The 72,089-nt window shown below is 37.3% G+C and overlaps 2 protein-coding genes across 2 annotated transcripts; one reads left to right on the plus strand and one right to left on the minus strand.

Annotated features, from left to right (window-relative positions):
- Positions 1 to 13,648: 13,648 nt before the first annotated feature.
- On the minus strand, positions 13,649 to 30,418 carry LOC140862713 (uncharacterized). Its single transcript, XM_073265751.1, has 9 exons — positions 30,188 to 30,418; positions 17,653 to 18,041; positions 17,174 to 17,549; positions 16,626 to 16,778; positions 16,001 to 16,241; positions 15,486 to 15,772; positions 15,073 to 15,169; positions 13,969 to 14,220; positions 13,649 to 13,656 (listed from the first exon to the last, which is right to left on the minus strand). Exons 1-9 carry the CDS (start codon positions 30,416 to 30,418, stop codon positions 13,649 to 13,651), a joined length of 2,034 nt encoding a protein of 677 aa, XP_073121852.1.
- A 907-nt stretch (positions 30,419 to 31,325) lies between these two features.
- On the plus strand, positions 31,326 to 31,766 carry LOC140862729 (uncharacterized). Its single transcript, XM_073265766.1, has one exon. The coding sequence runs from the start codon at positions 31,326 to 31,328 to the stop codon at positions 31,764 to 31,766; it is 441 nt and encodes a 146-aa protein (XP_073121867.1).
- Positions 31,767 to 72,089: the final 40,323 nt, after the last annotated feature.

Raw genomic sequence — 72,089 nt, forward strand, 5'->3', positions numbered from 1 at the left:
TTTTTTAACAAAACTCTCTGATAATAAAATAATGAATATAAATATATTTATGCCCATACATATATATATCATACTTAAAAATAATTTTACTTAATTTAAAATACATAAACACAATAAATACAATAAAAGTACACACATTCAATTAAATACTTAAAATTAATTACTAAATAATCATTTATAAATATTGCATAATAAAATTCCTAAATAATATTTCTTTCACAAATATTCAGGAAAACTTAAAAAATAAATACTTAAATATAAAATTCATCCATATACTGAAAATCTATAATAATAAAACATATGCGAAAATAAATGTTCTAGTCTCAATATAAAATTTATCTTAGAGCAATGGTCACGGGTTCTAGCCGCCTGGATACTCATACGCCCTCGCCGCCAGTCGGGAACACATTAACTTCATTAACATTCTGCTCACCTGCACCATTTAAATCTAGTGAGCCTAGAGGCTCAGCACGTTCTATCCTTACATAACAAAATGAAACCACACACAAGCACACATCATATAAAATACGTGAATATAAATATACGTGCATGATCTTAAAATTATATGCATATAAACATGAAATAAAAATAATTATACTGATTTATCATAATGCTAAACATGTATCATTATACTTAATAAATCTCATAAAATAACTTATCATGATTTCTTAGTTCTAAACAGGTCGTATCCATGTCGGTGGCATCATACTAAGCGATTGATCAATCTTAAACCAACGTACGCGGCGGTGGGATTTCCACCTCTGTGCTGCCACTTCACCAGCCCTCTCAGCTGGATCCATAAGCTCATCATACTTATACATCATTAGGAAGGTCACCAGGCCCAGGTATCCCGGCCTCCAACCACATTACTTTCCACCTTCACTTCAACTTCCATAAAAATATTTTTCATAACATGCTCTTAAACTTATCATGAAAATTCTTAATGATGTATGAACATAAAAATTCTCATTTTTTTTTTATTTTCATGAAAATTTGCCCGTAGATATATATTTAATTTATTTTCTTAAAAATCATACTTATATATCTAATAAAAATGCATGCATGAATTAAATATATATTTACGAACATTTATTTTCTAAGAACTTGTTCGAGCTGCTGACCACTAGACTTAAAACTCAAAAATTCTTAGACTGGCCCAAAAACCAAAAGCCCAACCTGACCTGGCCCATTAAGCTTCATGGGCCCCCAGGCCCATGAGAAACTAATGAGCTTGCTTAAAACATAATTTAAGCCCATTAACTAATTAACTTAAAATTTAATTAATAAAAATATTATTTAATCATTAATTATAAACTAGGTCGATAAAATTATTAAACCCGACTCAACTTGGCCCAATAATTCTCATGGATCACACGGTCCATGACAAATTAGTGGGCTCACCTCTATAATTAACAAAACACATTAAATTAGTCCAATTAATTAACTAAGTCAAGCCCAAACCCATTAATTATTAACTAAAACTCTTAATTAATTAAATTAAAATACCCAAGCCCAAATAATAAAAATTTAGACTCGGACTAAAATTAAATTTGACCCATCAAGACGTGACCCGACCCGGACCCAGATCCAAAACCCAAGCCCGGCCCACCTAAAGACCCATAACCCGAATTAATAAATAAATAAAAGAAACCCACATTCCCAACCCACGTACAGACTCCCCCCCCTTCTCTTTACTATCGGCCGTATAGCAGCAGGCTTTATGGCCTGCTGCCGGCCAGCTCCGGCCGCCGAATGGCCGGAGCTCCACCGCCCAGACGTAGCCCACGTCTGGGGGGTTCCAACGAGCCATGCCTCGCTTTGAACCGATACTTTTATAGCCTTAGCGAACCACGTTTCTGGGAATCCCGAAACTGCCGCGCAACCTGTGCAGTCCACAATCCTTGAACTTTCTGACCAGCTTCGGCCACTAACGGCCGGAGCTCCGACACCTGGACCACCCCAGGGTCTAGGTGCAAACCCATGGACCAGGCCTGGCTCGAGCCCAGACCCTGCAAGAAGAGGCCGAACCCTTCTTCCTCCTACATGCCTGTGCGGCAGTCCACCCCGGCCCCCATCCTTTGAACCTCACGCTCAGCAGCTTTTCCAACCACTCCCATGACTGAAACCCATGCCAAACCAACCTTAAGGACTCTAGTTACAACCCCAAACCATGGTGCAGCAATTCGAACAGTCCCTAGCCATGTAACATGCCCAAAACCGAGCCATATGCATAAAAACGTGAAAAACAAGCATGAACTATGAAGAATGTCATTCAAATCTGAAACACATGCAATAATCTCATCATTTATCTTAAAAATAGTTTAATATGATCTAAACGGTGTTCAAGAATGGAAATCAAACGTGCCTTATTGAAGATTTGGACCAAAACAAAGAAATCAATGAGTATCGGGCTCGCCGGGACGAACGGCTTGAAAATCCTTGCCCAAAAATTTCAAGAAAATTGTGTGTGATGCGTTCTTGACGATGGAAATTTTTTTGAAGATTTATGGAGGCGGATAAGAGAGTTTTGGCGTGAGATAGGGATAGAGTTTTAGGAAGAATAATTTAGGTTAAAATAAATTAAATTACACCAATTAAGCTAAGTAGATAATTATACCATAAAATATATTTAAAACTCATAAATAAAAAAGATAGATTAGGTAAAATAATGAAAATCCCGTAATAATAATTAAATGTAATTTTAAAAGTTATTAAAAGTCATTAAAATGACTTATTTTGGATAAAAATTGACACATAAATATACATATATGTAAATACCATAATTTTCTTAAAATCTAACCTTAAAATAATATTTTAAGGCTCTTAAAAATCTCATAAAACATTTTGGGTGAAAACAACATCTCGTCCGTCCACGGTCCCGCCTACGCGATCATAAAATAAACTTTCTCAAATAAATTCATAAATCACATCATACAGATTTAAATGCCGAAACAATATTTAAAACATGCAAATAAATCAATTAATTTAAATAATCACTCATAAAAACAATTTAACACATTTTCACATTATTATAAAATTATAAAATCCCCTAGTTATGCATGCGAATTTACGTAGCAAATTTCCGGACGTTACAATTCTCTCCCCCTTAGATGAAATTTCGTCCTCAAAATTTGATTTAACTTAGTCGTCTAATAACACATGACTAAAATTTTTCAAAACTAATTTTCAAACTTAAATTCCAAAAACATAACTTAATTTATATATCTAAAATTCAACTTAAATCTCAAAAAAAAATTCTAACTTGTCAAACTTAAATCTAAAATCCTAACTTAATCTACAAATCTAAGTGTCAAACTTACGTTTCATAAATTATCAAACTTAATTTTCTAAACATATATCATTCTAGTCATCCTGGTGTGTAACGCGTCTCAGAGGCATACTCTAATTTTTCTAAATTCTCTACGTAACTGCATTGCATAACTAAGTATTTTTAACTTTAATACTGTCATAACTTAAAATTCTCATTTTTATAAATCATTAAAACAAAAATCATGTGTCCCATGCATAAAACATAATTTAAAATATTTAAAACTTACAGACTGGTAGTGCGGCTTCTGAGCTCCGTGTAGCAGGCTAGTTACCCTCCAAGGACCATGGCTCTGATACCAAATGAAACATCCTAAAACTCCTACTGAATTTTTTTTTTAACAAAACTCTCTGATAATAAAATAATGAATATAAATATATATATGCCCATACATATATATCATACTTAAAAATAATTTTACTTAATTTAAAATACATAAACACAATAAATACAATAAAAGTACACACATTCAATTAAATACTTAAAATTAATTACTAAATAATCATTTATAAATATTCCATAATAAAATTCCTAAATAATATTTCTTTCACAAATATTCAGGAAAACTTAGAAAATAAATACTTAAATCTAAAATTCATGCATATACTGAAAATCTATAATAATAAAACATATGCGAAAATAAATGTTCTAGTCTCAATATAAAATTTATCATAGAAAAATGGTCACGGGTTCTAGCCGCCTGGATACTCATACGCCCTCGCCGCCAGTCGGGAACACATTAACTTTATTAACATTCTGCTCACCTGCACCATTTAAATCTAGTGAGCCTAGAGACTCAGCACGTTCTATCCTTACATAACAAAATGAAACCACACACAAGCACACATCATATAAAATACGTGAATATAAATATACGTGCATGATCTTAAAATTATATGCATATAAACATGAAATAAAAATAATTATACTGATTTATCATAATGCTAAACATGTATCATCATACTTAATAAATCTCATAAAATAACTTATCATGATTTCTTAGTTCTCAACAGGTCGTATCCATGTCGATGGCATCATACTAAGCGATTGATCAATCTTAAACCAACGTACGCGGCGGTGGAGTTTTCACCTCTGTGCTGCCACTTCACCAGCCCTCTCAGCTGGATCCATAAGCTCATCATACTTATACATCATTAGGAAGGTCACCGGGCCCAAGTATCCCGGCCTCTAGCCACATTACTTTCCACCTTCACTTCAACTTCCATAAAAATATTTTTCATAACATGCTCTTAAACTTATCATGAAAATTCTTAATGATGTATGAACATAAAAATTCTCATTATTTTTTTATTTTCATGAAAATTTGCCCGTAGATATATATTTAATTTATTTTCTTAAAAATCATACTTATATATCTAATAAAAATGCATGCATGAATTAAATATATATTTACGAACATTTATTTTCAAAGGACTTGTTCGAGCTGCTGACCACTAGACTTAAAACTCAAAAATTCTTAGACTGGCCCAAAAACCAAAAGCCCAACCTGACCTGGCCCATTAAGCTTCATGGGCCCCCAGGCCCATGAGAAACTAATGAGCTTGCTTAAAACATAATTTAAGCCCATTAACTAATTAACTTAAAATTTAATTAATAAAAATATTATTTAACCATTAATTATAAACTAGGCCGATAAAATTATTAAACCCGACTCAACTTGGCCCAATAATTCTCATGGATCACACGGTCCATGACAAATTAGTGGGCTCACCTCTATAATTAACAAAACACATTAAATTAGTCCAATTAATTAACTAAGTCAAGCCCAAACCCATTAATTATTAACTAAAACTCTTAATTAATTAAATTAAAATACCCAAGCCCAAATAATAAAAATTTAGACTCGGACTAAAATTAAATTTGACCCATCAAGACGTGACCCGACCCGGACCCAGATCCAAAACCCAAGCCCGGCCCACCTAAAGACCCATAACCCGAATTAATAAATAAATAAAAGAAACCCACATTCCCAACCCACCCACGTACAGACTCCCCCCCCCCCTTCTCTTTACTATCGGCCGTATAGCAGCAGGCTTTATGGCCTTCTGCCGGCCAGCTCCGGCCGCCGAATGGCCGGAGCTCCACCGCCCAGACGTAGCCCACGTCTGGGCGGTTCCAACGAGCCATGCCTCGCTTTGAACCGATACTTTTATAGCCTTAGCGAACCACGTTTCCAGGAATCCCGAAACTGCCGCGCAACCTGTGCAGTCCACAATCCTTGGACTTTCTGACCAGCTTCGGCCACTAACGGCCGGAGCTCCGACACCTGGACCACCCCAGGGTCTAGGTGCAAACCCATGGACCAGGCCTGGCTCGAGCCCAGACCCTGCAAGAAGAGGCCGAACCCTTCTTCCTCCTACATGCCTGTGCGGCAGTCCACCCCGGCCCCCATCCTTTGAACCTCACGCTCAGCAGCTTTTCCAACCACTCCCATGACTGAAACCCATGCCAAACCAACCTTAAGGACTCTAGTTACAACCCCAAACCATGGTGCAGCAATTCAAACAGTCCCTAGCCATGTAACATGCCCAAAACCGAGCCATATGCATAAAAACGTGAAAAACAAGCATGAACTATGAAGAATGTCATTCAAATCTGAAACACATGCAATAATCTCATCATTTATCTTAAAAATAGTTTAATATGATCTAAACGGTGTTCAAGAATGGAAATCAAACGTGCCTTATTGAAGATTTGGACCAAAACAAAGAAATCAATGCGTATCGGGCTCGCCGGGACGAACGGCTTGATAATCCTTGCCCAAAAACTTCAAGAAAATTGTGTGTGATGCGTTCTTGATGATGGAAATTTTTTTGAAGATTTATGGAGGCGGATAAGAGAGTTTTGGCGTGAGATAGGGATAGAGTTTTAGGGAGAATAATTTAGGTTAAAATAAATTAAATTACACCAATTAAGCTAAGTAGATAATTATACCATAAAATATATTTAAAACTCATAAATAAAAAATATATATTAGGTAAAATAATGAAAATCCCGTAATAATAATTAAATGTAATTTTAAAAGTTATTAAAAGTCATTAAAATGACTTATTTTGGATAAAAATGGACACATAAATATACATATATATAAATACCATAATTTTCTTAAAATCTAACCTTAAAATAATATTTTAAGGCTCTTAAAAATCTCATAAAACATTTTGGGTGAAAATAACATCTCGTCCGTCCACGGTCCCGCCTACGCGATCATAAAATAAACTTTCTCAAATAAATTCATAAATCACATCATACAGATTTAAATGCCGAAACAATATTTAAAATATGCAAATAAATCAATTAATTTAAATAATCACTCATAAAAACAATTTAACACATTTTCACATTATTATAAAATTATAAAATCCCCTAGTTATACATGCGAATTTACGTAGCAAATTTTCGGACGTTACAATTCTCTCCCCCTTAGATGAAATTTCGTCCTCAAAATTTGATTTAACTTAGTCGTCTAATAACACATGACTAAAATTTTTCAAAACTAATTTTCAAACTTAAATCCCAAAAACATAACTTAATTTATATATCTAAAATTCAACTTAAATCTCAAAAAAAAAATTCTAACTTGTCAAACTTAAATCTAAAATCCTAACTTAATCTACAAATCTAAGTGTCAAACTTACGTCTCATAAATTATCAAACTTAATTTTCTAAACATATATCATTCTAGTAATCTTGGTGTGTAACGCGTCTCAGAGGCATACTCTAATTTTTATAAATTCTCTACGTAACTGCATTGCTTAACTAAGTATTTTTAACTTTAATACTGTCATAACTTAAAATTCTCATTTTCATAAATCATTAAAACAAAAATCATGTGTCCCATGCATAAAACATAATTTAAAACATTTAAAACTTACAGACTGGCAGTGCGGCTTCTGAACTTCGTGTAGCAGGCTAGTTACCCTCCAAGGACCATGGCTCTAATACCAAATGAAACATCCTAAAACTCCTACTGAATTTTTTTTTTAACAAAACTCTTTGATAATAAAATAATGAATATAAATATATATATGCCCATACATATATATATCATACTTAAAAATAATTTTACTTAATTTAAAATACATAAACACAATAAATACAATAAAAGTACACACATTCAATTAAATACTTAAAATTAATTACTAAATAATCATTTATAAATATTCCATAATAAAATTCCTAAATAATATTTCTTTCACAAATATTCAGGAAAACTTAGAAAATAAATACTTAAATCTAAAATTCATGCATATACTGAAAATCTATAATAATAAAACATATGCGAAAATAAATGTTCTAGTCTCAATATAAAATTTATCTTAGAGCAATGGTCACGGGTTCTAGCCGCCTGGATACTCATACGCCCTCGCCGCCAGTCGGGAACACATTAACTTTATTAACATTCTGCTCACCTGCACCATTTAAATCTAGTGAGCCTAGAGACTCAGCACGTTCTATCCTTACATAACAAAATGAAACCACACACAAGCACACATCATATAAAATACATGAATATTAATATACGTGCATGATCTTAAAATTATATGCATATAAACATGAAATAAAAATAATTATACTGATTTATCATAATGCTAAACATGTATCCTCATACTTAATAAATCTCATAAAATAACTTATCATGATTTCTTAGTTCTCAACAGGTCGTATCCATGTCGGTGGCATCATACTAAGCGATTGATCAATCTTAAACCAACGTACGCGGCGGTGGGGTTTCCACCTCTGTGCTGCCACTTCACCAGCCCTCTCAGCTGGATCCATAAGCTCATCATACTTATACATCATTAGGAAGGTCACTGGGCCCAGGTATCCCGGTCTCCAACCACATTACTTTCCACCTTCACTTCAACTTTCATAAAAATATTTTTCATAACATGCTCTTAAACTTATCATGAAAATTCTTAATGATGTATGAACATAAAAATTCTCATTATTTTTTTATTTTCATGAAAATTTGCCCGTAGATATATATTTAATTTATTTTCTTAAAAATCATACTTATATATCTAATAAAAATGCATGCATGAATTAAATATATATTTACGAACATTTATTTTCTAAGGACTTGTTCGAGCTGCTGACTACTAGACTTAAAACTCAAAAATTCTTAGACTGGCCCAAAAATCAAAAGCCCAACCTGACCTTGCCCATTAAGCTTCATGGGCCCCCAGGCCCATGAGAAACTAATGAGCTTGCTTAAAACATAATTTAAGCCCATTAACTAATTAACTTAAAATTTAATTAATAAAAATATTATTTAACCATTAATTATAAACTAGGCCGATAAAATTATTAAACCCGACTCAACTTGGCCCAATAATTCTCATGGATCACACGGTCCATGAAAAATTAGTGGGCTCACCTCTATAATTAACAAAACACATTAAATTAGTCCAATTAATTAACTAAGTCAAGCCCAAACCCATTAATTATTAACTAAAACTCTTAATTAATTAAATTAAAATACCCAAGCCCAAATAATAAAAATTTAGACTCGGACTAAAATTAAATTTGACCCATCAAGACGTGACCCGACCCGAACCCAAATCCAAAACCCAAGCCCGGCCCACCTAAAGACCCATAACCCGAATTAATAAATAAATAAAAGAAACCCACATTCCCAACCCACGTACAGACTCCCCCCCCTTCTCTTTACTATCGACCGTATAGCAGCAGGCTTTATGGCCTTCTGCCGGCCAGCTCCGGCCGCCGAATGGCCGGAGCTCCACCGCCCAGACGTAGCCCACGTTTGGGCGGTTCCAACGAGCCATGACTCGCTTTGAACCGATACTTTTATAGCCTTAGCGAACCACGTTCTTGGGAATCCCGAAACTGCCGCGCAACCTGTGCAGTCCACAATCCTTGGACTTTCTGACCAGCTTCGGCCACTAACGGCCGGAGCTCCGACACCTGGACCACCCCAGGGTCTAGGTGCAAACCCATGGACCAGGCCTGGCTCGAGCCCAGACCCTGCAAGAAGAGGCCGAACCCTTCTTCCTCCTACATGCCTGTGCGGCAGTCCACCCCGGCCCCCATCCTTTGAACCTCACGCTCATCAGCTTTTCCAACCACTCCCATAACTGAAACCCATGCCAAACCAACCTTAAGGACTCTAGTTACAACCCCAAACCATGGTGCAGCAATTCAAACAGTCCCTAGCCATGTAACATGCCCAAAACCGAGCCATATGCATAAAAACGTGAAAAACAAGCATGAACTATGAAGAATGTCATTCAAATCTGAAACACATGCAATAATCTCATCATTTATCTTAAAAATAGTTTAATATGATCTAAACGGTGTTCAAGAATGGAAATCAAACGTGCCTTATTGAAGATTTGGACCAAAACAAAGAAATCAATGCGTATCGGGCTCGCCGGGACGAACGGCTTGATAATCCTTGCCCAAAAACTTCAAGAAAATTGTGTGTGATGCGTTCTTGATGATGGAAATTTTTTTGAAGATTTATGGAGGCGGATAAGAGAGTTTTGGCGTGAGATAGGGATAGAGTTTTAGGGAGAATAATTTAGGTTAAAATAAATTAAATTACACCAATTAAGCTAAGTAGATAATTATACCATAAAATATATTTAAAACTCATAAATAAAAAATATAGATTAGGTAAAATAATGAAAATCCCGTAATAATAATTAAATGTAATTTTAAAAGTTATTAAAAGTCATTAAAATGACTTATTTTGGATAAAAATGGACACATAAATATACATATATATAAATACCATAATTTTCTTAAAATCTAACCTTAAAATAATATTTTAAGGCTCTTAAAAATCTCATAAAACATTTTGGGTGAAAACAACATCTCGTCCGTTCACGGTCCCGCCTACGCGATCATAAAATAAACTTTCTCAAATAAATTCATAAATCACATCATACAGATTTAAATGCCGAAACAATATTTAAAACATGCAAATAAATCAATTAATTTAAATAATCACTCATAAAAACAATTTAACACATTTTCACATTATTATAAAATTATAAAATCCCCTAGTTATGCATGCGAATTTACGTAGCAAATTTTCGGACGTTACAGAAACTTTCAGGTCGAAGCAGTGGATCTTCTTGTGCAACGACCGAAGAGCATCAAGGGGTTTTAATTCAATATTTCTCTTGATTTTTGCTTGTACAAATCGTGAAAATGACATCAACAAGTGGAAAGAAAATTATTACAGCTCATTGAAATGAAATCCCAGTCTCTGACCCTGTCATTTGAGCTAAAAATACCGCAGATTTATATCCCAATCTCGTTCTTGGCTCCTGTATTTCGATTTTGTTAATTACTTGAATTAGTTGGTTTTTTAATTAAGGTTTAGTGTTTTATTGTTTATTTGTTTAACATATGACATGATTCAGCAATGACGTCATCTTGTTGACGTCACAGATGACATCCGATGACCAGAACGTTGCGTCCGATCCACAAACATTGATTCCATTCTTGGTCACCCTTTGGGCCATTTTCGATCATTCTGAGTCCATTTCCGAAGTCTGTTACTCCATCGGAAATTTCCTTAATCATGTTTTACTAAATCAAAACATGATCACATGATTAATTATCCATTAATCATTAATTCCGGATACGGTTTACTACACAGGGTGTGTCTTCTTCTTCTTCTGGTTCCGGTTCAGGTGGTGTTCATCACTTTGGGAAGAATAAAGGTCAGGGACAGTGTGTGACTTGCGGAGGTCAACATCCGAAGAAAAGTTTCGCCGATCGGGAGCTTGTCTTTGCTGTGGTGAGATTGGTCATATGAAAGAGGGATTTCCCGCAGGTTACTGGACTGTCTGCATCTGGTTCTGGTTCACAGCCTTTCGTTCCACAGAGGTCTCAGGGACAGTCAGTGGGGAGCACCAAACAGAGGCCTTGTGTTTCCGGTCAAGTATTTTCACTAAGTCAAGATCAGATTCAGCATGAGAACAAGGATGTTATCACAGGTACATTTCTTTTATGCGATATTCCTGCTTTCATTCTCATTGATACCGGTGCATCGCATTCTTTCATTTCTGCACGGTTTGTTAAGCGTCATAGATTGCCATATGTGTCTCTTGACATAGTGGTTTCTGTCTCTACTCCGACTTGTCATTCTGCTTTGGATAGGCGATTTGTCATGGGTTGTTCGTTAGCGTTTGAGGGTGATGAGATAGCAGCGAATCTTATGATTCTAGCAATGGATGGATTCGATTGTATATTGGGTATAGAGGTTTTGACTGCATACCGAGCCACTGTGGATTGTTATCAAAATATAGTGCAGTTTCGTCTAGTTGAGGGCGATAGTTGGTTTTTCTATGGTGAGGGAGCACGATCCCCTATGCCTTTGGTATCAGCTTTGATAGCTTGCCGGACTTTTGAAGCTGGTAGGGAAGGCTACCTTATCTATTCTATTGATGCGTCCTTGGGGGTTAGATCTCTTGAGGAGTTGCCAGTGGTATGTGAGTATCCAGATGTTTTTCCCGATGATATTCCAGGGTTTCCTCCCGTCCGTCAGGTTGAGTTTGGGATTGAGCTTATGCCAGGGACAACACCGATCTCTCGAGTGCCTTATTGTTTGGATCCATCAGAGAATAGAGAGTTACAGCAGCAGTTGCAGGATTTGTTGGACAAAGGTTATATTCGTCTGAGTGTTTCACCTTGGGGAGCTCTAGTGTTATTCGTCAAGAAGAAGGACGGTTCTATGCGTCTGTGTATCGATTATAGACAGTTGAACCGAGTGACGATCAAGAACAAGTATCATTTACCACTCATTTATGATCTGTTTGATCAGCTACAGGGTACTTTTGTGTGTTCTAAGATTGACTTGAGGTCAGGGTATCATCAGTTGCGAGTTTGTGATGAGGATATTTCGAAGACTGCGTTTTGTACGAGGTATGGTCACTACGAATTTTTAGTGATTCCTTTCGGTTTGACAAATGCACCAGCAGTGTTCATGGACCTTATTAACAGTGTCTTTTGGGATTTCTTAGACAAATTCTTCATGGTGTTTATCGACGATATTCTAGTCTATTCACGCAGTCTTAAGGAACATGCTCAGCACTTGAGGGTTGTACTGCAGATTCTGCGAGAGAGGCAGTTGTATGCCAAGTTAAGAAAGTGAAAGTTTTGGATTGATCGAGTGGTGTTTCTCGGTCATGTCATTTAGCGAGACGACATTTCAGTAGATCCGAGTAAGACGGAAGCTATTCTTAATTGGTCGCGTCCGATGACAGCTTCTGAGATTCGTAGTTTCTTGGGTTTAGCAGGATACTACAGGAGATTCATCGAGAAATTTTCACGGATTGCTCGACCGTTGACGCAGTTGACGAGGAAGGATGTTACTTTTGTATGGTCTATCAAGTGTGAGCATAGTTTCGATGAGTTAAGGGAGCGTTTGACTAGTGCACCAGTGCTTTCTTTGCCGTCTGGATCGGGTGGTTATGTGGTGTATACCAATGCATCTCTTCAGGGTTTGGGATGTGTGTTGATGCAGAGAGGCATGTGATAGCCTATGCTTCGCGATAGTTAAAGACTCATGAAGGAAATTACCCAGTGCACGATTTGGAGCTGGAAGTAATAGTGTTCGTACTAAAGATTTGGCGTCATTACCTGTATGGCGAGAGGTTCGAGATATTTTCGAACCACAAAAGTTTGAAATAATTGTTCACTCAGGCGGAATTGAACATGAGACAGCGCCGCTGGATGGATCTTCTTAAGGATTATGATTGCGAAATCAAGTATCATCCGGGTTCTGCGAATCCAGCCGCGGATACACTCAGTCGTAGGGTTTATGTCAGTGCTCTTTGAACCGGTGTAGTGGCTAGTATTGTTCTTGATGTGAATCTTGATGAGTAAGATTAGAAAACATGATTATAAATTAAATCTCACCCTCTAACTAATAATCAAAAGATCCAAAGAGTTTTTCCCAATCTTTGAAACAAGTAAAATTGATAGAATTTTGGATTTCCACATTTAATCGGCGGGACGATTAACAACAGAAATCACGACAATCGAAACCAAAGAAAACTTTCAGATAACTTGTATCTGACAATCTTCAGAGAGAAATCAATTGACAAACGTTTCCAAGTAATTAAATGGTGAAAAGTTTGATTTGAAAAGCCAAAGCAAAACTTTGAATAAAATTCTAGAGAGAATTTCAATAATGTTTGTATAAACTGAATCTGAATTATTATTAATGAAAATAAAAAAAGTATTTATAGTTTATAATCAAAAATAAAATATAATGCAAAATAATATCAAAGATATCAAAATATATCAAATAAAAGTTTTCTAATAGGCTTAAAAAGTTTCAAAATAGGAAAAATAATGCCAAAATACTCGAAATTCCCGAACACACACAAACACCTTCGATGTGTGTAAAAAGACGCAGCGCGGGTGCGCATGAATGTCGCAGAAACGCCGCGGGCGCTCGAAGATTAAGGTGCGGGCGCATTGAAGCCTCGCATGTCTTCGTCAAATCAGCATCCGTACGCGCGGGCGCGCGGTCCTTAAGGCGTGGGCGCGCATTGGACTCGCTGAACAGGGCACGGGCGCGCCTAAGGCTTGAATTTGGACATTGAATTCTTGAGTTTTCTTCCATTTTTCTTCACTTCCTTGATCCCTTTGAACTTCAATAACATTATAGCTTCCTCCAAATTGACTCTCAAGCATTCCAATGTCGTCTTGATAATCCGCCATCAACAATTGAAGTGCTTCCTTGAACTTTTTAGCTCGACCTCTCGTAACTGGTCCTCTTGGTATTTCCAATGGATCCTTAGCCAATTTATCAACATGCAAGCCATCCATGATCGCATTATCCTCCCCTTCTTGAAATGGATTTGTCCTAAAATCTTTATCATCACCTACATCAAACGGAGACAAGTCAGATACATTAAAATTTGTACTCACATTGTACTCACCTAGCAAGTCTAATTTGTAGGCGTTATCATTAATCCGCTCCAAGATTTGGAAAGGTCCATCACCCCTAGGTAGATGCTTTGAACGAATCTTTTACGGGAAGCACTCCTTCCTCAAATGCAACCACACCCAATCACCGGGATCAAACACAACTTTCTTTTTACCTTTTTTGCTTGCTTTGTGTATTGCAAGTTCTTCTTTTCAATGTTCGCCTTAACTTTCTCATGCAAATTTCTCACAAATTCAGCCTTTTTCTTTCCATCAATGTTAACCCTTTCACTCATAGGCAAAGGCATCAAATCCAATGGAGTTAAAGGATTAAAACCATACACAATTTCAGAAGGTGAAAAATTCGTAGTAGAATGCACACTACAATTATATGCAAACTCAACAAATGGCAAACATTCCTCCCAACTCTTCAAATTCCTTTTGATTATGGAACGCAACAAAGTTCCTAACGTTCTATTAACAACTTCAGTTTGACCATCCTTTAAGGATGGCATGTAGTAGAAAATAGCAATTTAGTACCAAGTTTGCACCACAACGTTTTCCAAAAGTAACTCAAGAAACGAGTATCCCTATCAGAAACAATACTCCTAGGCATGCCATGCCATGCAATATAACAACTTCATTAAAGAACAAATCTGCAACATAAGAAGCATCATCAGATTTATGACAATCAATGAAATGAGCCATTTTAGAAAACCGATCAACCACAACAAAAATAGAATCCCTCCTCTTCTTAGACCTTGGTAGCCCTAAAACAAAATACATAGAAATGTCTACCCATGGCTCACTAGTAACGGGAAGTGGTGTATACAATCTATGTGGCTGTGTCTTAGACTTAGCCTTTCTACAAGTCACACACCTCTCACAAATATTCTCAACATCATGCTTCATATGTGGCCAATAAAAGTGTTCATGCAAAGTTTCATAAGTTTTAGCCACACCAAAATGTTCCATCAAACCACCCCATGGGATTCCCTAACAAGTAACTCACGAATGAACGATTTAGACACACATAACTTATCTTTCCTAAACAAGTAACCATCATGCATGAAAAATTTATCCTTTGGACCATGCAAACATGACGCATAAATATCCCCAAAATCAGGATCACTAGCATACAACTCTTTTACATACTCAAATCCTAAAAATCTAGAATCTAAAGTAGATAAAAGTGCGTCCTTCGTGATAGAGCATCCGCTACCACGTTTTCCTTCCCTTTCTTGTACTTGATAATGTAGGGAAAAGTCTCCACAAACGCCACCCACTTGGGATGTCTCTTGTTCAACTTTTGTTGTCCTTTAAGATGCTTCAAGGATTCATGATCTGTATGAATCACAAACTCCTTTGGCCTCAAGTAGTGTTGCCATGTCTCTAGTACTCTTACCAATGCATAGAACTCTTTGTCGTAGGTAGGATAATTCAAAGACGCCCCACTAAAATATGAAACTGACCTTCCTCCTTGCAATAAGACACCTCCAATCCCTACACCTGACGCATCACATTCAATTTCAAAAGTATTAGAAAAATCAGGCAATACAAGTAAAGGCGCATTAATTAATTTTTCTTTGATAATATTAAAAGACTTCTCTTGCTCCTCGCCCCAATGGAATGGAACGTTCTTCTTGATAACCGCAGTCATGGGCACCGCCAATGTACTAAAATTATAAACGAACCTCCTGTAAAAACTCGCAAGTCTATGAAAACTTTGAATTTGACCAATGGACGTAGGCGTCGGCCAATCCCGAATGGCACTCACCTTTTCTTCATCAACTTTCACACCTTGTGCACTCACAACAAAACCAAGAAATACGAGCTCGCTTGTACAAAACAGACATTTCTTCAAGTTAGCATATAAATGTTCAGCACGTAATGTGACTAGTACAAACCTTAATTGTTCCACATGGTCATCCAAGTTCTTGATATACACCAAGATATCATCAAAATACACAACCACAAACTTTCCAATATATGCACGCAAAACATGATTCATGAGACACATAAAAGTACTCGGTGCGTTAGTTAAGCCAAAATAAATAACCATCCATTCATACAACCCACACTTTGTTTTAAATGCAGTTTTTCACTCGTCTCCCTCTCTCATCCTAATCTGATGATAACCACTCTTAAGATCAATTTTGCTAAATATGCTAGCACCATGCAGTTCATTTAACATATCATCTAGTCTAGGAATATTATGCTTATACTTGATGGTAATGTTATTTATAGCCATACAATCAACAAACATACACCATGAACCATCTTTCTTAGGTACTAACAACACAGGTACAACACATGGTGACATCGACTCACGCACAAAATCTTTATCTAGAAGATCACTTACCTGTCGTTGCAACTCCTTAGTTTCCTTCGGATTGCTTCTATAGGCTAGATGATTCGGCAATGCACTCCCGGGTACCAAGTCGATTTGGTGCTCAATTCCCCTCAAAGGTGGTAATCCTTGAGATAGCTCCTCCGTAAATAAATCATCGAACTCCTGCAAGAGAGAAACAACTATGCTTGGAAGATCTCTGTCTATATCTCTTGTGTTAAGAAGTATCTCCTTATAAACATTACTCTTTTGGGCCATATATATCTTTTTTTCAACCTCTTTTCGCTCAATTTTTTTTTCATCTCTTTTTTGTCATTATTTTTTTCTAAGGTCATCTCACTTTTTTGTTCACTATGTTTTTTGGCCTCATCTCTCTTTTTATTTTTCATGTGATCCTCCAACACTTGCTTTGGAGTCATAGGAAACAATACAATAGGTTTTTTTTTCATTACAAAATAATATCTATTTTGAAACCCATCATGCACCACTATCCTATCAAACTGTCACGGTCTCTCCAATAAAATATGGCAGGCTTGCATAGGGACCACATCACACAAAACCTCATCAACATACTTGCCAATAGAAAACGGCACCACAACTCTCCTATTAACTCTCACCTCCGCGCAGTCATTAAACCATTGCAACCTATATGGATGAGGATGTTTTAAAAGAGACAACCCCAATTTTTCCACAATTTCGCAACTCGCAACATTCTTACAACTACCCCCATCAATGATAAGACTACACACCTTCCCATTCACAAAACAACGAGTATGAAAAATATTTTCCCTCTGGCTCTCTTCCTCCTCCTTGTGTTGTGTATTTAAAATTCTCCGAGTCACCAATAATTCACCAATAACATCCACAAATCCATCCTCATCATCAGAATCTACTAACATAGGCATATCATCATAATTTCCCCCCATCACTTTCAAACTTCACATCACCACAAGCATTAATAATCATCAACTTCTTATTTGGCCATTGACTAGAAATATGACCAATACCTTGACATATAAAACATTTAATATCTCTAGACCAAGCATTAGAAGTTTTGGATGTACCTTTTGCTACTTTCTTTGGTGCCTCCAATTTGGTGTCAGATTTTGGTTTGTACGTCGGCTTGTAATCCTCCCGTTTTGCAACGTTCGGATGCCAAGACGTCGACGATCCTCCATCGGAAGGTAATCGGCCAGCTCCTCGTCGCTTGAGCTGTTGTTCTACCTTCATGGACGTCTTCAACATCTCATCCAAATCAATACAGTGACAAAGCTTCACTTGATCATGGATTTCTCTATTCAAACCACACAAAAATTGAGCCATTGTAGCTTCATTATCTTCCTCAATGTTGGTCCGGATCATCGTGGTCTCCAACTTCTTGTAGTATCCTCCAAGCTCCTTGGCACCTGCCTCAAAGTCTATAAACGGCTGTAAATATCACAATAATAATGGTTAGGTACAAAACGCTTCTTCATGACACGCTTCATCTCTTCCCACATCACAATAGGCGGCTCTCCATACCTCTTTCTAGTGGTCACTAATTGATCCCACCAGATTAATGCATAATCTAAAAACTCAACCACTGTCAACCTCACTTTCTTAAGATCAGAATTGTGATGGCAATCAAACACAAACTCCACACGCTTCTCCCATTCCAGATACGCCTCCGGATCAGATTTCCCATGAAACGCTGGAACTTTCATCTTAATGCTTTTAATATTCACATCCTCCTTACTGCCCTTCGTATATTTTCCACGCATCACTTCTCGCTTATGTCTACCCCATGCACTGTTATCTCCCCATCCCAATTTTCATCATATCATCCTCAAAATCATCCCCCTTTGATAAGTGCATTTTGTGTGCATTATTTTATGTCTATTTGGCATGCATTCATATGGTTTCTTGTGTATTTTTATATGTTTTATTTGTAATTAATCTCATGCATGAGCATTTCACTCTCCGGGTTAATTTTGTAGGAAATGGGTTTTTGAAGAATGAATTACGGAGCAGCCTTGGTAAAAAATTCAAATTTAATTTTAGGAAGCTCCAAATCAAATCTCCACCGTCCAGATTGTATTTAAGATGTTTTAAAGCTACTGTCAAAATTTCAGCTCAATCCAACGGCTAGAACTCAAGTTATGAATTTTACAAAATTGTTGCGCGCTGGAAAAAACAGTGGGCGCGCGGGCTGCTATTTATTAACGCGCGGGCGCATGCCTGTTTGAGAAAAAAGTTCAGAACAGAAGCCCCATCGCGCGAGCTGCACTTTTCTACCGCTCGGGCGCCCGTGCGTAAGTTGAAAAAAAGATATTTCTGGGTGTTTTACATGGAAAGAACTCTTGGGCACTATAAATAGATAAAAATCTGACGTTTTAAGGGTTCCAAAAACCATCACAAACGCAGAGGGGAGGCGGCCATCCAAGGAGAAGAACGAAAAGAGGGAGAAGAACGTGAAGAACTCAAGAACCACAAACTAGTTTTCTCTTTTCCTTTTCTTTTATTTGTTGGGATTTAGGGGATCCTACCCCCAAAACTTATGTTTTGATTTCTTCTTGAATATTGAAATTAGTTTTTAAGGATTCTTGATTATATTATTGTGTTTATTGCAATTTTGGAGATTGATCAACTTCTTATTGATTTTATGTGTTATAATTGATACCGAGAGGAGATTTTATGACATGATAGGGTAATATAATTCATGGATCTACAACTTACATAGAGATATGAGGTTGGATACATGTTGATAGTCATAGTCCACCAGGGTGAAAGCTAGAGGATTCCAAAAATCGTTAATGCAATTGCAGTTGTTAAATAACACAAGGAGACTTGGTTATTACAATTTTTTAATTAGATTAATATAGCTTGAGAGAGTATATTGATAGATTAGGGAATTCCGTCAAAAGCATGACTTGAGAATTAAAATTCAATCATTAGAGGAGAAAAGGGGTAGGTGAACCAAGATCCTAACAATCGTTTATTTATTTTCTGAACTTAATTTATTGTTTTGATTTTAATTTATCTTTTTATTTTAGTTTATTAATTGATTCTCTCTCTCGTTTTAATTAATTAAAGAATAATATTTGAGGTAATCTTGTCATAAATCAATCTCTGTGGGACGATATTCGTACTTTGTACACTATATTATTACTTGACTCGTGCACTTGCGATTTATTCGAGCTTAATTGATAGATATATTTACGTTGATTTTTCGTGGTAGTATTTGCTCGATCAAGTTTTTGGCGCCGTTGCCGGGGATTGAAATTGACAATTTTTACTTTTTGTTATTTTCTTTGGTTAATTCTTTTATTTATTCTACTTTATTCCTGTGTGATCTACCGTTTTCTATTTTATTTTTGCAGGAATTTATCTGGTGTAATACTTTGAGATGTTCCATCGACAAGTATTCACGAGTTTTACCCAGTAACATGGAGAGCCATTCTATGCAGCATGGGAGAGATTCAATTATTTGGCGAATACTTTTCGGTATCATGACTTTTCTAATTATTCTCTTCTTAAATTTTTTCTTAATGGTTTGGATGCAGTGACAAGGAGATGGGTAATTAATGGAGCTTTGCAAACTGTTTGTTCACTATTTTGCCGCGATGAGGACTGTGCAATACACATATTAGATGATATGGCAGAATTTGACTACCATGGGTATTGGGATCTTACACCACAGATTTGGAGCCACCAATACCCGCAAGATACTCATTACCCAGAGTTTTCAAACCAACCATTTGAGTTTCAAGAGGAGGAGGTAAGATGTTCTCAATTGATCTTGCAGTCACTAGAGGATATGGTGAGCAAGTACGTGGCACTGACTGAGACAGCTATAGAAGATCAAATCAGTTCTCGGTGCCACCTTGTCGAGCAGATAGAGAATGTGAATAGATCAATTTTTCATGACCACCGAGAACATGAAGTGAAGAAAGATACTCAAACAGTGATTCCCCAAATTTGGTTCGATGATGATGACTTAGAGAACCATGATTTGGAGTGCGAATCAATTCATTCTAAATATCTAGAGGTGTTTGAGTTTTCTCTTCCCATTGAACCTCAGCCGGAAGAAGTTCTGAAGGAAAAAATTTATGCAGATACACCCCCAACACAAATTTCAAAAGAATTTGTTCTCCGAGAACCTACAGAGATGTTATCCTCCCATGTTTATCAGCTGCTATGGAGTGTTGTTGAGGTGACGAGCATAAACTGCTTACATCTGGCCAAGCTTGAGGGCACATGGAACAAACACCCATTGGTGGTGTCATATGACACTTACTTTGGGCATCAACCGCTCTTTGATGAATGCTTCTGAGGGTCGAGCCGAAGACTGAAAATCAAGCGCTACTTGGAAGGCAACCCAAGATTTTTACATCATTTTTTTAGTGTTAGTTTTTATCTAGTTGTTGTTTTATATTGAGTTGATCATGTTTAATCCCTCAAAATTTTTGATTTGCAAGGTGAATATTTTGGAATATTGATGGCCTAAGGAATGTGGTGCAGCAGCGGCAGATGGATATACACCACGATGATTGACCAGGGGAGTGTTATTTTGTTTTCATTGTGTTTATTTTTGTTTTGAATTTATTCGTTTTGCATTCTGTTCATTGTTCTGAAGCATTGAGGGCAATGCTTTGGATAAGTATGGGGGGGGGGGTAGACTAGTATTGCATTGTCTATGTGTTTGTGTTGCATCTTTTGTGTTTCGTATTTGTTTGCATACAGTTTGTGTTTGTTGTTGTTTGCATTGTTATGGGTAGGATGAGTCATAATAGCCAATGATGATGAAGTTTTTTTGAAAAAAAAATGTTTTTTTGAAAAATTTTGCTCTTGACTGGACATGAGAAACTGTAGGTTGAACCGTGAATATTTTTAAGCACTAATGTTAGACCAGTGAATTGTAGCGAAAGATTTGATAAAATTTCTGTCTGTTTGACCATTGCACGGCAATAGGTGGTTTGTGGATCTTGATTGTGCTCTATGAATTTTGATGAGGCTCTAGTTTACACTTATGATCTTGGGCGCACCTAGAAAAAAATTATCTACAATTCCATCCGGTCCTTGAAAGGACTAAAATCCTAAAAAAAAAATTAAATTAAATTTAAGGCTAAGTATGCGGATTAAATGGGATTGATGCTCCATCCGGGCTATAGACGAGGGGATTAGAAAGAAAAAATAGAATGATTTTTCGTATCCTAGCCAGTTATAGCTAAGTCAGCGGGTAATTATTGGGGCTAAAGCAATACCGGGTGCAAAATCCGGAGGTGTGTAATTCATTATCTCAAGGGAGGTGGGTTTAGTCTAGAGATTGTTGGAAGGAATGAGCACTTGAAGAGTGAAACTTGCACTAATTTGTCATAGGTTGCTAAGCAGTTTTGAAATGAATTCGGTCTAAGTTGTATGAAACTGGAATGACATTTCACACACACACGTTCACGTTAAACCGAAGGTGTATTATGAAAAGTTGAGAGCATGTCGGTGATTTTATTTTGTGATTGAACTTCTCGGAGGCTGTGTACATTATTGAATCATCCTTACTTATGTTTATGTTTGCATTTTATTTTTGCATGTCTTGCTCGAGGGCGAATGATAAGTGCATTTTGTATGCATTATTTCATGTTATTTTTATGTCTATTTTGTGTGCATTCATATTATTTTTATGTGTTTTTATGTGTTTTAGTGCATGTGTGTGTATTTCACTCCTTGGGTTGATTTTGTAGGAAAATATATTGTTGAAGAGTGAATTGCGGACCAGCTTTGTTCCAAAAATCAAATTTAATTTTAAAGAGCTCCAAATCCGATCTCCACCAATCAGATTAAAGTTCACGATGTTTTGAAGCTGCTGTCCAAATTTCAGCTCAATCCGACGGCTAGATCTTGAGATATGAATTTTTGAAAATCGTCGCTCGGTGCTGAAAACTTGTACTGCGCGCGCGCGAGAATCAAGCTCGAGCGCGCGCGAGTTTCGTGATCAGATCTCTGTTTTTAACTTCTGCGCGCGCGCGAGGCCTATGCCGCACGCGCGCGCGTGTTCAGGGGTCATATGTGCTCCGAAAATTCCTATTTTGTGGAGGAAATTAACTGGTAGGCGTTCCGGACCATATATATAGAAGATATAACATATTTTTGAGGGTTGCCGAGGCTCCAGAGCGCAGACAACGCAAGAGGAGGCGGCTATAAGGCTTGGGAGAGAAGATTTCTTCTTGCTTTTCTTCTTTTTATTTTTATTTTTGAATTATTATTTTTAATTATTGAGTAGTTTATTTTCAACCAAGACGGCGTGATTGGGCCGAACAAATTTATGTAGAAAACTTGGATGTTTATTTGGGATTTTTTAGAGTTGATTTTATTTTATTGATTGTCAGATTTATATTTATCTTGTGAATAGTCTGATCAACTGTTTGCTTGCATGTTAATCAATTCCAAATCGACAGAGGAGGTTTTGATTTTGATCACTCTGATAATTAACATATTGTAAAACCGACTAGAAATAGAATTCGGTTTCAGTGTGCGGTTTAGGTGTAAACTAAATTTTCACAAATATTTAATGCATTCAAATTTGATTAGAATTACGAAAGATTAGTTCATCAATATTTGAATAGGTTTGATTGTTTTAGAAATAGATCTTTGAACAAATTAGGAGAATTCCCGTGAATTAAGATTAAATCTGAGTCCTGAATCGACTACATGTTACGTGATTTGTTCGGTACCTACGTGTGTCTTGGTTGTCTTTATTTTAATTATTTTTATCTTTAGTTATTTTTATTCGTATTTCTTAAGCAGTTTTTATTTTATATTCTTATTTTAGTTAATTCAAAATCCTTCTATTATTTTGTCTAGATTAAGTAAAATAATTAATTCTTGAGAATTGACTGCAGTCTCTGTGGGATCGATACTTGGACTCTCAGTCCACTTTACTATTACTTGACCTGGTGCGCTTGCCAGTAGATTTATATCACACCGATTTAGCCGGTCAAGTTTTTGGCGCCGTTGCCGGGGACTGTTTAGTTGATATTAGGATAGATTATTTGCTTGAGGCTAGACATTTTTTTTTTTAATTCTATCTTTTTGTTCTTTTCATTTTATTTTATTTTATTTTAATTTTGATTTTTTTTTCTTTTGCTTGTGAGGTACTTGGAGATGGATCATCATCAGGTGTTCACAAGATTTGGCCAGCAATACTTGGAGCCATTCTATGCTGTTTGGGGGAGATTCAATGATTTGGCGAACAGATTTCGATGCCATAAATTTTCGAGCTACACCCCTACTCAATTTTTTTATGGTGGTTTGGATAAGATTACAAGAAGTTGGGTGGAATATGGAGCGTTGTCCACGGGCAGTCAATTGTTTAGAAGAGATGAAGACAGTGCGATGCACTTGTTAAATGATATGGCAGATTTTGACTACCATTGGCATTGTGATCCTTCACTGCAGGGTTGGAGTCACCAATATCCTCCAGATATCAACTCTAAAAATTTTGCGAACCAGCCACCGGAGCATCAAGAAGAGTGCATAGGGCGTTCCGAAGATTATGTGGCTCAGTTGGAAAATCTACTGCGACAGCAGACAGAGTCAAATCAATTTTTAGAAAGCCGCATAAGTCTTTTGGATGAACAGATTGCGCTTATTAAAGAACCAATTTTGGATATCTGCCAATTGAGTGAAGTAACTGAGCCAGAGCATGAAGAAATCATTTTTGAGGAATCTTCTTGTGAGGATGAGCCAAACATGATAGTGGAGGAGGAAGAACCATACAAGGAGAGAGATTTTACCTCGTCAGTGGTCGTTTTATGTACACCGTTAGAAGATACTTTTTTGCCATTGACGCCACCTCCACAGTATTACATCCTCTTTGAGCTTCAGCCTAGAATCAGAGTCTCTTTCCAAAGGAAAATTTTCATGCCGAGTACTGTTGGACCGACAAGCTTAAACTGCAAATATCACGCCAAACTTGAGGGCGAAGAAATTCAAAACCCATACGTAGAATCGTATGATTCTTACTATGGGCGGCAGCCGCTCTTTGATGGTCGCTTCTGCATAGTCGGGCTATAGACTATAATTTTAGCGCTGACTGGGAGGCAACCCAGTGTTTTTGCTTTTGTTTTTATTTTGTTTTTTTATATTTTGTTTTTATTTGATTTTGTTTTCTTTCCCATGCCAGTTGGTCATGCCTGCCGATATAGCTAGACTGATGCTACTGTCCCAGCTGATGTCGTCAAGAAGGAAGAGAATGAAACGAAAATCAGGGGAGTGTTATTTCTGTTTTCATTGTGTTTTTGTTCATTTTGAATTCTGTTCATTTGTCTGAAGCATTGAGGGCAATGCTTTGGATAAGTATGGGGGGGTAGACTAGTTTATTTCATTATGTTTTGTGTTTGTGTTGCATAAAGTTCGTTTCATGTCTGTTTGCATATAGTGTATTTTTGTTGTTGTTTGTGTTGTCCTGCATGGGTAGGATAAGTCATGGTAGCCTATGATGATGAAGTTTGAAAAAAATGGATTTTTGAAAAAAAATTTCTCTTGACTGGACATGAGAAACTGTAGGTTGAACCGTGAATATTTTTAAGCACTAATGTTAGACCAGTGAATTGTAGCGAAAGATTTGATGAAGTTTCTGTCTGTTTGACCATTGCACGGCAATAGGTGGTTTGTGGATCTTGATTGTGTTCTATGAATTTTGATGAGGCTCTAGTTTATATTATGATCTTGGGCGCACCTAGAAAAATTTATATACAATTCCATCCGGGCCTTGAAAGGATTAAAATCCTAAAAAAAAAAAAAATCAAATTTAAGGCTAAGTATGCGGATTCAATGGGATTGATGCTCCATCCGGGCTATAGACGAGGGGATTAGAAAAAAAAAATAGAATGATTTTTCGTATCCTAGCCAGTTATAGCTAAGTCAGCGGGTAATTATTGGGGCTAATGCAATACCGGATGCAAAATCCGGAGGTGTGTAATTCATTATCTCAAGGGAGGTGGGTATGTCTAGAGATCGTTGGAATGAATGGACACTTGAAAAGTGAAACTTGCACTGATTTGTCATAGGTCGCTAAGCAGATTTGAGACGAATTCGGTCTAAGTTGCATGAAACTGGAATGACATTTCATACACACACGTTCACGTAAAACCGAAAGTGTATTATGAAAAGTTGAGAGCATGTCTGTGATTTTTGTTGGTAATTGAACTTCTCAGAGGCTGTGCACATTCATGACTTGTCCTTACTTATGTTTTTGTTTGCATTTTGTTTTTTCATGTCTTGCTCGAGGGCGAGCAAGAGTTAAGTATGGGGGTGTTGATAAGTGCATTTTGTATGCATTATTTCATGTTATTTTTATGTCTATTTTGTGTGCATTCATATTATTTTTATGTGTTTTTATGTGTTTTAGTGCATGTGTGTGTATTTCACTCCTTGGGTTGATTTTGTAGGAAAATATATTGTTGAAGAGTGAATTGCAGACCAGCTTTATTCCAAAAATCAAATTTAATTTTAGAGAGCACCAAATCCGATCTCCACCAGTCAGATTAAATTTCACGATGTTTTGAAGCTGCTGTCCAAATTTCAGCTCAATCCGACGGCTAGATCTTGAGATATGAATTTTTGAAAATCGTCGCTTGGTGCTGAAAACTTGTACTGCGCGCGCGCGAGTTTCGTGATCAGATCTCTGTTTTTAACTTCTGCGCGCGCGCGAGGCCTATGCCGCGCGCGCGCGCGTGTTTGGGGGTCATATGTGCTCCGAAAATTCCTATTTTGTGGAGGAAATTAACTGGTAGGCGTTCCGGACCATATATATAGAAGATATAACATATTTTTGAGGGTTGCCGAGGCTCCAGAGCGCAGACAACGCAAGAGGAGGCGGCTATAAGGCTTGGGAGAGAAGATTTCTTCTTGCTTTTCTTCTTTTTATTTTTATTTTTGAATTATTGTTTTTAATTATTGAGTAGTTTATTTTTAACCAAGACGGCGTGATTGGGCCGAACAAATTTATGTAGAAAACTTGGATGTTTATTTGGGATTTTTTAGAGTTGATTTTATTTTATTGATTGTCAGATTTATATTTATCTTGTGAATAGTCTGATCAACTGTTTGCTTGCATGTTAATCAATTCCAAATCGACAGAGGAGGTTTTGATTTTGATCACTCTGATAATTAACATATTGTAAAACCGACTAGAAATAGAATTCGGTTTCAGTGTGCGGTTTAGGTGTAAACTGAATTTTCACAAATATTTAATGCATTCAAATTTGATTAGAATTACGAAAGATTAGTTCATCAATATTTGAATAGGTTTGATTGTTTTAGAAATAGGCCTTTGAACAAATTAGGAGAATTCCCGTGAATTAAGATTAAATCTGAGTCCTGAATCGACTACATGTTACGTGATTTGTTCGGTACCTACGTGTGTCTTGGTTGTCTTTATTTTAATTATTTTTATCTTTAGTTATTTTTATTCGTATTTCTTAAGCAGTTTTTATTTTATATTCTTATTTTAGTTAATTCAAAATCCTTCTATTATTTTGTCTAGATTAAGTAAAATAATTAATTCTTGAGAATTGACTGCAGTCTCTGTGGGATCGATACTTGGATTCTCAGTCCACTTTACTATTACTTGACCTGGTGCGCTTGCCAGTAGATTTATATCACACCGATTTAGCCGGTCAGCGAACAAGAGTTAAGTTTGGGGGTGTTGATAAGTGCATTTTGTGTGCATTATTTTATGTCTATTTGGCATGCATTCATATGGTTTCTTGTGTATTTTTATATGTTTTATTTGTAATTAATCTCATGCATGAGCATTTCACTCTCCGGGTTAATTTTGTAGGAAATGGGTTTTTGAAGAATGAATTACGGAGCAGCCTTGGTAAAAAATTCAAATTTAATTTTAGGAAGCTCCAAATCAAATCTCCACCGTCCAGATTGTATTTAAGATGTTTTAAAGCTACTGTCAAAATTTCAGCTCAATCCAACGGCTAGAACTCAAGTTATGAATTTTACAAAATTGTTGCGCGCTGGAAAAAACAGTGGGCGCACGGGCTGCTATTTATTACCGCGCGGGCGCATGCCTGTTTGAGAAAAAAGTTCAGAACAGAAGCCCCATCGCGCGAGCTGCACTTTTCTACCGCTCGGGCGCCCGTGCGTAAGTTGAAAAAAAGATATTTCTGGGTGTTTTACATGGAAAGAACTCTTGGGCACTATAAATAGATAAAAATCTGACGTTTTAAGGGTTCCAAAAACCATCACAAACGCAGAGGGGAGGCGGCCATCCAAGGAGAAGAACGAAAAGAGGGAGAAGAACGTGAAGAACTCAAGAACCACAAACTAGTTTTCTCTTTTCCTTTTCTTTTATTTGTTGGGATTTAGGGGATCCTACCCCCAAAACTTATGTTTTGATTTCTTCTTGAATATTGAAATTAGTTTTTAAGGATTCTTGATTATATTATTGTGTTTATTGCAATTTTGGAGATTGATCAACTTCTTATTGATTTTATGTGTTATAATTGATACCGAGAGGAGATTTTATGACATGATAGGGTAATATAATTCATGGATCTACAACTTACATAGAGATATGAGGTTGGATACATGTTGATAGTCATAGTCCACCAGGGTGAAAGCTAGAGGATTCCAAAAATCGTTAATGCAATTGCAGTTGTTAAATAACACAAGGAGACTTGGTTATTACAATTTGTTAATTAGATTAATATAGCTCGAGAGAGTATATTGATAGATTAGGGAATTCCGTCAAAAGCATGACTTGAGAATTAAAATTCAATCATTAGAGGAGAAAAGGGGTAGGTGAACCGAGATCCTAACAATCATTTATTTATTTTCTGAACTTAATTTATTGTTTTGCTTTTAATTTATCTTTTTATTTTAGTTTATTAATTTATTCTCTCTCTCGTTTTAATTAATTAAAAAATCATATTTGAGGTAATCTTGTCATAAATCAATCTCTGTGGGACGATACTCGTACTTTGTACACTATATTATTACTTGACTCGTGCACTTGTGATTTATTCGATCTTAATTGATAGATATATTTATGTTGATTTTTTGTGGTAGTATTTGCTCGATCACCCTTCCTACTTTTATTTTTTTCCACTACCACTACTCTCCTCCAATCTACTCATCTGCTCATGAAGAGGCTCCAATTTCGACGACTTCACTTTAGTAAATTGCCCCATCAACGCCTCCATTTGAACCTTGGAAATTCCTTGGTTCACACTTTCACTAACATCTTAATTACGATTCATGGTACCTGCAAGAAAATCGTTAGTAATAAATTTTCTCACACAAGTTCTCACAGTTCACTCCAAATGAATCACTCAATCACTCCTTTTTTTCACTCAAATTTGTGGTAAGGCTTTGCTTTGTAGAGTAAAGAATCAAACCTTCAAGTTCAAAACTTTTAGACGCTTCAAAATTGACTCACAAGAATTGCACAAACATAAGTAAGGAATTTTATGGACAATTGACTCTGACTCTCACCCAAGGATGAACAAAGACAACGGAATTGGCCACAAGTTACTTTGCTTCTTCTATTTTTTTTTTAAAAAAAATTTTTGGTCCTCTCAATTCTTTTTTTTTTTTTACCGATTTCAAATATCTTTTTTTTTAAATTTTTAAATTTTTTTTTTTTGAATTTATAACTTGTAGCACAAAACACGAGACTTGAATAACAAGTTTGAAAGAAACGACACAGAAATTTGATATGAGATAAACGAAGAACGAAGAACAAGGAACAATGAACAACGAACGAGAAACAAAGAAAGAATATAGATTAAAGAAGGATATGACTTACTTGAATCAAAAACCTTGAGCTTTGATACCAAATGATGTGAATCTTGATGAGTAAGATTAGAAAACACGATTATAAATTAAATCGCACCCTCTAACCAATAATCAAAAGATCCAAAGAGTTTTTCCCAAACTTTCAAACAAGTAAAATTGATAGAATTTTGGATTTCCACCTTTAATCGACGGGACGATTAACAACAAAAATCACAACAATCGAAACCAAAGAAAACCTTCAAATAACTTGTATATGACAATCATCAGTGAGAAATCAATTGACAAACATTTCCAAGTAATTAAATTGTGAAAATTTTTATTTGAAAAGCCAAATCAAAGCTTTGAATAAAATTCTAGAGAGAATTTCAATAATGTTTGTATAAACTGAATCTGAATTATTATTAATGAAAATAAACAAATTATTTATAGTTTAAAATAAAAAAATAAAAGATAATTCAAAATAATATCAAAGATATCAAAAGATATCAACTAAAAGTTTCCTAGTAGGCTTAAAAAGTTTCAAAATAGGAAAAATAATGCCAAAATACTCGAAATTCCCGAACACACACAAACACCTTTGGTGTGTGTAAAAAGACGCAGCGCGGGCGCACATGAATGTCGCGGAAACGGCGCGGGCGCTCGAAGATTAAGGCACGGGCGCGCTGAAGCCTCGCAGGTCTTCGTCAAATCAGCATCCGTACGTGCGGGCGTGCATTGGACTCGCTGTACAGGGCACGTGCGCGCGGATATTTGGGCGCGGGCGCGCGTGAGGCTTGAATTTGGACATTGTATTCTTGATTTTTCTTCCATATTTCTTCACTTCCTTGATCCCTTTGGACTTCAATAACATTATAGCTTCTTCCAAATTGACTCTCAAGCATTCCAATGCCGTCTTGATAATCCGCCATCAATAATTGAGGTGCTTCCTTGAAATTTTTAGCTCGACCTCTCGTAACTGGTCCTCTTGGTATTTCCAATGGGTCCTTAGCCACTTGATCAACATGCGATCCATCCATGATCGTATCAGTTCTTGAGTGGTGTTCTTTGGATTTCACTTTTCGCCACAAGAAAGATCAGCAAGGGATTCGAGTGTTTTCAGTACTAGCGGAGCCAGCATTGTTTACACGCATCCGAGAGATTCAGTCTTCAAACTTGAAGACACAAAAGTTGACTAGGCTTGCTCAAAGAGACAACACATATGGTTTCCATTTCCAGTTTGATGGATTGTTGTTTTTGTCTGGTAGAGCCATTGTGCCTGATGATTCGTCTCTTCTTGAGGAGATTTTATCTCAAGCCCATCGTAGTAGATTCTCTGTACACCTCGGTAGTGCTAAGATGTACAAGGATCTACGTTCAAGATTCTGGTGGAAGTGGATGAAGCGCAGTGTTTATCAATACGTTTCCCATTACCTTGTATGCCAGCAGGTGAAGGCGCAGCATCGTCGACCGGGTGGTATGATTTATAGCTTGGAGATTCCCGAGTGGAAGTGGGAGAATGTGACGATGGATTTTGTCACTCATTTGCCAATGTCTTCCAGACAGTGTGATGCCATTTGGGTTATAGTGGACCGGTTGTCCAAGTCTGCCCATTTTCTTCCGTACAATCGCGAGTTCAGTTTTGATTGCATGGCGATATTGTACATCCAGGAGGTTGTGCTTCTGCATGGAGTGCCATTGAGTATTGTCAACAATAGAGATTCGAGGTTCACCTCATGATTTTGGGGTACTTTTCAGCAAGCTTTGGGGACTAGTTTGAGTCTCAGCACAGCGTATCATCCAGAGACTGACGGTCAGTTTGAGCGGACGATTCGAACATTAGAGGATATGCTGAGGACTTCTGTAATGTATTTTGGGTTTTCCTGGGAAGATCATCTGCCGATGATAGAGTTCGCCTATAACAATAGCTATCATCGCAGCATTGGCATGGCACCGTTTGAGGCTCTTTATGATCGCCGTTGTCGAACACCCTTGTTTTGGGATGAGGTAGGGGAAAGACAGGTTGAGGGACCAGAGTCAATTCAACAAATGGTTGACAAGGTTGAATTGATCAGGAAGATGATCAAGACTGCACAGGATAGACAAGCCAGTTACGCCAACACCAAGCGCAGACCTTTTCACTTTGAGTCAGGAGAGCATGTCTTATTGCGAGTTTCACCTTTTCGGAAGGTGATGCGGTTTTGTCTCAAAGGTAATTTAGCACCACAGTTTATTGTTCCTTTTAAGATTTTGGAGAAGGTCGGCGATGTGGCTTATCTTTTGGCGTTACTGCCCTATCTTTCCAGTATTCATAACGTGTTCCACGTATCCTTACTTTGTCAATACGTTGCAGATGAGTCACACATTCTTCATCCGACAGAGGTTTAGCTAGAATCTGACTTATCCTATGTGGAGAGACCGCTCAAAATTTTGGACAGGAAAGACAAGGTACTACAGAATAAGCGCATTTCTCTAGTCATGGTTCACTGGAAGCATCGAGGCACTGAGGAGGCGACTTGGGATCTTGAGAGTCATATGTGTTCCGAACATCCGGAGTTATTTTGATGTTTTTTTGTGCTATATTTATTTTGGGAAGTTCAGTTGTAATTGTAAACTGCAGTGTTGTAATGAAGTTATTTTAGAATTTTTTCTCTGTAATCATAAACCAAATTTCGAGGAAGAAATTTCTTAAGTGGGGGAGAATGTAGTAGCCGTATCCAAATTAAGTTAATCAAGTACATAATTATGACTAAACGGGTCAAACATGATTAAGGAAATCTCAGATGAGTCTAAGGACTTTAGACATGGACTCAGAATGATCGGAAACGGCCCGAGGTAGTAGCCAGGATCGGACGGTCCGTTCCTGAGATCGGACGTTCCGATCTGGTAGGGCTGACGTCATGAATGAAGTCAGCAATATGACATCATTTCTTACAAACTGATGTGACATCGGACGCTCCGTTCGTGATCCGAAACTTTGTTCTTGAGATCGGACGGTCCGATCGTGCTCTATAAATATGGGATCCGTGGCTCACTTTCAACTCGCTCATTCACTCTTCTCTCACTCGTTCCTCGGTCTTTCTAGACAGATCTAGGGATTTCTATGTGTCCTATTGGGATTTCAGAAGTAGCGGAGCGATCCCGGCGTCGTAGCGAAGCTGTGCCTAAGTTTTGAGGCAGTCTCCATCAGCGGGCTAACGACGGACGAAGGTATAAATTTTGTGCACTAAAAATATTAGGGAGTATCTATTAGCTTAGTTAAGGCTTTTAGAGCATTATAAGTGATATAGTGATTATTGCTTATAGGCGGAGATTTCGAGTGCCTGGTCTGCTAGATTGCTAGGGTGCTTGGGGTTTTCTCGTTATATAGGTACGGACGTATTATCCGAGATACTAGGTTGAATATACATGTATTATGTTTGCATGTTTTATGTGGAATTTTTTTATGCATTGTTATTATGGGGCATGCATGTACACGTTGAGTTTTATGCCTTGATTATGCATAACCTGTAGTAAGGGCCGCTCAACCTCGTATTTTGGTAGATGGATCCATGGATTTGGATCCGGTCATATCCACGATTTTTGGTATGGGAGTCACCTCCTGATGCGACGACCCAGCGTGCTACATACCATGGCACCTTGTGTAAGGTCCGGGATTATTTAATTTTAATCCGAGAATATTTAATTTGGGAATATTTAGAGTTTAGAATTAAATTCTAATATTCTTAAATGAATAAGGATTGAAATTGAATTAAATCTCTTTTCCGGGGACTGAATTGCAATGTTCAGAATTAAATTTTCATATTCTTAAATGAATAAGGATTGAAATTGAATTAAATCGCTTTTTCGGGGATTGAATTGCAAAAAGCCATAAGTGCAGGGACTAAACTGCAAATATGCTTATATTTATCTAAATGTCCACCTAATTATCATAATTCTCACGTGAAGCATCAGAAAAGAAGACATAAACACGGCTGAAACCTTTCCCACGCCATTTTCATCTGTAAAAGCTTCGATATCTTGTGATCCGGCCATCAGAAATTCGAGATAACTATTTATCTGCGATCACCACTCCGAGACCTTCATTTTTGTACAAATTTTATTGATTTCTTCCATACTTTATTTTTATGTTGAATATGGGCTGTTCTTATTTCTGATTATATATGTGCTTGAGCTAGTACCGATTACGTATTCGCAGACGGTTCGGGAAAAGACTGTTGTTCAAATTTTATATGATTTTAGCAAGCAAAATTCGAACACTACCATGCCTGAATACTACTGATTTTTATGTTATTGAGCTGATATGATAGAGATTATGGTTGGTATGACTTGGTAGATTGATTTGGATATCGTTTGGATTGCCGATTTTTAGCCGTTACGCCGCCGATTTACGATCACAAGCTGTTTTGAGTTGTATGGATTAAACCATAGATTGAAGTGGTTGGAGTACTGATTTTCAGTTGTACATACATGTTATTTTCAGATTTTATTGATGTGATCAAGCTCAAGAATTCAGATTTTGAATCGGCAAAGAAGCTAAGAAGGTTTGAAGACTTTTGCAATTGAAGTTTGAGTTGAAAGTTGAGCAGCCTTTTAATATGAATTCTCATTTATGTAATTGCAGATTTGAAGTATTTTCAGACTCGACATTGAAAGGTGTAAATCACAGTTAATCCAGATGGGATAGAACACTCGAAATAGCTATTGTTTCGAGTATTCCCTTGTCAATCACATACTTGTTTGATTATGTGCTTTATGAGATTAGATTCCTTTTGTTGCTTTGCTTGATTAAGTGTTCAAGGAGTTTTATCGCATTTAATGCATACAGATTATGTTGCATGCATCTTGAACTCCAGCCTAAAAATCATAGAGGGCTGAAAGGCCTAGAGTGCATATGACATTTGGAAAGCTGTAGTTGAGTGGCACGGAATGTAGAGTTACTTCCAGAGCCAAAAGACTCACTATAGTTATACCAAATTCAGAGGAAATAAAATACTTGACTTCACCTCGAATGGGTAAGTTGGTGTTCGTTTGAGATTTTAATTCCTCGGGATCCCAAGAACCAATGTTTATTTGATATCAGATTTCATTGCCTTCCATTGAAACATGCATTGCATTCATGTTTATTATATTGCATGTTTTGTTATTTATACAGGGATTTTATTCTCACCGGAGTTTTCCGGCTATTGCTTTGTTTTGTATGTGTGCATGGCAATAGGTGGGGCAGGAGCTGGTCAGAAACGACAAGAATAACTCGAGAGAGAGTAATAGCATGTGGTGATTCGGGTTTTAGGAGTTGATGTACTAGATCTTGTATCAAACATGTTAGAACACTAGATTTTGGTTTATATGTTTGATATTCGTCACTTTTGAGTTTGGTACATATTGTGTATTCGTGAATACATATGTTTATAGAAGAAGCTTGATAAGATGATATGAGCTATGCATGATTTCTATTTTTATGGTTTAGTACACAACAAAAAGCATTAGAGATTTTGTCCCAGGATCGCGGGTTTGTTGACCTGTGCGCGGGCAAGAGCTTGTCTCGCGCGAGCACAGGCAAACCAATGAAGTCGCTGGAGCATTGCCTCGAGCGCGGGCGAGATGCCCTTCACGCGCGCGCGCGAGTCATGGAAAAAAAATCTGGTTTTAATTACTTGAACTAGATTGTGTTATATGATCGATGTTTAAGAATAAATTTCCCCAAGATAAGATTAGCAACCCGGGTCCCCACAACAGGTGGTATCAGAGCGTAAGTTTTTGGATTAAGATAGAAGTTGATGAGCGGGATAGATTGAGTCTGTCTGATTGCTTTATATTACATGAGATTACATGTTGTACCTGATTATGTGCAGTATATGCTAACATGCTTTATATTGCATGACTTATGTAAGTGAATGATTATGTGTTTTCATTGCTACTGCATGCTAGATATATGCAATTGTATTCCAGATTATCCTCAGTCAGAACCTGAATTCTCATGAGAATGCATGAGATCGCTTATCAGAGAAGGATGGAATAAATTGCTGAATATGATATTGTTTATGCACTGATCTGTTTGACAATCAGATATGCCTCCCCGTAAAGCACCGATCACTAGACAGACATTGGCTGTTCCACAGGCCGAACCAGCACCAGTACCACCGCCAGCTGCTGAGCCTCAGACTACATAGGGTAGTACATCTACTGATGCTATGGATGCTACTGCTACTCCGATGGAGACATTGTTGAAACGATTTCAGTCGTTCAAACCGCCAAAACTGAAAGGAACAAAAAAATTCAGTTGATTGTGAGAATTGGTTAGAAGACATTGAACAGTTATTTGATTCGCTTGATTATTCTGATGATCGTCGTATCAGACTTGTAATATATCAACTTCACGAAGTTGCCAAGAGTTGGTGGATTACTACAAAACGAGCGTTGGAACAACGAGGTACGACTATCACTTGGAATGTCTTTAAAACTGAATTCTATCAACGTTTCTTTCCTTTCTCCTACAAGAAAGATAAGGGTGCTGAATTTGCCAATCTGAGGCAAGGCAATATGAACATTAAAGAATATATGGCCAAATTTTCAAGTCTTTTGAAATTTTCCCCACATATTGCAGCGACTGATGAAGCCATGATAAATCAATTTATTAATGGCCTCAATCCAGATGTGTTTACTTTGGTGAACATTGGACGACCCAATACCTTTGCTGATGCCTTGAATAAAGCTAAGGGAGCAGAAGCAGGTTTATTGCGACAAAGAGTAACACCATTTATTCCACAGCCTGTATCAGCATCAGTGCCCCAGAACCCGCCACAGTTTCAGCAACCATCTCCCAGATTTGAGGGATGAAGCCGTGGCAGAAAGGATTCTAGATTCAGGCCGAAAGGTAAACAGTTTAAGAAGTCAGCAGTAGTTCCTCCAGTTCAAGTGGACCAAGGCCGTTTGGTACAGGGCAGAGATTTAGTGAATCAGGAGTTTATTGTGGCAAGTTTGGTGGACGACATGCTACTGATCAGTGCAGAGGTGTGTCAGGTAATTGTAATATCTATCGCCAACCAGGTCATTATGCCAAAGTATGTCCTCAAAGAACAACATAACGTACATCTGGTGCCTGTTCATCTCGACCAGTACCTCAGGAAGAAAGGCAATCAGTGCATTCATTTCAGCCTTAGCAACAAACCAGATCAGGAGGAAGCCAGACTGTGACTCAACCTCCTAGACAATAGGCACGAGTGTTTGCATTGATGAACGAGCAGGCTCAGGCAGCACCTGATGATGTTATAGCATGTAACTGCTTTATCTTTGGTTATCCTGCTTAAGTTTTTATAGATACAGGTGCATCACATACATTCATATCTGAAATTTTTTTTATGATGCATTCTTTATCGTTTGAGCCATTGCCTACTGTTGTTTCTATTTCGTCACCTTTGTGTGAAGGTATTGTATCTATTAGAATGATTCGAAATTGTGCTTTGCAATATGACGGGAATGTGATTGATTTGGATTGTATAGTACTTGGATTATCAGATTTTGATTATATTATCGGTATAGATATGTTAACCAAGTACAGGGCGACTGTAGACTGTTTCCAAAAAGTGGTCAGATTTAGACCAGACATGGCAGCTGAATGGAAATTCTATTTTAAGGGTTCTCGAGCCAAGATCCCTTTGATATCTGTGTTATCTATTACCCGTTTATTGCAGAGAGGTGCAGAAGGATTTCTGATTTATGCAGTCGATGTATTGAAATCCAGTCCAGCAGTGACAGATATCCCGGTGGTGCATGAATTTGTTGATGTATTTCCTGATGAAATTCCTGGTTTACCTCCAGTTCGAGAAATAGATTTCAGCATTGAGTTAATGCCAGGTACGCACCCAATATCCAAAGCTCCTTACAGAATGACACCTATTGAATGGAAGGAGTTAAAAGATCAGTTGGTATATTTGCTGGCCAAAGGGTACATTAGGCCGAGCGTTTCACCTTGGGGCGCTCCGGTACTTTTTGTATGCACGAAATATGGTTCAATGCGATTATGTATTGATTATCGTCAACTAAACAAGGTAACGATAAAGAATAAATATCCATTGCCTAGAATAGATGATTTGTTTGATCAGCTACAGGGTTCAGCTATCTATTCTAAGATTGATTTGCAATCCGGATATCATCAGTTGAGAGTACGAGATGAAGATATCCCTAAAACTGCTTTCAGAACAAGGTATGGACATTATGAATTTATTGTCATGCCTTTTGGTTTAACCAATGCTCCTGCAGTATTTATGGGATTGATGAATAGAATATTTCAGAAATACTTGGATGACTTTGTCATTATATTTAACGATGATATCTTGATATATTCCAAGAATGTGCATGATCATGCTGAACATCTCAGAATCATCTTACAGACTTTGAGAACTAAAAAATTATATGCCAAGTTATCGAAATGTGAGTTTTGGTTGCAGAAAGTTGTGTTTCTTGGGCATATCATTTCAGGAGATGGTATTTCAGTGGATCCAAGCAAGGTAGAGGATGTACTTAATTGGCCTAGACCTACATCAGTGCCAGGAATACGGAGTTTTATGGGCTTAGCAGGATACTATCGCAGATTTATTCAAGATTTTTTCAGCATTGCCTAGCCTATTACGCAATTAACTCAGAAAAATATGCCGTATGTATGGACTGAAGCTTGTGAAGCTAGTTTCTTGGAGTTGAAGAAGAGGCTTACAAGTGAACCTGTCTTGACGATTCCATCAGGTAGAGGTGATTTTGTTGTATATTGTGATGCTTCTCACAAGGGTCTGGGTTGTGTGCTTATGCAGCGAGGTCATGTTATCGCTTATGCCTTGAGATAGTTGAAGCCACACAAGACTCGGTATCCTATCCATGATTTGGAGCTTGTCTCTATCGTCTTTGCATTGAAAATATGGCGACATTATCTTTATGGTGAAAAGTTTGAAATCTTTTCTGATCACAAAAGCTTAAAATATCTATTTTTCCAATCGGAATTGAATATGAGACAATGTAGATGGCTTGATTTGCTGAAAGATTTTGGTTGCGAAATCAAATATTATCCAGGAAAATCCAATGCAGCTGCAGATGCCTTGAGTAGAAAGGTATGCTCATTATCCTTACCTACGATGGGTGTATCTCATATGGTAGAAGATTGTTGTATTTCTGGATTAGTATTTGAAACAGATATACAGCCTATCCGTGTTTACGCTATAAAAGCCGAACCAGAACTTTTGATGAGAATCAAAGAAGCACAGAAAGTGGATCAAAATATTCAAAAATCTATTGATATGGTCAGATCTGGGCATTAATCTGAATATCAGGTCAGTGCTGATGATGTTTTATATGTGAATAACAGACTTGTTGTTCCAAATGTTTCAGACTTGAAACAGCAGATATTGAAAGAGGCTCACAGCAGTCGATTCAGTATTCATCCTGGTGGCAGGAAAATGTATAATGATCTGAAGATGCAGTATTGGTGGAAACAGATGAAGCTCACAGCAGTCGATTCAGTATTCATCCTGGTGGCAGGAAAATGTATAATGATCTGAAGATGCAGTATTGGTGGAAACAGATGAAGTCATATGTGACTGAATTTGTATCCAAATATTTGAATTGCCAACACGTAAAAGCTGGACGAAAGAAGCGAGGTGCTTTCTTACAGAGTTTATTAGTTCCAGAATGGAAATGAGATCACATTTCCATGGATTTTGTCACACAGCTACCACGTTCATCCAGAGGGTGCGATGCCATTTGGGTGATTATTTATCGTTTCATGAAATCAGCATGTTTCATTCCGTACAAGATGACATACAGACATGATCAGATGGCAGAGATCTATGTCAGAGAAGTGGTAAGATTACATGGTGTGCCTAAATCTATCGTTTCAGATCGAGACCCTATATTTACATCACACTTTTGGCATAGATTGCAACAAGCTCTTGGTACTCAATTGCATCTGAGTAAAACTTATCATCCTCAAATAGATGGACAGTCAGAGCAGACTATCCAGACACTTGAGGATATGCTGAGAGCTGTAGTACTAGATTTTGGTACTAGTTGGAAAGATTTATTACCACTTGCAGAATTCTCTTAAAATAACAGCTATCAGACTAGCATTGAGATGGCTCCTTTTGAAGCAATGTATGGAAAGAAATTTAGATCACCATTATATTGGGATGATATCTCAGACGTACCAGATGTTGGGCCGGATATGATCCGAGAAATTACTGAAAAAGGTGAAGCTTATACAGAAAATAATGAAAACAGCTCAGGACAGACAAGCAAAGTATGCGAATATCAGACGACGACCTATATCTTTTGATCAGGGAGACAGAGTTTTCTTGAATATTTCTCCATTTAAAGGTACAGTCAGATTTGGCAAGAGAGGAAAATTATTTCCACGTTTTATTGGTCTTTATGAGATTATCGAGAAGATAGGAGATCTTTCATATCGGCTCGCTCTTCCTCCATCTTTGTCTGGTATTCATGATGTATTTCATGTCTCTATGCTGTGGAAGTATCAACCTGATCCTTCTCATATTCTTCAGCCTGATGAAGCTGAACTTGACGAGACTCTCAGTTATTTTGAGCAGCCTATTCAGATTCTTGATCGTAAAGATAAACAGCTCAAAAACAAGATAATTCAACTAGTCAAAGTTTAGTGGAGTAGACATGGCACAGAAGAAGTGACTTGGGAGACGGAGTCAGATATGAGACAGAGATTTCCAGAGTTGTTTAATTGATGTGAGTTCTTATTCTGTTTTCCGTTATTTCATTATCTTATGCGTAAACAGATTCAGATTTCATATACAACATGCTTATGATTTCGAGGACAAACTCATGCCTTAGAGGGGGAGAAATGTAAGGCCCGGGATTATTTAATTTTAATCTGAGAATATTTAATTTGGGAATATTTAGAGTTTAGAATTAAATTCTAATATTCTTAAATGAATAAAGATTTAAATTGAATTAAATCTCTTTTTTTGGGACTGAATTGCAAAGTTTAAAATTAAATTTTAATATTCTTAAATGAATAAGGATTGAAATTGAATTAAATCGTTTTTCCGGGGACTAAATTGCGAATAACCAAAAGTGCAGGGACTAAACTACAAATATGCTTATATTTATCTAAATGTCCACCTAATTATCATCATTATCACGTGAAGCATCCTAAAAAAGGCAGAAACACGGCTGAAACCTTTCCCACGTCATTTTCATCTGTAAAAGTTTCGATATCTTATGATCCGGCCGTCAGAAATTCGAGATAACTATATATCTGCGATCACCACTCCGAGACCTTCGTTTTGGTACAAATTTTATTGAGTTATTTCATACTTTATTTTTATGTTGAAGATGGGCTGTTCTTATTTCTGATTTTATATGTGCTTGAGCTAGTACCGGTTACGTATTCGCAGACGGTTCGGGAAAAACTGTTGTTCAGATTTTATATGATTTTAGCAAGCAAAATTCGAACACTACCATTCCTGAATACTACTGATTTTTATGTTATTGAGCTGATATGATGGAGATTATGGTTGGTATGGCTTGTTAGATTGATTTGGATATCATTTGGATTGCCGGTTTTTAGCCGTTACGCCGCCGATTTACGATCACAAGCTGTTTTGAGTTGTATGGATTAAACAATATTTTGAATTGGTTGGAATACTGATTTTCATTTGTACATACATGTTATTTTCAGATTGTATTGATGTGATCAAGCTCAAGAATTCAGATTTTGAATCGGCAAAGAAGTCAAGAAGGTTTGAAGCCTTTTGCAATTGAAGTTTGAGTTGAAAGTTGAGCAGCCTTTTGATATGAATTCTAATTGATGTAATTGCAGATTTGAAGTACTTTCACACTCGACATTGAAAGGTATAAATGACAGTTAATCCAGATGGGATAAAACACTCGAAATAGCTATTGTTTCGAGTATTCCCTTGTCAATGACATACTTGTTTGATTATGTGCTTTATGTGATTAGATGCTTTTTGTTGCTTTGCTTGATTAAGTGTTCAATGTGTTTTTATCGCATTTAATGCATACAGATTATGTTGCATGCATCTTGAACTCCAGCCTAAAAAGCATAGAGGGGTGAAAGGCCTAGAGTGCATATGGTGTTTGGAAAGATGTAGTTGAGTGCCACGGAATGTAGAGTTACTTCCAGAGCCAGAAGACTCACTATAGTTATACCAAAGTCAGAGGAAATAAAATACTTGACTTCACCTCGAATGGGTAAGTTGGTGTTCGTTTGAGATTTTATTTCCTCGGGATCCCAAGAACCAATGTTTATTTGATATCAGATTTGATAGCCTGCCATTGAAACATGCATTGCATTCATGTTTATTATATTGCATGTTTTGTTATTTATACTGGGATTTTATTTTCACTGGAGTTTTCCGGCTATTGCTTTATTTTGTATGTGTGCATGACAATAGGTGGGGCAGGAGCTGGTCAGAAACGACAAGAATAGCTCGAGAGAGAGAGTAATAGCATGTGGTGATTCGGGTTTTAGCAGTTGATGTTCTAGATCTTGTATCAAACATATTAGAACACTAGATTTTGGTTTATATTTTTGATATTCGTCACTTTTGAGTTTGGTACATATTGTGTATTCTTGAATACATATGTTTATAGAAGAAGCTTGATAAGATGATATGAGCTATGCATGATTTTTATTTTTATGGTTTAGTACACAACAAAAAGCATCGGAGATTTCGTCCCAGGATCGCTAGTTTGTTGACCTGCGCGCGGGCGAGAGCTTGTCTCGCGTGAGCGTAGGCAAACCAACAAAGTCTCTGTAGCATTGCCTCGCGCGCGGACGACATTTCATTTCGCACGACGCGGGCAATTAGAGATTCTCGCTGGAATGTTTGCTCGCGCGCGGGCGAGAAGACCCTCACTCGTGCGCGCGAGTCACGGAAAAAAAAATTCTGGTTTTAATTACTTGAAATAGATTGTGTTATATGATGTTTAAGAATAAATTGCCCCAAGATAAGATTAGCAACCCGGGTCCCCACACCTTGACTGAGCAGTATTCTTCATATGTTTTCCAGTACCCTTCATGTTGCATATGCATGCATGATATATGTATGTTCGTGCTTTTTTACTGACCGTTTATTCTCACGTCAAAGTATTTTGTGTTGGACACCCTATTCCATGGGGCAGGTCTGAGGTTGGACGACCGGAAGGCAGCGGTCGTTGAGCTGTAAGGGTTGCTTAGTGATCCTATCTATACTCAGGTTATTAGCTTGGACTGTTTTAGTACTTTCCGTTCGATGGGGTTGTATAAATATTTAATTTAGCTCGGTTGTTCTGTTGGTGTATGTTGTAATAATGATTTAAGGTTCCATCGGATTATATTTGTCGTATTAAGATATAATTGCATGCTTAATGTCTGATTAGATAGTGATTCCGGTTTGGGTCACTACAGTTGGCCCAAGAGTTGCCGAGATCATCTCCGGAGTAGTAGCAGAGTTGTACCCATGTTTTGGGGCTATCGCCATCAGCAGACTAACGACGGATGCATGCATGGTCCTAGATCCCTAAAATAAATAGGGAGTATTTATTAGCTTAGTTAAGGCTTTTAAAGAATGATTAGTGATGCATGGTTATATTGACTTGTAGGCTTGGAACCTAGAGTGATACTTCTAGGACTGTTTTAGTAAGGCACATAAATACTGAAACGACCCTAACCTCTAGTTTAATTAATTAAATGAGAAAAAGTAAATTTTGGGATATTATTAATATTATAATATAATTATTATAGAAACTTTTACAAAAATTTTGCCATGGCCTATTTTTAAATGCTTAAATCCGACCTGTCTCAGTTCAGCAGTTCAAACTAAAAAAAAGGCTCCCAAAATGAAAGTAACATAATACGATAGTATAAAAACCTGGAAGGATATATTCCCAACAAGGGAGGAAATGCGGATAACCGTTTACATGCCAAGTAACGACTCAGGGAAACACATCCTGCTAAAACAACTAGAAATAAACATGTGTGAATAGTTCTTTATTACAGGCAACTTAGTACTGATAAGTAAAGGGAAGCGACGGTCATGGGTGTTGTGGGGACCTCGGGTCGCTAATTCAATTCATAGGGAATCTAATGATTAATGTATAATTAATCCAAGATCAAAGCATGAAGACCTAAATTTTTTTTTTAACATTGCACCTCGCTCAATCGGTCAACATCAACCGATCGAGCGAGCAGATTTATACAACTCTCGGATTTAAAAAAAACAGTCCTCGCTCGATCGGTCAAAAGCAACCGATCGAGCTAGCATACCCTGCTCGATAATCTGCAGATGTTGTTGCTGTCAAAAGCTGTTCCAATCTAGTACAATCAAGAACAAACTCAATATATCAACTCTAAACATGTTATACAATCAAGAACCAGTTTAACACAAGAAAGTGTACACGTTTATTCAACTACGACTATACATGATTGCTAGAAATACACAAGTTTAGTTCCAACTTTCAACTATAAAGGTCATTCACTTCTTAGAAACATAAACATGCTAAACTTGTTCAACACAACATGTTTGACAACAATTCAACATCTAAATTCGAGTCTCCACATGCTAAATCTCTCTCTCTCTCTCGCTATCCATGACGTCACTGACTAGCTCCTGTCCCATCTGTTGTCATGCACACATACAAAACAAGACAACAACCGGAAACATCCGGTGAGAATATAATTCTCAGTATAAAAGACATATACATGAAATATCAAAAAATATCAACTTCAAGATATAAGGAACTAAATTGCATATTCGTAACCAGACTTCGTTCATTGAGATTTAAAGACGCTCCAGGCCTCAAGATTCGTGCAAAATCTTGGTTTTGAGATTTAAAGTCTCTCCAGGCCTCAAGACTCGTATTAATCTTGGATATAGGTTTAAAGCCGCTCCAGGCCTCAAGATTCACATTTGAACCTTGGATGGATCCATTTTCGATAGTTCATATCCGATACGAGGTCAAAAATAATCAATAAAATCAAAGATCCACTACCTGTGATGGATCAACAATTCTAGTTCTAAACCAAGAACGTATAAATAACAAGTATGTGATTTTCTTCAGGAATACTCAAGAAATCATCGATCTCGAGTATCAGAATCCCTTATTGATCAATATCATTTTATAACTTTCATGCTTGATCTGGAATGCTTCAACTCTGAACATTACAACAAGAAGAACTCCAATAAAAAATATGCTCAAACATCACCTTCAATCTTTAAAAGAAAAGACTTCAAACCTTGAGCTATCTTAATCGATTTGAAGGCTGAATTATCGAGTCCATCAAACTTCAATAAGAATTTGAAATATAGTGTTCATAATCAAGGAATATTAGCTATCAATTCATATAATCTTCAGCTCAATCACAAGAAATTAAAACGGCTTCAACTCGTAAACAGGCGGCGTAACGACTGAAAATCGATGACCAAAACTCAAATATATCCATTCTATCATTAATAGCTACTTCAAATATACTTCATTCATCAAGAATACCAGCATATCAGAAGGTGTAAGAAGCCAAAAACATGCTGGAAATTCATAACAATCCTTGATCAAACATAGACTACTAGTTGTTCAAGTCTTAATTCATCTTCAAACATTTTAAACCATTCAAACTCAAACTCATAGATTCGGATGCGATATCATTCAATTCAAATCTGAAATAAAGTTATCTAATCTCAAATATCAGCTTTCATTCTCATTTCAATATCATCAAAGTTTAAGCAATCTCAAATCTTGATCAATCAATCAAAACTCAAACCGACGGCGTAACAATTCAAAACCGAAAATTCCGAAAGCTTAAACATCATTATAAAAATGATATAAATCAAATATTAACATCAATATACCAGCCCATACACGTGATCATCAGCCCCATAATTTCAGAATTCATATCAATTCAGAATTCCGAACCGACGGCATAACGGACCGAAATCAAAAATTCTAAAAGTCTGAACAGCATCGTATCAATAATCTAAACTCAATATCAATCTAAATTCATCATATCAATTTTGAAATCCAAGAGCTACAAATATCATATTTCCGAAAATTCTTCTACAATTCAAAAACATGTTCAAACGTCGATCTTTTTTCGATCCGCCTTAGATATACTATCTATATTAAAACATGTTTATACAATCAAATCTGAATTCTTATAATTCATAAAAATTCAAACATCTTAGAAATTCATAATACTTACGTCAAAACGTAGCCCTCGAAGCCGTGATCGCGAATATAAGATCAGTTTTAAATTCTACCAGCCGGATCAATTTAATCGGAGCTTGGACGGAACAGCCATGGCTTTTCTTCTTCTTTCTTACTTCTCTCATTTCCTTCTGCTGAATCATGCTTCAATTACATATATGAGATATATAATCACACGTGTACAATCCCACTTGCAAGGGAATTGCACTTTGGTCCTTGCATTTCTTACTAATTGCAAAATAGTCCTCAACCAATATTTTTTGTTCAATTTCAATCATAAATAATTAAAGAATATTAGAATTTAATTCTAAACTCCAAAATTCTAAAATTAAATATTCTCGGATTAAAATTAAAAAGATAAATCGCGCTTTAACCCTTGAAACTTCGATATTTTCAAATCAGTCCTTGCTCGAGTTTCACCTTCTCATTAAATCCACATTAATTCCCGAAACTCGGAATTTAAATCTTAATCCCTAAATATTTAATTCAAATATTTCTAACTTTTAATTTAAGAACCCCAGAATTGAAATCTCAATATCCGTAAATTCTCAAATTAAATATTTTAAACTCGGAAATTAAATCTCCAATTTCCATAAATTCTCCAATTTAATATTTTCCCAAAGACGAAATTTAAATCTCAAATTCCGTAATTCAGAACTTAATATTTTCGGGCCTTACAATTCCTCCCCTCTAAGGAATGATTTCGTCCTCGAAATCGCATTCAAGCTGAATATCAATTCTGATAGACTGAATAATTATCTGAGGTAATTCTCATCTCAATCATATAACTTTGAACTTCTTATCTCACCTTGTAATCTCCTTCATTCTGTGTCTATTTTTCTTGTACTATTATTAGCTGAGGAGAATTCTCTCTGAGATATTTATTTTTCAATCAAGGATCTGTCAAATACTCGACTTACCTCAGAATCTTTTCATAATCTGTCTCATCTGATTAAATTACATAGGAAGAATCTAACTGATACTTCATTAACTGAGACACGTGTAACCTATCTGGTATAATTGGTCGGGCTGGAAAGAATAAATCTTTCAGTAAAATCACCAAATCTGTTTGAAATCTTATAGAGTGCATTTCAGCTACAGTGATGACTTGTTTTGTTTTCTGTATCATTCGATGCTCGGAACAGAACATATATCAAGTCTACACTGTCATTCTGCTCACAGAGTCAAGATCTGTATCCAACATTCACTCTGAATTTGTATATCATACACTGTTTTGATTCAAGTCTGAATCGTATTATATTCCAGAAATAATTTTCTTGCTGACCACTCAGTTCCAGCTTCAAAATTTATATCTATCATTCACTTGCTAACTTTGTTTATTCTGCTCTGTTCTTAATTTGTACAGATCAATCTCATATCACATCCGATCTGATAGCGGGTACGTCAATATATCACCCCAAATCAAGGAAATTTTTGATTCTCTAATCATCTAATACTCAAATACTATCTCTATATCATTCAAGTAGCTGTTACAGGAATCAAATAATCAAGTGGCAACCTATCGAATCAGCTAATACCGAATCAGGTACTAGAGTTCTGAGTATATCCTCGAAAATCTGGAGAGTCAACTCAGACAATCCATCGATCGGAGAATGGTATAATGCAATCACATATAGCCAAACACTCTGAACATCAAACAATCGATGCCATATTTTATCAAATAAATCTAAAGTGTCTATTTTGACAGTAGATTTCAATAATTCCTGTAATCTCATCATATCACTAACTTCTTACAACTATATCTTCTAGATAAATCAAATCAATCTGATCATACTACCACAGTTTGCATCAAGCATTCTGACTTATCTTGGTAGTTAAGTGACATTATCTTTCGAATTGTATTCTTATTCCAATTCTAGAGTTACTAAATTGTAACTGAACTCCGCTGGAAATGCTTTTCAACTTAAACTGAAATTCTCAATACGTTTAAGCTCTAAAACGCACGAATTCTGCCACATCTACTTTCTTTCTTTTCAATTAAAAGCTTTTTAGAAGGATATTGAACTTATTGTTTTGCGTCTTTTTCAGAATCTAATATTTCATTTCTGAAATATCTAACACAATCATATAAGCAGTCACAATAGAACTCTGATCTGAGGCTTCAATTCATATCATAATCTGGTATTCTCTACTGAATTCTAACTGCTTTGATTTACTTTATGTGTCTCTTAAATCTTCTCAAACAAATTTGGCTCATATTCAATCCTAAATAATACTAATTGGTTGTGCATTCTTCGTCTAAACATTCAAGCCAGAACACACAAAATTCTGTTATAAATTAATCGAATGCTAATTTTATTCTTTCTTTTTGTTTTCCAAGTGCTGACGAATCGCACAATGAACCCATAAATCTGGATAGTACTCTAATTTCTCTATCAGTTACGAGCCAACAATCTCAAAATATGCTGAAATATCCATCAAAGGATCAATAATTCTCAAAATCAAAAGAAATGAGTCAATATCGAGAAATCTCTCAATTAGGGCATCCATAATCAAATGTTCTGGATAACAAACTCTGCTAAGTGAAAACAACTCACTTGCATCTACAACTCAAAGCGAGTGAATCAAATTAGGCTCTACGAATAAAGAAATGAGAGCCAATCAATATCGATTGAGGTCAAATAACAAGAACCCCAAAATTGATATTAATCAATACAAGAATCATATCTCCAATCTGATGTAATAGCCTCAGCATAATCAAAGAAAAGACTCAACTGTAACTGATTTTCTTATCTTTATCTGGTATGTAAACTCTCAATAACAATATTCACTTCATAATCTTTTCAATTCTCTATCGAATTCCAGCTCTAAACTTAACGAAAGTCGAAAATCTCACCTGAAATATATCTACACATTCTAATCATGACATATCTACCAATTCTGGTTTAGTTCGTTCACATATCTAGTGCATAGAATATTCTTATTTCGGAGCTTTTCTACAGTCCAACAGAATATATTTCCTACCGAAATAAAAAGAATCTGAGTTCTAGATCCCATACCATATCATCCTATTCATATGCACTTTCTGATGCTTATTTAGCTTAATCTCTTCTGATAACCAATCTTTTGCTCTTCTGTACTTGGTTAGTGCATCATAATCTATCATACAACATAAACAAAAATTTCCAAGTACGAACAAAATCATGTTCAATTTCATTTCGTCAAAACTGTAATTCAATTCTTCAATTCAATTCACGGATTCTCTTTTATGATAAAGAGGTTAAAACATAATAATGCTTTCAGCTATCAATATGTATCTTGCACCAATAACATAACAGATTAACTAAGACAATAAATCTGTTACTTATAATTCTCATTCGCAGGTACAATTTCATTCCGATCCTTTGTATACAAAACATATTCAAGCACATCTTCCTAAAACGTCTATGCACTGATTGCATGCACTAGCACACTCTGCATTCTGACCCAAACTAATATGTTTCGGTCCGCTAGAGTTAAAGGAACTACTGCCATATCTCTTGCCTCGTATCTGCTCTATGATGGGAATTGTAGCTGAGGTTGTGCTTATCTCACATACTGTGGCATGCCTACAATTTCCTTCTGCCTCATAAAACCAGATTAAGCTCTCTTGGTATATTCTTTGTTCTTGGCATATTCTACTTTTTCATCTTTTCTATCTGTCGTGGAAAGGAATCTCTAATAAACTCTGTTCAATTAGAGATTCTTACTTCATCTGAGAAATACGGTTCTGTTCAGTCTGGGTGCTTACTTCACCCAAATAAACTGTTCGAACACTGTTTTATTCAATCTGGGGTGCTTACGTCACCCGTGGAACCTTATAACAAAATCTATAAGAAACTTAGAAATTCATAAATCAGTAAATCATGCATTTCTTTCAGTAATAGATCATATTTGCATGCAATTCATCCAATTAAGTAAAACATTAATAATGCAATACTATAAATGCATGCGACTCAATCTACCCCGCTCAACTTCTATCTCAGTCCAAGAAACGTACACTCTGATACCACCTGTTGTGGGTACCTCGGGTCAATTCATAGGGCATCTAATGATTAAAGTATAATTAATCCAAGATCAAAGCATGAAAACCTAATTTTTTTTTTTACATTGCACCTCGCTCGATCGATCAACATAAACCGATCAAGCGAGCAGATTTATGCAACTCTCGATTTAAGAAAAACAGTCCTCGCTCGATCGGTCAAAAGCAACCGATCGAGCGAGCATACCCTGCTCGATAATCTGCAGATGTTGTTTCTATCAAAAGATGTTCCAAGCTAGTACAATCAAGTACAAACTCAATATATCAACTCTAAACATGTTATACAATCAAGAACCAGTTTAACACAAGAAAGTGTACACGTTTATTCAACTACGACTATATATGATTGCTAGAAATACACAAGTTTAGTTCCAACTTTCAACTATAAAGGTCATTCACTTCTTAGCAACATAAACATGCAAAACTTAGCCTACCATGATGTCCCACCTGGAATCACCACCAAGTGTACACTAGCATAAGTCACGCTTCCATCATGCCTCAAATAGTCTTATACAATCCTTAGCATCTGATATTATTTACTACTGAGGAAAGACTAACATCGCTGGAAAATGCTCACCTTCGAGTCAACGTCCCAGACAGTCTACACTCTCACCTCCTAGATAAGCCTTATCACAAGAGAATCCAGTCATATCATCTAATATGATATTAGTCAGATGATATCCCCAATCATCATTGGTAGAAACTTGATTACCTACTAGATTCACTAATCTAGCAGTATTCCATAGGTCATACTGAAAGAATGGGTGCCCGGTGAGCCAAATTATGGCTAAGGGTTTTTATGACTCTATGTATAAATAATCTTTTGTTTAATATAGTTTACACTTTTATAATGGCATTTACTTTATCTTTTATCATATTATTATGTTGTGACATACTATAATATGTTTAGATGAAGACCTTGAATATACTATAGTGTATGTAAGATGTGGTAGCACATGGGGATGGCTATCATGAAACACATCTTATAGTCACTGTATATTCTAAACAGTTCATAGTTGATTGAGCCGTCCGTTAATAAGGATAAGGATCGCTCGAGATTGAGACTAGCATTTGCGATGCCGAGTACCACGTTTCATTGGTATGGAACATAGAGATGTTCAAAGCATGCAAATGGATATTCATATGATGAATGATCGAACTACCCTATCCGGACTTTCCAAGAGGTTATCACTTATCGAGTGGATAAAGTCCGCGGTTTTGGTTGTACACCATTAGTCCTTATTACTTGAAACATCATTGAGACTCTATATGCTAGTACTGTGTTTTGACTCGTTTACCGACTCTATTAGGGTCATCAGGTGTCGGGATTGGGTATAGTTACGACACATATAGGAGTCGATGCTTTGTTGTCAAGGATTCACCGCACACTTGCGAGTGTGGATATCCTATGCAATCGGAGGAGATATTAGTGTGACGAATCTATGGCCAGAGTACATGATGTGTTTTAGGTTACTTGGTTTCCTAGTAGCAGATGCGATGTCACTATTTGATCTTCAAGATGGATTGCATAGTTATCGAATCTCGAACGACTCTCGATTTACCAATGGTTGTTGATTCGATCGGGATATATGGATGAAGGGACCGTACTGTACGCTAACCAAATCTATTGGTTCTTGCAGGCACTATCAGTGATACCTAGGGAATCATGGGGCGATGTTGCTAGGCGCTCTTACCATGATTCGATGGGCAAGTCGGAAATTGTTGTTCCGAGTCACAAGGAGTTGTGAGCCCATGGCTAGCTGTATCCCTGAACCATTGAGGGTCACACAAGTAATTGATTTCTAATCCCCGTTGAGATAATTTAATTTAAAGAGTTAAATTCAGTGAATAAAGAAGTGGGACTTCTTATTAAAGAATAGAGGGAGTAAGATTTCCTAAAATGACATAGTGATGGACATTTTTGGAAATCAATGAATTTGGATTCAGAAAATTTATCTTGACTTTAAAAGATGCAAAAATAGTTTCTGTGCACATTGGTGAAATTGGTTTATCAATCTGAGTCACGATGAATTTTATATTAATTTTTTAACATGCGGGCTTTGCTTGTCAGGATTGAACTTATGACTAATGGGCCCTAAGCTGTTAGCAGCCCACATTATAAATAAGTTATTGCAGTGCAGAAATTAAACATAACAAGGCATAATTTTTGAAAACCTAGAGCCTACTCTCTTAGGGTTTTCGGCCGCCCCTCTCCCCTACTGTGTTCGAAAATTCAGTCTGCAAATTTCTGAATTTGCAGTCTGATTTAACAGATCAAATCTGTTATTTCTCTTCGTAGAAACTTCTGATAGACTTTCTAGTGTAGTCTATCAGAGGGATTAAACTTCTGTTCGTGGACCTGATTGAAGAAACGTTCGTTCATCAGTTCCTGGGATATACAACAAGAGCAGTTTAATCTGTTGGTGTCCATAATCTCGTTTCGAGATTTTAAGGTAAAATTTACATTAGTTAAATTTTATGTTATCAATTTTAATCGTAGGAATTTGATACCCATATGGAATAGTTCCATATAAAATTTTAAAACTTCCGCTGCAACGGGTATCACTTTCTTTTTCGATTCGGAGAACGACCGTGTTCCAACAGTGGTATCAGAGCCAGGTTGTTCTCGTATTTTACGATTAAAATATTGTTCAATTGTACAAGCCTTGATTTTTCAGAAAAATAAAACGAAACCGCTGCCCTGCGCGCAGAGTGTTTGCGCGCAGGGTGCCTGCGCGCAGCTGGGCCGCGCCCAGCGGCCCAGCGAAGGGCTGGCCCCCGGCCCGATTGTCAGGGACTGCCCAGGATCGTCCAGAGCAGCCCAGAAAAATTAAAATTTTATTTTTTTTAAATTTTGAATTTCAGCCCGTTAATTGTTATCGGGCCCAGTTTTTGGCCCGATTGAAAATTGTTTCAGTTGGTCCACGAGGAAATGGGTCAAAATTGTTTGAGCCCAAAATTTTTAAGAAAATTAATTTTTGGATAAATTTTGAATTTTGGAAATTTATAAATTTAATCCAATAAATTAAATCTTTAATTATTAATTTTGGTACAATTGATAATAAAATATGATTTTATGTATAAAATTGGATTTTATATGTAAAATATGATTTTATGGATAAACTAGATAAAATATGATTTTATATATAAAATAAGATTTTATATATGAAATATGATTTTATCTATTTAAATTTTATTGTCATTGCATGATATCCAATAAATTAATTTTTGAATTAAATATTATTGGATAAGGATGATCGATTGCCATGACCAATGTTATAGGTGTATGTTAGGTTGTTTACATTTGGTTTTAATTATTGTTGTTGGATTTATTAATGGGCCTGGTTTATGGCCCAATATGAATTGTCATATGTAATAAAAGTGGGCCTGGTTTATGGCCCATTCCCACCCCTTAAATATGTATCCCTTTATTTGTCATAGTAATTTATTGAAAATTCACTAGAAATAGTGGGAGATTTTGAAGATGGAGGTGGGCCCAGCAAGCAATGATAAAGACTGAAGAAATGTAAATTGGAAGCACAATGTAATAGGATTGCATTGCATACTTGCATATCACCTAGGATTGGACTTAGACTCGTGATTGGCAACCACGGGTCGATTAGTAATGGAATCGATCATCCTAAAATATAATATATGATATTATTGTTGTATGCATGTTTAGACTAAATTGTATGAATCCCGCAAGCATACAAATTTTAAATGATGAGACAAATTTTCAAAATTAAAAAATTCCTCATTTTAAATATGATTTAAAATTGATATCAAGATAAATAAAGAAAATTTAAATATTGTTTAAATGTTCCTACCTTCCATCAACGATCAATGTATGAGATGCTACCCGCGGATACGGTCCGGCTCATATTATTGGGGGGCCCGTTCGTCGGAAAGCTGTACATTGGATCGACACATGTTGTAAGTTGGATGGAACTCCCATGGGATTGGCTCATATTATTGGGGATCCACATGGAGACCGCCCATCACAACTTAATATTGATGGGTCATCTTGACGTGTAACAATAAACGGCGTCATTTTATTGGGCCCTTATTGGACATGAGGTAAAAACATGGAGGTTGCTTTGGAAGCAATTGGACTCTACCATTTGAAAATTATGGTTGGCTTATATTATTCGGGACTATAGTTTGTCAATTGGACTCCATGTTCCCACTAAAAAAAATGTTTATCGTTTTCACTAGAGGGTAGTGAAATCGTTAAAATAGTGGGAGTGAGATTCATAAAATAAATTTCGCCTAATTTTTGTCTTAGTAAATTAATTAAACAATCACTGATTATTGTCTGTTTCTTTTCAGTATTTCATTAAGATGAATTCGCGCAATCCACTATTCTCTATTCTCGAACAAAACAAACTGACTGGCGCAAACTATACGGAATGGTTCCGTAAGTTGAAGATTGTCTTGACCTCGGAGAAGATGTTCTACGTGTTAGAAAAATCTCCTCCGAAGGAAGCACCAGCTGATATAAGTCCGGAAGAGTTGGCCAAACTTGATAAATGGTGGGACCATGATATCAAGGCCAAATGCTATATGCAAGCTTCGATGTCTGATGAACTCCAGAGGCGATTTGAGGATACCGTGAATGCTGCTGACATTCACGCACAACTCAAGGAACTTTTTGGGGCTCAATCGAGAGCTGAAAGGTTCGCTACTATAAAAGAGTTAATGACGTGTCGCATGCGTGAAGGGACTTCGGTCCGTGATCATGGGGTACGCGTGATTTGGCTCATTCAGAAGTTGGTAACACTTGAATTGGTATTGGAGCATGAACTCAATGTGAACTTATTACTTCTCTCTCTTCCTTCATCGTTTGACGGTTTTGTGGTGAATTTCAATATGAACAAGATAGAGGCCTCCCTTGAGGAGATAGTCAATATGCTTGTAACTTATGAAGCCACTTTAAAGAAGGATAAACCGGTTCTCTTGGTGGGCTCCTCTTCTTCAGCTAAGAAGGGGCCAAGTGCAAAGGGTAAGAAACGTTCTGCCCCATCCAAGAAAACCGGACCAGAGAAGAAGAACAAGACAAAGGCTTCAAACATGGAAAAATCAAAGGATGTTTGCCATTACTGCAAGATACCCGGTCATTGGAAACGTAACTGCAAGGAATATCTCGAGCAGTTGCGAACTGGGAAGGGTATGTTTTATATTAAAATAAATGTTTCACTTAATACTACTTCTTGGGTATTGGATACCGGATGTGGATCTCACATTTGCAATGATTTGTAGGTGATGACAAGAAGTTGCAAGCTTAGGATGGGTGAGACCCAGCTGAGGCTCGGAAATGGTTCTAGAGTTGAAGCCAAAGCTGTGGGAGACATTTGTTTAATTTTGCAGAATGATTTTAAGTTATTTTTGAGAGATGTTTTATATGTGCCAGATTTGGTTAAAAACATTATTTTCTATTTCTATGCTTGATAGAGATGGTTTTTCTTGCAATTTTGTGAATGGGATTTGCAATATTTACAAGAATGAATGTTTAATTGGATGTGGACAACTTGAAAACGATCTATATAACTTAAAATTAAAAGAAATTCCAATTAATTATGTTGATAAACCGGTAACAACAAATAAAAGGAAAATTGATAATCAAAACCCGGCAAACCTTTGGCATGCTAGGCTAGGTCATATTTCCTCAAGGAGGATAAACAAGCTAGTGGGAGAGGGCATGTTTGATATGTCTGATATTAACTCTCTACCTACTTATGAGTCCTGCCTCAAAGGAAAAATTACTAAATCTCCTTTCAAAGGGAAGCCAGAGCGTAGTCAAAATCTATTGGATTTGATCCATACAGATGTTTGCAGACCATTTAGTATTGGTACAAAATTTGGTCACACCTACTTCATTACCTTTACTGATGATTATTCTAGGTATAGGTACTTATATTTGATGAAATATAAGTCTGAATCATTTGAAAAGTTCAAAGAATTCAAGGCTGAAGTAGAAAACAAACTAGGTAAGAGTATTAAAGCACTTCAATCAGATCGAGGTGGAGAACACTTAAGTACCGAGTTCTTGGATTATCTAAAAGAGAATGGGATTCTCTCTCAGTGGACTTCTCCTATGAAACCTCAGCTGAATGGTGTTTCGGAGCGTCGCAATCGAACCTTTTTGGACATGGTTCGATCTATGATGAGCTTCACTGAGCTCCCACCTTCGTTTTTGGGGCTATGATCTTGAAACGGCGGTATTGTTGTTGAACAACGTCCACACTAAAGCAGTGGACAAAACACCATACGAGTTATGGAATGGCAAAGCTCCTAAGTATTCGTACTTGAGGATTTGGGGATGTCCTGCTTACGTGAAGCAGACAGTGGAAGATAAGTTGGATAGTCGATCCACCTTATGTTATATTGTAGGGTATCCAAAGAATTCAATCGGATATTATTTCTATCATCCTACTGAAACAAAAGTGTTTGTTTCAAGGAATGCCACCTTCTTGGAGAAGGAGTTCTTATTGGATAAGAAAGGCAAGATGATGGAACTCGAAGAAATTCGAGAAGAACCCGAGATACAAAATAATGATCCTACACCTCAGGAACCATTGATTGACACGCCTATTACTAGAAGATCCGAGAGGACTTCTAGGCCTCCTATTAGATATGGTCTTCTTCTTGAAGGGGATCAAAGTGAACCCGACATTGTGTGTGATCCAAAAAACTTCAAGGAAGCAATTTCTGATGCGAATTTGAATTTATGGCTTGAAGCTATGCAGTCGGAAATAGATTCGATGCATACAAACCAAGTTTGGTCTTTAGTAGATCCTCCCGATGGAATTGTTCCAATAGGGTGTAAATGGATCTACAAGAGAAAACTTGGGCCTGATGGAAAGGTACTGACCTACAAGGCACGATTGGTGGCAAAAGGTTATACTCAAAGACAAGGAGTTGACTATGATGAAACTTTTTCACCAGTCGCAATGTTCAAGTCCATAAGAATCCTTATTGCCATTGCTGCATGGTATGACTATGAGATATGGCAAATGGATGTGAAGACTGCATTCCTTAATGGAAACATTAAGGAAGAGATCTATATGATGCAGCCCGAGGGATTCACATCCATGGGAAGCGAGCATAAGGTATGTAAGCTTCAGATATCGATCTATGGTCTCAAACAGGCATCAAGAAGTTGGAACCAGAAATTTGATGAAACAATAAAGGACTTTGATTTCATCAAGAACCCGGAGGAACCATGTGTGTACAAGAAAGTAGTTAAGGATGCTGTGACATTCTTAGTACTTTATGTTGATGACATCTTACTCATTGGGAATGATGTAGGGATGTTGCAGTCAACAAAGATATGGTTATCAGGAAGATTCTCGATGAAGGATTTGGGTGAGGCATCCTATATTCTAGGGATACAAATCTATAGAGATAGATCGAAGAGAATGATAAGACTCACTCAAGCAACCTACATCGACACCACATTGAAAAGATTTTCTATGGATGAGTCCAAGAGAGGACATCTACCTATGTGTCATGGAGTTTCTCTATCCAAGTCTATGTGTCCCAAGACTGAAGAAGAGATAGAGAAAATGACACACATACCATATGCGTCAGCCATAGGTAGTATTATGTATGGGATGATATCTACCAGACCGGATGTAGCCTTTGCTCTGAGTGTCACGAGCAGATATCAGGCCAACCCCGGTCAAATGCATTGGAAAGCCGTGAAGGACATTCTTAAGTACTTGAGAAGAACTAAGAATGTATTCATGGTTTATGGAGGAAGAGATCTGAAATTGGAAGGCTATACCGACTCTAGCTTCCAAAGTGACGTGGATGACTCGAAGTCAACCTCTGGATTTGTGTTCATGCTCAATGGCGGTGCTGTCTCTTGGAAGAGTTCCAAGCAGGACACCACAGCGGATTCCACCACTGAGGCAGAATACATTGCGGCATCAGCTGCTGCTAAAGAGACCGTTTGGATGAGGAATTTCGTCCAAGAGTTGGGCATTATGTTGGAGAACTCGGCGATCAGATCAATCAGGAGTGATACCCGGTGCAGCGGAAGTTTAAAAATTTTATATGCAATGATTCCATAATGGGTATCAAAACTTAATGATTAAATTGTGTGTGTAAAAATTAAATAACAATTATAAATTTTTACCTCCAATCTCAAATCGAGATTATGGACACCAACAGATTGCTCTGCTCTTGTTGTATATCCCTGGAACTGATGGACGAACTGTTCTTCAATCAGGTCCACGAACGGATATTTAATCCCTCTGATAGATTGCACTAGAAAATCTATCAGAAGTTTCTACGAAGAGAATTAACGAATTTGACCCGTTAAACCTGACTGTAATTCAAAATTCACAGACTGGATTTTACCGAGCAAAGGGGAAAAAAGGGCGGCCACTTCAGAGAAAAATACTAGGGTTTTTTTTCGAAAATTTGTGACCTGTTGTGTGTAATTTTTGTACTGCAATAACTTATTTATAATGTAGGCCGCTAACAGCTTAGGGCCCATTAGTCATAAGTTCAAGCCCGACAAGCAAAGCCCGCATGTTCAGAAATTAATATAAAATTCATCATGACTCCGATTGATAAACCGATTTCACCAATGTGCACAGAAACCATTTCTGCACCTTTTAAAGTCAAGATAAATTTTTCTGAATCCGAATTCAGTGATTTCCAAAAATGCCCATCCCTATGTCATTTTAGGAAATCTTACTCCTCTACTCTTAAATAAGAAGTCCAACTTCTTCGTTCATTAAATTTAACTCTTTAAATTTAACTATCTCAATGGGGATTAAAAATCCATTACTCTGTGTGACCCTCAATGGTTCAGGGATACAGCTAGCCATGGGCTCACAACTCCTTGTGACTCGGAACAACAATTTCCGACTTGCCCATCGAATCATGGTAAGAGCGTCTAGCAACATCGCCCCATGATTCCCTAGGTATCACTGATAGTGCCTGCAAGAACCAATAGATTTTGGTTAGCGTACAGTACGGTCCCTTCATCCATATATCCCGATCGAATCAACAACCATTGGTATATCGAGAGTCGTTCGAGATTCGATAACTATGCAATACATCTTGAAGATCAAATAGTGACATCGCATGTGTTACTAAGAAACCATTTCTTAAAACACATCATGTACTCTGGCCAGAGATTCGTCACACTAATATCTCCTCAGATCGCATAGGATATCCACACTCGCAAGTATGTGGTGAATCCTTGACAACAAAGCATCGACTCCTATATGTGTTGTAACTGTACCCAATCCCGACACCTGATGACCCCAATAGAGTCGGTAAACGAGTCAAAGCACAGTACTAGCATATAGAGTCTCAATGATGTTTCAAGTAGTAAGGACTAATGGTGTACAACCAAAACCGCGGACTTTATCCACTCGATAAGTGATAACCACTTGGAAAGTCCGGATAGGGTAGTTCGATCATTCATCGTATGAATATCCATTTGCATGCTTCGAACATCTCTATGTTCCTTACAGATGAAACGTGGTACTCTACATCGCAAATGCTAGTCTCAAACTCGAGCGATCCTTATCCTTATTATCGGACGGCTCAATCGACTAGGAACAGTTTAGAATATACAGTGACTATAAGATGTGTTTCATGATAGACATCTCCATGTTCTACCACATCTTACATACACTATAGTATATTCAAGGTCTTTTTCAAAACAACAATAGTATATCACAATATAACAATATGAAGAAAGATAAAGTCATTGCCATTAATAAAAGTGTAAATTATATTAAACAAAAGATTATTTATTCAAAGAGTCATCAAAGCCCTTAGCCACAAGTTGGCTCACCGGGCACCCACTCTTTCACATTATTCCTGAAGCTGTTGGTCCAGTCCCTGTGTACTGTGACAACACGGGTGCCGTTGCTCAGGCAAAGGAACCAAGGTCTCATCAAAGATCCAAACACGTACTAAGGAAATACCACATCATCCGGGAGATTGTGGAAAGAGGAGACATCACTGTCGAGAGAGTGGCCTCTGCAGACAATATCGCTGATCCACTTACTAAGCCCTTGCTAGGACCATTATTTGACAAACATCGCGAAGCAATGGGATTACGTAGTATGACTAGTTGGCTTTAGGGCAAGTGGGAGATTGAAAGAGTGGGTGCCCGGTGAGCCAACTTGTGGCTAAGGGCTTTTATGACTCTATGTATAAACAATCTTTTGTTTAATATAGTTTACACTTTTATAATGGCATTAAATTTATCTTTTATCATATTATTATGTTGTGACATACTATAAGATGTTTAGATGAAGACCTTGAATATACTATAGTGTATGTAAGATGTGGTAGCACATGTGGATGGCTATCATGAAACACATCTTATAGTCACTGTATATTCTAAACAGTTCATAGTCGATTGAGCCGTCCGTTAATAAGGATAAGGATCGCTCGAGATTGAGACTAGCATTTGCGATGCCGAGTACCACGTTTCATTGGTATGGAACATAGAGATGTTCAAAGCATGAAAATGGATATTCATATGATGAATGATCGAACTACCCTATCCGGACTTTCCAAGTGGTTATTACTTATCGAGTGGATAAAGTCCGCGGTTTTGGTTGTACACCATTATTCCTTATTACTTGAAACATCATTGAGACTCTATATGCTAATACTGTGCTTTGACTCGTTTACCGACTCTATTAGGGTCATCAGGTGCCGGATTGGGTACAGTTACGACACATATAGGAGTCGATGCTTTGTTGTCAAGGATTCACCGCACACTTGCGAGTGTGGATATCCTATGCAATCTGAGGAGATATTAGTGTGATGAATCTTTGGCCAGAGTACATGATGTGTTTTAGGTTACTTGGTTTCCTAGTAGCATATGCGATGTCACTATTTGATCTTCAAGATGCATTGCATAGTTATCGAATCTCGAACGACTCTCGATTTACCAATGGTTGTTGATTCGATTGGGATATATGGATGAAGGGACCGTACTGTACGCTAACCAAATCTATTGGTTCTTGCAGGCACTATCAGTGATACCTAGGGAATCATGGGGCGATGTTACTAGGCGCTCTTACCATGAGTCGATGGGCAAGTTGGAAATTGTTGTTCCGAGTCACAAGGAGTTGTGAGCCCATGGCTAGCTGTATCCCTGAACCATTGAGGGTCACACAAGTAATTGATTTCTAATCCCCGTTGAGATAATTAAATTTAAAGAGTTAAATTTAGTGAATAAAGAAGTGGGACTTCTTATTAAATAATAGAGGGAGTAAGATTTCCTAAAATGACATAGTGATGGACATTTTTGGAAATCACTGAATTTGGATTCAAAAAATTTATCTTGACTTTAAAAGATGCAGAAATGGTTTCTGTGCACATTGGTGAAATTGGTTTATCAATCTGAGTCACGATGAATTTTATATTAATTTCTGAACATGCGGGCTTTGCTTTCAAGATTGAACTTATGACTAATAGGCCCTAAACTGTTAGCAGCCCACATTATAAATAAGTTATTGCAGTGCAGAAATTACACATAACAAGGCATAATTTTCGAAAACCTAGAGCCTCCTCTCTTAGGGTTTTCGGCCGCCCCTCTCCCCTACTGTGTTCGAAAATTCAGTCTGCAAATTTCTGAGTTTGCAGTCTGATTTAACAGATCAAATCTGTTATTTCTCTTCTTAGAAACTTCTGATAGACTTTCTAGTGCAGTCTATCAGAGGGATTAAACTTTTGTTCGTGGACCTGATTGAAGAAACGTTCGTTCATCAGTTCCTGGGATATACAACAAGAGCAGTTTAATCTGTTGGTGTCCATAATCTCGTTTCGAGATTTTAAGGTAAAATTTACATTGTTTAAATTTTATGTTATCAATTTTAATCGTAGGAATTTGATACCCATATGGAATCGTTCCATATAAAATTTTAAAACTTCCGCTGCAACGGGTATCACTTTCTTTTTCGATCCGGAGAACGACCGTGTTCCAACAGTGGTATCAGAGTCAGGTTGTTCTTGGATTTTACGATTAAAATATTGTTCAATTGTACAAGCCTCGATTTTTCAGAAAAATAAAACGAAAAAAAAAAAATTTAGGTTTCCGGGGGGTTGCCCGCTGCCCGAAAAGGCAGCGGGCGGCCGCTGCCCTGCGCGCAGAGTGTTTGCGCGCAGGGTGCCTGCGCGCAACACGCTGCGCGCACCTGGGCCGCGTCCAGCGGCCCAGCGAAGGGCTGGCCCCCGGGCCGATTGTCGGGGACTGCCTGGGATCGTCCCGAGCAGCCCAGAAAAATTAAAATTTTATTTTTTTTTAAATTTTGAATTTCAGCCCGTTAATTGTTATCGGGCCCAGTTTTTGGCCCGATTGAAAATTGTTTCAGTTGGTCCACGAGGAAATGGGTCATAATTGTTTGAGCCCAAAATTTTTAAGAAAATTTAGTTTTTGGATAAATTTTGAATTTTGGAAATTTATAAATTTAATCCAATAAATTAAATCTTTAATTATTAATTTTGGTACAATTGATAATAAAATATGATTTTATGTATAAAATTGGATTTTATATGTAAAATATGATTTTATGGATAAACTAGATAAAGTATGATTTTATATATAAAATAAGATTTTATGTATGAAATATGATTTTATCTATTTAAATTTTATTGCCATTGCATGATATCCAATAAATTAATTTTTTAATTAAATATTATTGGATAAGGATGATCGATTGCCATGACCAATGTTATAGGTGTATGTTAGGTTGTTTACATTTGGTTTTAATTATTGTTGTTGGATTTATTAATGGGCCTGGTTTATGGCCCAATATGAATTGTCATATGTAATAAAAGTGGGTCTGGTTTATGGCCCGTTCCCACCCCTTAAATATGTATCCCTTTATTTGTCATAGTAATTTATTGAAAATTCACTAGAAATAGTGGGATATTTTGAAGATGGAGGTGGGCCCAGCAAGCAATGATAAAGACTGAAGAAATGTAAATTGGAAGCACAATGTAATAGGATTGCATTGCATACTTGCATATCACCTAGGATTGGACTTAGACTCGTGATTGGCAACCACGGGTCGATTAGTAATGGAATCGATCATCCTAAAATATAATATATGATATTATTTTTGTATGCATGTTTAGACTAAATTGTATGAATCCCGCAAGCATACAAATTTTAAATGATGAGACAAATTTTCAAAATTAAAAAATTCCTCATTTTAAATATGATTTAAAATTGATATCAAGATAAATAAAGGAAATTTAAATATTGTTTAAATGTTCCTACCTTCCATCAACGATCAATGTATGAGATGCTACCCGCGGATACGGTCCGGCTCATATTATTGGGGGGCCCGTTCGTCGGAAAGCTGTACATTGGATCGACACATGTTGTAAGTTGGATGGAACTCCCATGGGATTGGCTCATATTATTGGGGATCCACATGGCGACCGTCCATCACAACTTAATATTGATGGGTCATCTTGACGTGTCACAATAAACGGCGTCATATTATTGGGCCCTTATTGGATATGAGGTAAAAACATGGAGGTTGCTTTGGAAGCAATTGGACTCTACCATTTGAAAATTATGGTTGGCTGATATTATTCGGAACTATAGTTTGTCAATTGGACTCCATGTCCCCACTAAAGAAAATGTTTCTCGTTTTCACTAGAGGGTGGTGAAATCGTTAAAATAGTGGGAGTGAGATTCATAAAATAAATTTCGCCTTATTTTATGTCTTAGTAAATTAATTAAACAATCACTGATTATTGTCTGTTTCTTTTCAGTATTTCATTAAGATGAATTCGCGCAATCCACTATTCTCTATTCTCGAACAAAACAAACTGACTGGCGCAAACTATACGGAATGGTTCCGTAAGTTGAAGATTGTCTTGACCTCGGAGAAGATGTTCTACGTGTTAGAAAAATCTCCTCCAAAGGAAGCACCAGCTGATATAAGTCCGGAAGAGTTGGCCAAAATTGATAAATGGTGGGACCATGATATCAAGGCCAAATGCTATATGCAAGCTTCGATGTCTGATGAACTCCAGAGGCGATTTGAGAATACCGTGAATGCTGCTGACATTCACGCACAACACAAGGAACTTTTTGGGGCTCAATCGAAAGCTGAAAGGTTCGCTACTGTAAAAGAGTTAATGACGTGTCGCATGCGTGAAGGGACTTCGGTCCGTGATCATGGGGTACGCGTGATTTGGCTCATTCAGAAGTTGGTAACGCTTGAATTGGTATTGGAGCATGAACTCAATGTGGACTTATTACTTCTCTCTCTTCCTTCATCGTTTGACGGTTTTGTGGTGAATTTCAATATGAACAAGATAGAGGCCTCCCTTGAGGAGATAGTCAATATGCTTGTAACTTATGAAGCCACTTTAAAGAAGGATAAACCGGTTCTCTTGGTGGGCTCCTCTTCTTCAGCTAAGAAGGGGCCAAGTACAAAGGGTAAGAAACGTTCTGCCCCATCCAAGAAAACCGGACCAGAGAAGAAGAACAAGACAAAGGCTTCAAACATGGAAAAATCCAAGGATGTTTGCCATTACTGCTAGAAACCCGGTCATTGGAAACGTAACTGCAAGGAATATCTCGAGCAGTTGCGAACTGCGAAGGGTATGTTTTATATTAAAATAAATGTTTCACTTAATACTACTTCTTGGGTATTGGATACCGGATATGGATCTCACATTTGCAATGATTTGCAGGTGATGACAAGAAGTCGCAAGCTTAGGATGGGTGAGACCCAGCTGAGGCTCGGAAATGGTTCTCGAGTTGAAGCTAAAGCTGTGGGAGACATTTGTTTAATTTTGCAGAATGATTTTAAGTTATTTTTTAGAGATGTTTTATATGTGCCAGATTTGGTTAAAAACATTATTTTTATTTCTATGCTTGATAGAGATGGTTTTTCTTGCAATTTTGTGAATGAGATTTGCAATATTTACAAGAATGAATGTTTAATTGGATGTGGACAACTTGAAAACTATCTATATAACTTAAAATTAAAAGACATTCCAATTAATTATGTTGATAAACCGGTAACAACAAATAAAAGGAAAATTGATAATCAAAACCCGGCAAACCTTTGGCATGCTAGGCTAGGTCATATTTCCTCAAGGAGGATGAACAAGCTAGTGGGAGAGGGCATGTTTGATATGTCTGATATTAACTCTCTACCTACTTATGAGTCCTGCCTCAAAGGAAAAATTACTAAATCTCCTTTCAAAGGGAAGCCAGAGCGTAGTCAAAATCTATTGGATTTGATCCATACAGATGTTTGCGGACCATTTAGTATTGGTACAAAATTTGGTCACACCTACTTCATTACCTTTACTGATGATTATTCTAGGTATAGGTACTTATATTTGATGAAATATAAGTCTGAATCATTTGAAAAGTTCAAAGAATTCAAGGCTGAAGTAGAAAACAAACTAGGTAAGAGTATTAAAGCACTTCAATCAGATCGAGGTGGAGAATACTTAAGTACCGAGTTCTTGGATTATCTAAAAGAGAATGGGATTCTCTCTCAGTGGAATCCTCCTATGAAACCTCAGCTGAATGGTGTTTCGGAGCGTCTCAATCGAACCTTGTTGGACATGGTTCGATCTATGATGAGCTTCACTGAGCTCCCACCTTCCTTTTGGGGCTATGCTCTTGAAACGGCGGTATTGTTGTTGAACAACGTCCACACTAAAGCAGTGGACAAAACACCATACGAGTTATGGAATGGCAAAGCTCCTAAGTATTCGTACTTGAGGATTTGGGGATGTCCTGCTTACGTGAAGCAGACAATGGGAGATAAGTTGGATAGTCGATCCACCTTATGTTATTTTGTAGGATATCCGAAGAATTCAATCGGATATTATTTCTATCATCCTACTGAAACAAAATTGTTTGTTTCAAGGAATGGCACCTTTTTGGAGAAGGAGTTCTTATTGGATAAGAAAGGCAAGATGATGGAACTCGAAGAAATTCGAGAAGAACCCGAGATACAAAATAATGATCCTACACCTCAGGAACCATTGATTGACACGCCTATTACTAGAAGATCCGAGAGGACTTCTAGGCCTCTTATTAGATATGGTCTTCTTCTTGAAGGGGATCAAAGTGAACCCGACATTGGATGTGATCCAAAAAACTTCAAGGAAGCAATTTCTGATGCGGATTCGAATTTATGGCTTGAAGCTATGCAGTCGGAAATAGATTCGATGCATACAAACCAAGTTTGGTCTTAAGTAGATCCTCCCGATGGAATTGTTCCAATAGGGTGTAAATGGATCTACAAGAGAAAACTTGGGCCTGATAGAAAGGTACTGACCTACAAGGCACGATTGGTGGCAAAAGGTTATACTCAAAGACAAGGAGTTGACTATGATGAAACTTTTTCACCAGTCGCAATGTTCAAGTCCATAAGAATCCTTATTGCCATTGCTGCATGGTATGACTATGAGATATGGCAAATGGATGTGAAGACTGCATTCCTTAATGGAAACATTAAGGAAGAGATCTATATGATGCAGCCCGAGGGATTCACATCCATGGGAAGCGAGCATAAGGTATGTAAGCTTCAGAGATCAATCTATGGTCTCAAACAGGCATCAAGAAGTTGGAACAAGAAATTTGATGAAACAATAAAGGACTTTGATTTCATCAAGAACCCGGAGGAACCATGCGTGTACAAGAAAGTAGTTAAGGATGCTGTGACATTCTTAGTACTTTATGTTGATGACATCTTACTCATTGGGAATGATGTAGGGATGTTGCAGTCAACAAAGATATGGTTATCAGGAAGATTCTCGATGAAGGATTTGGGTGAGGCATCCTATATTCTAGGGATACAGATCTATAGAGATAGATCGAAGAGAATGATAGGACTCACTCAAGAAACCTACATCGAAACCATATTGAAAAGATTTTCTATGGATGAGTCCAATAGAGGACATCTACCTATGTGTCATGGAGTTTCTCTATCCAAGTCTATGTGTCCCAAGACTGACGAAGAGATAGAGAAAATGACACACATACCATATGCGTCAGCCATAGGTAGTATTATGTATGGGATGATATCTACCAGACCGGATGTAGCCTTTGCTCTGAGTGTCACGAGCAGATATCAGGCCAACCCCGGTCAAATGCATTGGAAAGCCATGAAGGACATTCTTAAGTACTTGAGAAGAACTAAGAATGTATTCATGGTTTATGGAGGAAGAGATCTGAAATTGGAAGGCTATACCGACTCTAGCTTCCAAAGTGACGTGGATGAATCGAAGTCAATCTCTGGATTTGTGTTCATGCTCAATGGCGGTGCTGTCTCTTGGAAGAGTTCCAAGCAGGACACCACAGCGGATTCCACCACTGAGGCAGAATACATTGCGGCATCAGCTGCTGCTAAAGAGGCCGTTTGGATGAGGAATTTCGTCCAAGAGTTGGGCGTTATTCCTGAAGCTGTTGGTCTAGTCCCGGTGTACTGTGACAACACGGGTGCCATTGCTCAGGCAAAGGAACCAAGGTCCCATCAAAGATCCAAACACGTACTGAGGAAATACCACATCATCCGGGAGATCGTGGAAAGAGGAGACATCACTGTCAAGAGAGTGGCCTCTACAGACAATATCGCTGATCCACTTACTAAGCCCTTGCCAGGACCATTATTTGACAAACATCGCGAAGCAATGGGATTACGTAGTATGACTAGTTGGCTTTAGGGCAAGTGGGAGATTGAAAGAGTGGGTGCCCGGTGAGCCAACTTGTGGCTAAGGGCTTTTATGACTCTATGTATAAACAATCTTTTGTTTAATATAGTTTACACTTTTATAATGGCATTTACTTTATCTTTTATCATATTATTATGTTGTGACATACTATAAGATGTTTAGATGAAGACCTTGAATATACTATAGTGTATGTAAGATGTGGTAGAACATGGGGATGGCTATCATGAAACACATCTTATAGTCACTGTATATTCTAAACAGTTCATAGTCGATTGAGCCGTCCGTTAATAAGGATAAGGATCGCTCGAGATTGAGACTAGCATTTGCGATGCCGAGTACCACGTTTCATTGGTATGGAACATAGAGATGTTCAAAGCATGCAAAATGATATTCATATGATGAATGTTCGAACTACCCTATCCGGACTTTTCAAGTGGTTATCACTTATCGAGTGGATAAAGTCTGCGGTTTTGGTTGTACACCATTAGTCCTTATTACTTGAAACATCATTGAGACTCTATATGCTAGTACTGTGCTTTGACTCGTTTACCGACTCTATTAGGGTCATCAGGTGTCGGGATTGGGTACAGTTACGACACATATAGGAGTCGATGCTTTGTAGTCAAGGATTCACCGCACACTTACGAGTGTGGATATCCTATGCAATCTGAGGAGATATTAGTGTGACGAATCTCTGGCCAGAGTACATGATGTGTTTTAGGTTACTTGGTTTCCTAGTAGCACATGCGATGTCACTATTTGATCTTCAAGATGAATTGCATAGTTATCGAATCTCGAACGACTCTTGATTTACCAATGGTTGTTGATTCGATCGAGATATATGGATGAAGGGACCGTACTGTACGCTAACCATCTATTGGTTCTTGCAGGCACTATCAGTGATACCTAGGGAATCATGGGGCGATGTTGCTAGGCGCTCTTACCATGATTCGATGGGCAAGTCGGAAATTGTTGTTCCGAGTCACAAGGAGTTGTGAGCCCACGGCTAGCTGTATCCCTGAACCATTGAGGGTCATACAAGTAATGGATTTCTAATCCCCGTTGAGATAATTAAATTTAAAGAGTTAAATTTAGTGAATAAAGAAGTGGGACTTCTTATTAAAGAATAGAGGGAGTAAGATTTCCTAAAATGACATAGTGATGGACATTTTTGGAAATCACTGAATTTGGATTCAGAAAATTTATCTTGACTTTAAAAGATGCAGAAATGGTTTATGTGCACATTGGTGAAATTGGTTTATCAATCTGAGTCACGATGAATTTTATATTAATTTCTGAACATGCGGGCTTTGCTTGTCAAGCTTGAACTTATGACTAATGGGCCCTAAGCTGTTAGCAGCCCACATTATAAATAAGTTATTGCAGTGCAGAAATTACACATAACAAGGCATAATTTTCGAAAACCTAGAGCCTCCTCTCTTAGGGTTTTCGGCCGCCCCTCTCCCCTACTGTGTTCGAAAATTCAGTCTGCAAATTTCTGAATTTGCAGTCTGATTTAACAGATCAAATCTGTTATTTCTCTTCGTAGAAACTTCTGATAGACTTTCTAGTGCAGTCTATCAGAGGGATTAAACTTCTGTTCGTGGACCTGATTGAAGAAACGTTCGTTCATCAATTCCTGGGATATACAACAAGAGCAGTTTAATCTGTTGGTGTCCATAATCTCGTTTCGAGATTTTAAGGTAAAATTTACATTGTTTAAATTTTATGTTATCAATTTTAATCGTAGGAATTTGATACCCATATGGAATCGTTCCATATAAAATTTTAAAACTTCCGCTGCAACGGGTATCACTTTCTTTTTCGATTCGGAGAACGACCGTATTCCAACACATACCTATCTGCTCAAAGTACACACTTGTCAAGGAAATCCCTCCAAGACTGGTCCTCACGGCAGAAACCCAAACCATTATCTCTGACGACAACCAGACGATATCTAAACCACTGATACCTAACCAGGTATCTAATCCAAGGTCATACCCCATCGTCACGGTTACCAAAACTCTAGACTAAGTAGCCTGCCCACCGCCAATCCTGAAGCACAAAGGCTCCCAGGTAATCTTGTGAAGTACAAAGACTCCTAGAGTAACACTGGCATAGGGTCGCACCCCATCACGTCTAGTCATGGTCATAGTCCACAACGCTCAAAATATACTGGACCTAGCATCCTGATGAAAACCCATCATCACAAGTCTAAACCTAACAAAGGTCAGACAACCTACTGTTCTAAGGAAGCAACCTAGAACAAATCCCAATGTTCTAAACTTAACAATATTCCCATGCCTCTAGATGAGTCCACTCATCACTGGAACTAACTTAGTCCACTGACTAACTAGGTCAATCCTAGGAAAATGCCTAGACTAACCGCGAGTCAAACAGTCACAGTCGGTCCATTCAAACCCCATGTGCTACAATAGTTGAACACTAATCAACTAGAACCAAGCCAAAACTTAGCAAAATCACTTGCAATCATTCACGAATTGCTGGATAAATAATACATGTATCATTGCTTCAAGTTACGTACTGAAATACTGTTTACAACTACAACAATACAGTATTTAAAATCATCGTACTAGTCTTCGTTTCTTGAGCATGAAGCTTCTCATCGACACATGCATCAATGCAAGAGTACTCTTGACCAAATATCTATACCCGTCCTCCTGCAAAGACATCCAAAGAAATGATCTGTGCTCGCTAACCGGCTATGCTCTGCATTAGTGCCTGTCGGTCGACCTCTTCTGCTCACGATCTACCATCAGCTTTCTTCTTGTATCTAATTCATGATTTTGAACATGAAGTTCCCTACCGAAAGCATCGATACAAGAATACCGGCAAAACCATGTTCTGCATGAATTTAATGACCTTTCGTTCAAAACCAGTCATGTCTTAGACATTCGAGGCATTCCCTAGTAAAGGTTTATCTGAAAATCTCTCCAACTACGACTGGAGAATCTTTAGAGTAGTGTCATCATGGTAATGACTGTACAGATGCAAACATCAAGTAAGTCCCCACCAATCCTTTGCCACTGCCTTTGGCATCCGGTACTTGATCCAAAGCTAGGATCCACATGAGTAGAAGTCTTGAAAACTCGTACACGATCCATCGCTCCAGCACGCAATTGCTGGAATTCTATAAGCCAAATCATTAAAATTCCTGCCGATGATGATAGTCTTCGGGCAACCCAAACGCCTCATCATCTTCTCTTTAAGAGTCTCAACAAATCCAACAAGGATAACCCAAAAAGTCTCATTACTATCTCCCAAGTCTCTTGCATGCATGCTCTGATACCAATAAATGTAGCGACCGAACCCGGATCCACTACCTAATCAGAGTTAAGAGCATAATTAAGCATGCAGTAAATAAATCGCAGCGGAAGACTTAAATAAAAGCAGACAGGCAGAATACAACCGGCTAAAAAAATTCGATTATACAACCCAATCGAATAAATAAGCCTATAGGGCAAAACCTACGGTTAATCCTGCTGTCTCCAAGGTCACTGGCCACCCCAAGCTCCTGGTGCTCAATCCTGCACCTACACCTGCCCCGTTGAATGAGGTGTCCAGGTACACGGAAAAGACTGGACGTGAGCTCTAAGCTCAATACGAAAGCATGGGTAAAACATACAAATATGATGCATGCAAATGAATATGTCTGAGTATCCATATCTGGGATAACTGTATATAATTGCTCAGACTGGCGCCTAGGACATGAGTGGTACAACCTAGGGAGCAAACCCTGCGTACACTGCTCATTCCTACAGGATGTGGACCATGTCACCCAGATGCTAGTAACCCATAACCTGTCGGTCACTGGGCACTAGACATCAACCGTCCAAACAGGGCTGAGCGTCCCTCCATAGCTCATCTCAAAAGATGTACATGCACAATATGATATGCACATGCCGAATAATAATCCATGCAAATATGACACATAAATGCAACATATAAGCATGCATACCCGCTAGCTATCTCAGTCAGTACTTATGTACCTTACTACAGACAGTCCTAGCAGTCCCACTTTAGGTTCCAAGCCAAACATCAACTCTAAAAATGCAAATACCCATGAATAATTTAATAAGCTCTAAAAGCCTTAACTAAGCTATTGCATACTCCTAAATAATTTAAGGAGACCATAGCAATACTTGGGTCCGTTATTAGCCCTTTGTTGTCGTTGGCCTCAAAACTGGGGCACTGCTGGTAGCGCTTATCACGTACGCCCAAATTACCCGACTCAATCAGATAAACAAATAATGCCGTAGCGTGAGTAGGGATCGTTCCCACGAGGAAAGGTAAATTTAAAAGTGTTTTTTTAAATAAAAAGGTGGTTTTGGTTTGAGATTAACCACTAAAAATCTTAGCAATTAAATAATTAAATTATCACTATCACGCAAGATTAAAAATTAACTGAGGAAATCAATAAGAAATAAAACTTGGTATCGGTCGACTACACCCTTGATATTCATTCATTCAATCATCGATTCACTAAAATAAAAATTAATCTCATCAAATATTCGTCATTGGAAATTTAATTCCAGTCTCACCTTAATTTTAGTTAACTAGACAACAGCAGTCTAAGTTAACCCTTACCCCATAAACTAACCCAATACCAGCGATCAGATTTAAATTCACGGTAGCATTCAAACTAGTAAAACTGACGAAACTAGACAACACAAACACCAGCGGTTGTATTTAGCCTAGTCAATTATTATCCATACGAA

Source organism: Henckelia pumila, chromosome 1 (genome assembly GCF_033568475.1).
Source record: "Henckelia pumila isolate YLH828 chromosome 1, ASM3356847v2, whole genome shotgun sequence".
NCBI classification, from domain to species: Eukaryota; Viridiplantae; Streptophyta; class Magnoliopsida; order Lamiales; family Gesneriaceae; genus Henckelia; species Henckelia pumila.

Excerpts from the sequence above, each read along its gene's own strand:
- LOC140862713 (XM_073265751.1), bottom strand. The coding sequence starts at position 30,418 with ATGGATGGATCGCATGTTGATCAAGTGGCTAAGGACCCATTGGAAATA. Across the intron at positions 17,550-17,652 it reads TCCAAAACTTCTAATGCTTG|TTTGAAAGTGATGGGGGGAA; the intron begins GTCTAGAGATAT and ends GGTGATGTGAAG. Across the intron at positions 15,170-15,485 it reads AGAAAGGGAAGGAAAACGTG|CATGATGTTGAGAATATTTG; the intron begins GTAGCGGATGCT and ends CCACATATGAAG.
- LOC140862729 (XM_073265766.1), top strand. The coding sequence starts at position 31,326 with ATGGCACCGTTTGAGGCTCTTTATGATCGCCGTTGTCGAACACCCTTG.